The sequence below is a fragment of the Glycine max genome, chromosome 6 (genome assembly GCF_000004515.6).
Source record: "Glycine max cultivar Williams 82 chromosome 6, Glycine_max_v4.0, whole genome shotgun sequence".
Taxonomy (NCBI): domain Eukaryota; kingdom Viridiplantae; phylum Streptophyta; class Magnoliopsida; order Fabales; family Fabaceae; genus Glycine; species Glycine max.
The window spans coordinates 47,409,388-47,479,771 of record NC_038242.2 but is presented as its reverse complement, the minus strand read 5'-3'; the positions used below and the strand labels follow the sequence as shown (position 1 = coordinate 47,479,771).

The window sequence follows — 70,384 nt, the reverse complement described above, 5'->3', positions numbered from 1 at the left end:
ATGAGCATTCAATTTCATTTATATTTTTTTTTATACCCAACAACAATTAATAAAACGTTCCTACTTTTATCTCAATTTTATAATTTAACTAAAAACACTAAGGGTGTTTATGGGTATGGGTCACTTGTGAACATAAATTGACCCAAATCGATTCAAATAATTTAAGTTAAATTATTTATATATTTAGGTTAAAATTAGACCGAATCGATTAAATCATTCATGTGCGGGTTAGGTTGCGAGTTTGAATTTATAAATTCAATCAAAATCGAATCATATTATTAATAAAATACCTCTTATTACTTCAACAAATATAATGTTATCCCAAGCTTATGCTATTTTTATAGGTTTTTTCCTTCTTTTCTATTCCTCCTCTTTTTTTAACATTTTTTGCCCTTTTCCTCCTTGTAATTAGAAATTTCAAATTCTTCTTTTTTTCGCATCCAAATTTTGAATATAATTTTTTTTTATTAATTTGAAACTATCAAAAGAAAAGAATATAATTTTTTTTTTATTAATTTGAAACTATCAAAAGAAAAGAATAAAAGTTTTTCAATTTTATCCAAAAAAAAAGTTATTTGGCTTGACTTTAAATACTGAAACTCGTTAAGATAAGTTATTATTTATTTTATCTTCTTGTATTTATTTATTTTATCATTTTATCATGTTTATAATATTACAAAAATTTAATTTGTAAAAAATAATTGTAAATCAACTATGATAGATCTTGTTAAAGAATATTTTATTTTAATTTGTATTAATTTAATATTAAATTAATCAATTTAACTATTTTAAAACATTAATATTGTATTAATTAGATTAAATACTTAAATTGATCATGGTATAAAATAATAGTTATAAAGAAAAAAAATCAAATTTAAATGTATCCGAATCGCGATCCAAACCGATCAAGGAACAATTGTAAAAAAAAACACCCACAAACACTCTTAAAAAACACTACGGTAGACTCCAAGTTTGACGTTTTGGATTTTACATATGAAAAAAACAAAACTGATATATCTACAAGACTACAATACTGTATTTTTTTGTCTTTCACAATCTCATTCAAAGTATAAGAGTAATAATTATCATATTACAAGGCAAAAAAAAGAAAACATATGCTAAAACAACGACGCAGAAAAGTCAATAGCAGAAATTATTGTAATAAAAGAAGATTAATTGATATTAGCCAGAATTACATCAGATATTCAGATGTTACATGAAAAATTATATCAGATCTAGACAATTTCAGATCATGTCCTCTGATAATACTATCAAGGACCTAAAAAACAAAAAAGAAGAGAAAATCAACCTATTTACATCAAAGGATGTACTAATTAACTTCTTAATGGAAGATTAATCTTCCAAAAAAAAAAAGAGAGAAAAAAAATCTCCTTAGTCCTTTCTTTCTGCTATCTTTTTTTATGAAAAAATAAAGAGATAAAAAAAAGGGTTAATATTCATTAGGCGGAGCCAAGTTAAGATCGAGATTGAGCTCTCTTTTGGGCTGACAATCGACGACGACGGAGGAGGAGTCGGAGTCGCTCTGGACCGGACCGGGTTCGAACCGGAGCGGGAAAGACTGGGTCATGAAGTGGGCCCGGTCGAGAAAGAAAACCGGGCGCATGGGTGCTGCGACGGGGTGGGTCATGAGGATTTGCTGCTGGATGGGTAGGAACGGGAAACGGTCGATTGCGGCGGAGGTGGAGCGGCGCGTGGCTTCACGCTCCGGGGTGGCGGACTCCACGGTGCTGCTCTGGCTGGGACTGTGAGATTTAACGTTAACACTCTTGTTTTTGTTCACGTTAACGTTGTTGTTGTTGTTGTCGTCGGGGGGCACGGGGAAGTTGGTTTTGGCTTTGGGGCCGCGGAAGTTGCGGGCGGCGGCGTCATAGGCGCGGGCGGCGTCCTCGGCGGTGTCGAAGGTGCCGAGCCAGACGCGGGTCTTCTTGCCGGGGTCACGGATCTCGGCGGCGTAGCGGCCCCATGGTCGCTTCCGGACGCCGCGGAAGTGAAGCTCGTCGGCATTGTTGTTTGGCTTCTTGTTCTTGACCACCACGTTCTTCTTCTCCTTGACCATGGTGATGGTGGAATGAAGAAATGAATAGAAAGAAATGAGATAGTGCACGCAGTTACGTGGTGTGAGGGAGGTGGGGTGTATATATATTAATAAACATGCGGTGCCAGGGGGTTGGGTTGTTTTTATTTTTTAATTAATTAAAAAAATATGAAGTTTCAGATTTTAATTTTATATATAAAATTTACAATTAGAAAAAGAATCATTAAAAATGATGATGAATAAAAATTTTGATTGAAATTAATTATTGATAAAATTAATGAATATAAAAGAAAATAGAAATGAAGGGAATTGTATATGCAAGAGAGAATAAGGAAGGTGCCGTCAAAGAAAAGGGTGTGTGTGAGGTGTGAGTGAGAGACGCCGCCCAAAGGAAAGAGAGAGGATAATGTGTTATGTTTTGGAGGTTACGTGGCACGCGGGAATTTCGAGACAAGCGGCGAAGGTGGTGGGGTTTCATGCGTGCCGGCTTTTTAACCTAATGGGCCGTTTTTCAGCCTCATTTTCTTCTTCATTCACTCTCCACCTTCCTCTATTCCCCACACGCGCTTTACTTTCATCATTTTTTTTATTTCAAAGAAATTTTTTCAACTGGAAGGTGTTAGAAAATAAAATAAAAAATGAGAAATAAATAAGAAGTAAAATGCAAACCATCTAATTAAATAACAAAATAATAGTAATAAAATAAATTTAATTGACAACACATGAATAATGCATTATAACATACATAATAAGCAGAAGGAAAAAATAAATCAGGGAAAGAACTATTTAGCTTGGGTTGAAGCGTGCAAATGCTATCCTTACAGAAAAGGCCCCACTGTATGGGTAAGAAGTTCTGATTGCGCTCCTCTATCGAGATACGACAACCCGTTGATTCCGATTGGAATGAGACTGTAGCCTGTGTGTCTTTAGAAAAGAAGACACAGAGAGATATATATAGGCATTTATGCAACAACAAAATATGACTGTTGAAAAATTTTGGGAGAAAGGGATGAGACTGTAAATCTGTGTGTCTCTAGAAAAGATGACAGAGATATATATAGGCATTTATGCAACAATAAAATATGATCGTTGAAAACCAACCTACAATATTAAAAACAAACGTAACAAACTAGATGACTCATTAAAACAAAAATCTTAAGAAAATCTAAAATAAATATTTTATTTTATAAAATAGAATTAATATAAGTAATATATATTTATAAATTTTAAATTATAGCACAAATATTTACCAACATTCCCCCACATAATTTAAAATTTTAAAATATATTTTCTAAAAGATAATTTGTATAAAAAAACATAAGAGAAAGAGCATGTGGTATTGTATTTCGGTACAAGGAATCTTCCGGGTTTGAGCCTTATACCCAATATTTATGAACTTCCACCCGAAAAAAATGTAGTGACTTAATTGGTCTTGAACTACATATTCTTTAACCGGACTTTAGTAAACAACCCCTACAATATTGACGTTCAATTAGGTTCTAATCAGTGGTAGCGCGTTACACAGTCTTGCGCTTGTATCTTGTTTCGTGAGTGTCACTTAGAGATTAGCCTATGTCTCACAGTAGCGGCCTCACCACCACATTCACTAGGTGAATCCTGAAAGAGTGGGTTGTGACCCCTACCCCTACAACAATTGTCATCGGATTCATTAAGAGGTATTTTTTTTATACCAAAAATACACATATATAAATACCTCAACCTTAATATTGCCACAATTTATAATACACATCGTCATAGGAATGAGAAACGGAATAGCTCCGCCAAATTTCATTTTGGTGTACTTTAGTCAACAAACAATTTCGTTGTTACCCGTTGAACTTCATTCATGGGATCACCATTGTTGTAACTAAATAATGGGCTTTAGTCTCCTTCCCCTTGACGACTCAAGTAGTTGTTGACACGTCAACCCTTTTGTAAGTGGATCCGCAATATTATTTTCTAACCTGACAAAGTCAAGAGAAAGGACACCATGAGAAATCAAATTTCTAATAGACTTATGTCTTACTCTTAAGTGTCTTCTTTTTTCATTAAATTTTTTGCTAGTAACTTTAGATATAGCAATTTGACTATCACAATGCATTGGAGTTAGAGGTATAGGCTTATTCAACAATGGCAAATCACATAACAAAGTTTTAAGAAACTCAGCCTCACTAGTAGCAGTATCTAAAATAATAATTTTTGCTTCCATAGTAGAACGTGAAATAATAGTTTGTTTAACAGATTTCCATGATACTGTACCACCAGCTAAAGTAAAAACATAACCACTTGTTGATTTTGTTTCATCAGAATCAGAAATCCAATTTGCATCACTAAACCCCTCAATTACGACTGGAAAACATGTATAATGAATGTCATAATTGATGGTTCCTCTTAAGTATCTAAAACTCTTTCTAATGCAATCATCAGGATTATTAGTATATCTTCCTAATCTACCAACTGCATATGCAATGTCAGGTCTAGAGAAGTTTGTCAAATGCAACAAAGAATCGATAATTTGAGAATATTTATGTGCAGAAATTCCTTTACTCAAATTTTTCTTTAGCTTAGATGGATGAGTCATAAGGAGTAGAAACAGGTTTACATCAAAATAATTAAACTTCTTCAATAACTTTTCAACATAGTGTGATTGGGTTAAAATCATGCCATTATTTTTTCTTTATAAGCTTAATACCCAAAATCACATCTACAAGACCAACGTCTTTCATATAAAAAATTCTAGTTGACTCATTAAAACAAAAATTTTAAAAAAATCTAAAATAAATATTTTGTTTTATAAAATAAAATTAATATAAGTAATATATATTTATAAATTTTAAATTATAGCACAAATATTTAACAACAATTTTTTAAACTGGAAGGGTGATTAAAAAAGTATAATATTAAATTCATTAGGTTTGTTTTGACAATTAAATCAAATACTTTCAATCAATCTCACAACTTAAAGAGAAAATTTGCATTTTTTTTCCACTCCCATAATGCTACTGATTAAATGAACGAATTCGGTTGGCATCCTTATCCCAATAATTCCCAATAATAGCACGCTTGCATTTTTAACCTATCTTTTTGAGAAATCTTTCATATCCTTTAAATGTGCTAATATATATTCTCATTTTAATGAATAAGCAACTTTCTAATGTACTGTAATAAAGAAAGATAAAAATAAAGTGTTGGCACGCGCTTTTGCACAAGTGGTGAAAGTGAAAGGCAAAATAGGAAATATTAGTATTGGTAGTTATATTTTGGATTTTTGGATAGCAATGACCAAGTCTAAACTCCTTAACAAGTATCAGTGTTGAAAGTTGATGAGTACATACATCATACATGGCCGTTTCACTCTCTCTTATAATATCACTTTTTCATTTTTTTTTTTGAATGGTTTTTTCATTCTTTGAGACAGTTTGGTGAATGGGGAGTGAACCTGACTTTAGAAGTGGGAACGTGTGTGTGTGTATGTATTGTACACGCGTCACTGTCTTCCTCTTGACGCGTCCTTTGAAAAACTTGTAACGCTGTCCCTCTCATCACCTTTGGTTTCGGTGCTTCCCATTCGCATCCAAAATCGCGTCCTGTCCCTCTCCGTCTCGTTAAATAACCAAACCAAACACGCCGCGAGGCACTTCACCTTTCCCTTTCCCACGCGCCACGTGTCGCGTGCTGCTACCTGATGTTTCATCTCGCGTTTATGACCGCACGATTTGGGACGGGGAACGGAACGACGCGCACAGCGCGTGAAGTAGGTCGTGTGTTACAGACTCGAAATCTTGCTAGATTTATGCGCAAAAGCCTTTAGCAAAGAAAAAAAAGTAGAAAACCAAAATTAAATTGTGATTTTTTGTTAACGCTCGTAAAGGTAACATGGATTACGGGAGAGGTTTTTGGTTTTGGTTTTGATATGGTACATGTATTACGGGAATGGTATAACTTAACTGTATTAGAAAGAAACTTCTTTCCTTTGTTTTTCTAGGTTTCCACCATTTTTACCGTTACTGTGTAGTTGAAATTGGGCATATTTACAGGGCAGCTAACGTAATCAAGCAGCCGACACATGGTTATTTGTGGGATAAAGGCATTTAAATGTGGAAAAACAATAATATTATTTTTAAAATCTTCGAGTGTGTGTGGAAAAACGTTTATAAGTTAGCTACAAGTTTATAAGAAAGAGAGTAGTATGTTTATGCCTATTATAAATCTTCTATTTATGCCTATCTCGAGCGCATGGTTAATTTTTAACACATGTATTTTTTCTTATGCTTATATATTTTTTTAGAGTTTAATAGTCATGCATTGACATTATTAAATAATTTTATATTATTATTTAATTATAAATTACTATTAATGTAATTTTTAAAATATTTATTATAAAAGTGAACAAACTTATTATACATCATGAATTATGATGAGATGACTTCAATGCAAATTCTTTTTTTTTTTTCTCTTTTTTAATCCTAGTTGTTTCGAGAAAATAATATAATATGAGACTTCAATGAAACTAATTAAATAAATGTTGGTTGGTTGAAATCAGTTACAGACTTAAACATCTCTTGCACACTTTATTTTTTGTACCTTGCAAATTTCACAATATTTTGCTATCAAAACACAAATCATTACAAACCAATAAAATAAAGGGAGGAGAAATACAAGCCAAATGTAAGCATTCAGAGCAATAAAGAGTGGATTAGCAGGGCATTACATCCTCCAAAGAGCTGGACAAATTAACTACTTCAAGAATATTTTTATCTTAACATTCTAAGTTATTAGCATTAGATTCCTAGACATGATAGTCCGAGTCAACATGCCTATCAGTGAACAATATGAGATCATGCCCATTTATAAACGCATTAGTCAATAATGAGTCTTTTTAATTCATAGTTTCATTCCTTGTTTCCGAATTTTTCTCCCCCGTGCTTACTAGCCCTACGTGAATTTTGTCGCATTGTTTATCATGCTAGAAACATAACTGACTTTTCCATTATAGTTACAACCCTCTCTGTCTGTTAGTATTAACTATGTTAAAAAAGAGTCAAACGATTGACATGTGTTTTCTTTTTTTAAAAAAATTAACCCAAAATTGTCTCTTTTTTCTACACATTTCTAAAATTTTTAAGCTTTAACATATCTCCATTGCCTAAACACGAACAAAGTTGTTGGAGGTCAAGGTTGAAGGATTATACAAGATTATTTTACTTCATTATTTTGTAATATCAAAACATGTAATTATTATAATCAATAGCATAATGCATACTTAACATTCATGTTGGGCATCTTGATTTTTTTTTAAATCCTGCCCAACCTAACTCTTCAAATTTGATTGCATTGTTGGATCATGGGTTTGGTCAAACTCAACCCAACCTAGTTTGTGAACAACACTAACCATGTGTAATTCTTTTATAGTGTTTGGATGAAGCAATTCAACAGGGAAATTCATTTTTTCAAGGAATTTAAAAGGATTCATGATAAAATAGCTTGTTTGGAGAGAATATTTGAAAGAAGATTTAATTTTTGGTATTTTTATGAATCATTTTGATTAACTAAAATAATACGATTTCAAATTCTCTCAAAAACTATAGAATTTAAAATTCTTTTTTTGGAGATGCTCACTCTAACTCACGTTCTTGCTCGCGACTCTTTCTCGCTCAACACTCGCAACTACGGGTGACCAAAGTTTTTACAGCAGACATCGACATAAGTTATTTTTCACTAACGTTGACCGAGGTGTTTTCGGTCAGAATTTTTTTGTATGATGTCAACCAAAGCTATTTTTTGCTGATATCGACTAAGATTTTTTTTAGATGATGTTGGTTAGAGTTATTTTCTCACTGACATCAGTCATGAGAATTTTTTGCTAACGTCGGCCAATGATTTTTTTGGTCGTTGTCATCCAGATTTTTTCAGTTGATGTTGACCAATGATTTTTTTTGCTGACGTTGGCTAGATTTTTTCTACTCACATCTGTCATGTCTAACTTTTGAGCAGACACCTAGGGTTTTTCAGCTGACATCAGTTAGGTTTTTCCAGTCAACATCAGCCAAAGCTATTTTTTAGCCAATATTGACTAGGGTTATTTTTCAGCCAATGTTAGCTAGGGTATTTTGGCGGATGTCAACTAGATTTTCTTAATCGACGCCGATTAGGATTTTTTTGCTGACATTGACTAGGGTTTTCTAACTGACATCAGCCAGAGCTATTTCTTAACCACATTAGTTAGGTTTTTTGGTTGATGTTGGCTAAGGTTTTTTCTGCTAACACCAGCTAGGTATTTTTGACCGACATCGGACATGAATATTTTTAGTCGACATCGACTAGGTTCTTAAAGTAGACACAAACTAAAGTTTTTTCGATCGACATCGGTCAAAGCTATTTTTTAGCCAACATTAGCCAAGGCTATTTTTTAGTCGATGTTGGGTAGGGTTTTTTGTCTGACATTGCTCACGACTATTTTTTAGCCAACTTCGACTATGGATTTTTTGGCCAATGCTGACCAATGATTGTTTTCGGCCGAGATCGGGTAGGTTCTATTGGTTGGTATCGACCAAACTATTTTTTAGCCGATATTGGATAGATTTTTTTGTCAATGTCTGCTAGGATTTTTTAGGCTGACGTTGGCTAAAAGTAACCTTGGTCATTGTCGTTCGAAAAGACTTTAGCCGGTGTCGATCAAACAAACCCTATCCGATGTTGGTAAAAAAACCTAGCCAACATCGACTGAAAAACAGGCTCAACCAACGTTAGCCAAAAAATAGCTCCGACTGAAATCAGCTGACAAATATTCCCAGCATACTTTGACAAAAAATCCTATTTGATGTCGACTGAAAAATAATCTTGATTGACGTCGGTTTAAAAATATCACCGGTTGTGGTCAAGATAAACAATCCTAGTTAAAATTATCAATATTTTTTATTTTTAAATTATTAAAAATCAAAAATATTTTTAAATTAATATTTCAAAATTAGATTGTGTTTGTTTTTTATAAAGTTTAATATTAAAATTTCATCTATTTAAAATATAAAATTGAAATTTTGCATATGGAGGAAATTGAATTGTCTTATCCAAACAAAAAATTTAAAATTATAGAAATTTGAATTGATTTATCCAAACAAAGCATTTTAAAAATGAAGAAAATTAAAATCAAATCAAATCAAATTTTAGGCATCTCAAATTCCCTGAAATTTTGAAATTTCTGATCCAAACACAAGGTTAGAGTTACTCTTCATCTGAATCATTCATTTTCTTTAGATCTAATGTTATAATAAATAATTAGTCTTAATCATTAGATTTCAAAAAAATGAGTGATGAAGATGAAAAGTTACGGTAAAAGAAGTATTCTTAGAATGTGTTTGGATTAGACAATTTAAAATTCTAAAAAATTTTAAATTTTAAGAATTTCAAATGCTTCAATTTAAATTCTTTAATTTTTAAAATTTTGTGTTTGGATAAAAAATTAAATTTCTTTATTTTCAAATTTTTGTGTTTGGATAAAAAAAATTAAATTTCTTCATTTTCAAAATTTTTTATTTTGATAAAATAATCCAATGCATTATTTTTTAAAATTGTATATTTGAATAAAATATTTTTTTCATTAATAAATTCTATGTACTATTTGTTGAGTATGGTATTCCAATAAATATGTACTATTTTAATCTATTTCAATTAAAAATATATTAATTTGGCTATTTAAATTATTATTCCATTTATGGCCCATACAAAACTCTATAAGCTTATAAGGTATAACTATTTAGTAGATAAAATGATATATTAAATGTGATCTTAGAACCACCACAACATAAAAAATATACAAATCAAAATTTACATGGCTTTTTTTACAATAAGATCTGAGGTATGAATGTACCATTTCAACTTGGAATGTTATTTAAAAGCCTACAAATAAAAATTATTTTTTTAGAAGTCATTGGTTAGTAATGCAATTACACACAAAAAAAAAAACTTGGACTAAAGCAAAATCTAGTCACAAAATAACTTCCAAAATAATTCCAAATTTTCTAATTGCCTTTGCTTTAGCACAAGATTTCCTTCCCATCTTTTCTGCAAAAGAAAACATAATGTTAAGTGCTACCGAAGAAATCATATTTGTTAAAACATAATTTGTTATATAAAATGAGAGATATAAATGTAAAACATAATTATGCTATAAAAATGGTCAGTTATGATATTCACAAAATGTTTTGTGAATTATGCTTAGACTGTTGTGCAAATGCAAAAGAGTAATGGATGTAGAAAGCATGTTATGTGAGATGCAGGAGACAAGATTTAAGCTTGATCTTCAAATTTGCAATTCTATACTTACATTATATTTAGCTGTTGAAGATTTTAAAAACATGGATTTCATAATCAATCATGAATCCTTTCTCCCATAACAAATAAGCAAAAAATCAGTGCTTCTTACCTACAGAAGCCATCTAAGCATTGTAGGGGGTTAATACACAAAGAAGAGAAGAACAATGTAGATTTGATAGTTTCAGAAGTTGACCATGGAAAAGAAAATAGAGGAGAAACAAAGAAATAACATAAAATCATCCTCAAGGAAGATGGGGACACACAAATTCTACTATTTCATATTTTTCCAGATAATAAGGAATTCTAATTATTTTGTAGGCTTCTAAAAGAAATTCCCGAGTCACTAGTTTCAGAAGTTGACCAATGTAGAGGACAAACAAAGATAGGAGTTTGCTCTTTCATTTTTTTAAGACATAGACAACATCCATGTTTGATTTAGGAATAGTTAATATTATTCTGAAAATTGTTATTCTAATAGTTCAGAATTTTCTTCAAAATTATAATAGGAAGGAGAAATGTTGATCTCGATTTTTAATAATTATGAGGATGCAATTATTTTGTTTATCCCGGACAAAAAAAATCTAAGGACCAACCCTTGATCCCTTCTAGCACGAAAATCAAATGGAGCATTGGTGGGGGCTTATGTTGCAGGACATTCTCCTCCTCCTACGGAACATAAAACAATGATCCAACGACAATGCTCCCATGACAATTATGTTTAACACTCTTCCCTATCTGATTGCAAATGTTGGATGAAGATGAATCCAATTGCAACATGCTGACCATAAAACATGCACAACAACACAAATATCTTGAGGTTGGCTATACCTGAAGTGTTCAAGCATCTGTGGATATTGACCCTGTGAGCAAGCTATGAATATGATGCCCAAAGGGCAAAGGTACCAAACTACCAATTACTAGTATAAAGGTTTATGTACTACATAAAATTTGCACTGAACAAAATGAAAATAGAAACTCTGCATTAACACATGAAAGTAAAGAAAATACAACATCACATCTTCATAATACCATGAAAGTGGCAAAAAGAAATTTTTTTAAGGAAATGTTCAATGTTGGATGCATAATTATTCAGCTAATTAAAAACTCAAATTTAGTTATAAGAAAAAGAACACAATTAATTAACACAAGTTAGCATAGTTGAAAAAGAGAACTGTGGGATCCAAAACAAAACACAAACAAAACTGCCAAAATAAACTATTATTTCTTTAAAACTCTCTCAAGAAACTACCAAATTTGGGGGAAATAATCAGTTATTTCTTTAAAATAAGTTGAACCAAACACACACCAAATTCTCATGTTAGAAGACAATATCTTATTCTCATTGATTTTCTTGAAAAGAGAATTTACAGACAACATCAACAACATGCTGGAATATGCTAATCGAGGTAAATAAGGAAATGAAGGGCAAAATAATTTAGACAAAAGCAACATTAGAATAACATGGGATCAAGTCGGCCTAGATAGGGACAACAATGGGGAGTAGAAGTTTTGTACATTAGAAGGCATCAAATGCTATGCTGAAGAATTTTGTTTGGGAGAGGCAAAATGTAAACGATACATATAATGTAACTCATTCTCAACTAGCAGTGTATAGTCATGCGCCAATGGCAATGGTCAAAGAACAATCGCCATTTTCCCGTACAAATGATTTCATACCAAATAACATTTCTATTCTAGTAATTCCACTTTTTTTGTCTGGTTTCTTGTTATACTTCAATACGGTTACTATATTGTTACTACACATGCTACTCATGAAATCCCACCCGTTAAACACAAGTTGCGATTCCACAAAAATCCTTTAGAATCATGCAACAATGCAACAATAATCACATCTAACCACCAAATCTCACAAACAATTGACATGCTAATCACAAAATCAAAGCATAGAAACATCAATTACTACTTAAAATTCCAGTAGAAAAAGGTTTTTCAATCAATTAAACAAACTGACCGAAGAAGAATAAATAGAAGGTATCGCGCGAGCATTAAAGTAGAGCACATTCATTTTGAAGGCCAAGCTGTGAGAGCTAGGGATTAGGTTTGCGACAATGAGTATTGAGGAAAATATATGAACCCTAGATTGAAATTCAATTGAGTATTGAAGAAAACAAAACAATAATCACAGAAGAACAACATCAAAACCATGAAAGCTCAAGAGAGAAGTAAGACGAACAAGAGAGAGAAGTTCAAGAGTGAGGCTCTGCTAAGAGAGCAAGTGAGCGAGGCTCCACGTCGAGCTTAGAGGTGCACGCTTCTGTCCAGATTGAGAATTTCCAAATTCACTCTTTTGAGATATAATTTGAAATTCTATTTGTTCGACTTACTAAAATCCCTTCTTAAATTCTAAAATTTCAATTTTTTTTAGTAAAATATCCAAACAGTTTAATAGAAAAGAATTTAATTTCTTATAAAAAAATACATTATCTAATTAAATTATCCTATCCAAACAAACTCTTAGAGTAAGTTGATATATATATACACAATGCGTGCGACTACTTTCTTTTTAATAAAATTAATCTATTTAACTTTTTCATAGTTTTAATGTGTTTGGATTTTCATATTTTCTTAAGTAAAACAACTTAAAAAAATTTGGCCAAATATAAATTGTGAATTTATTTTCGTTGGCTTCATTTACGTCTATAACTTTTTTTTTGTCCAGATTTCAATATTATTTCCGTTGTTTTCAAAATAATTTTTATTTAATATTCATGGCAAGGGATTTTATCACAATACTTGATCTTTTTTGGTACTTTAATAATAATAATAATAATAATAATAATAATAATAATAATAATAATAATAATAATAATAATAATAATAATATTTTCGTCACTCTCGTCCTCATATAATAAGGCCTGCTAGCAACTGGAATTATTTTTTTCTTTATTTTTTTTATTATTATTATGTGTCAGACATAGTTAAATTTTAGGTAGGAAAAAGTTTATGTGAAAGTCAAGAAAATGAAATCAATATATAATCATCCTATTGTCTTAAGTTTTATTTTAGATTTTTAGTAACCTTTTCAATGAACACTTATCATAAAGTAAGAAGTGAAAATAAACTAAGCTTTTCCCATAAATTAAAATATTTTATGTATAAACTAATTTTAATTTATACATAATTAATTCATTTTTTTCTTATTTTTTTTCCTTCTATCAATGTTTATTGAGAAATTTAATCAAAACATGTACCTTAAATCGTCATATTTGAATTCCTCCCTCTCTTTTTTGGACTTTCAAGTTCCAATCATATTCTGAAACAATCCATCCAACAGTATGTTTCTTTTCTCCTTTAAAACATAAGCTGAAACAGTTTTTAAGGCCCATTAAAATTGGGTCAGTGGAAGAGCTTTGGGCCTTGCATACCCTATTTTGCATTTTTGTTTTAAGGGCCATATGAACAGTGAAATGAGCAGATTCTTGTTTTGTATTTACATGGAAATTGAACTTTGGACTTTGGAGGAATTCTAAATCTCAATTCATTGTTGACTGTAACATGCGCAGATTAGTTTCTCACAAACATAGGGAGGGCATCACACACTATTTTATTATTTCATTTTCACTCCATTTTGTTTCAATCTTTTTCTATGTCACATCAATTACTTATCATTTCAATCACTTTTATCTTATTTATTTATTTATTTTTATTTCTCTATTCCTCTACTTACCTACACAAAAAAATGGTACTCCCTTAGGTTCCTTTATAATTGTTAGATTTTTTGAAAAAAAAATCTTATTTGTTTGTGATTTATAAAGTTGAATATCACATTAATTATTCTTTTATTATTTATATTTTTACTTATTTTTTATCTTTAATTAGTTTACACATGTATTTATTATATAGTGGAAAAAATGATGAAATAGAAAACATAATAACTATTTTATTAGATTTTTTTTATTATATTTCTTAGTTTATACAAAATAACCTTAAAAGACGGACAAAAAGAAATAAAAGTAGTAGTATATATGTTTATAACTGTTCATCTTATTCATAAATAAATTTCAGTTGGAGAATCTAAAAGGATATCGATTAACATTTATTCTAAAATAAGGTGGATTAAAATTGACAATGGGTAGAGATAATAATAAAGGAGAAAAAATAAATTCAAAGGATTAATGTAGTGCAAGATCTTATTAACATGTGTAAGAAGAATAGGATAAATTGTGCTGGATTTTTATTGTGTGTAAAGTTTCTTTAAATTAACAACAATTAGATTTCATAAGCAAAATCTTTAATACAGTAAGTTGAGAAATATATGTGATGTTTTACTTATGACAGAAAAAGGAAAAAATAATAAATACTTGTAATAAATATAATAATTAATAAGTGTTACAATGAAAAAAAAAGAAGAAGAAAGAAAAAGTAATAAATACAGTGACGAACTCTAATAAATACAGTACATAAATGTTTACTCTATAGTATAGTTCTTGAACCTCAATCAATGTTTTTGCAACGAAAGTTGCAAAGAACAAGCTTAAAGTCATCATGCATTGAACTTTGTAGCTGCAAGAAACAATGAATTTGCTAACATGTAGAAGTACATTTTGCTCCATTAATTTTTTCAAGTTATCTTGAAAATAATAAAAGACACTCACTCTCAAGAGGATTTCCCTTTATAAGTTGATGACGTCACAGTCCACTAAGTGGCGAGTTCCAACGTAACCATGACACTAACGTTTTTAACTTTTTTCCGACATTAGCCGTTGAAGCTGACGGTCCCACCTCACTACCACCGCACCGCTACATTTGAAAAAAAAAAAGTTATAACACTAAACGGCGTCGTTTTCCTCCAACGGCTCCTAACACAACCTTACATTTACTCCTTCATTCAATAAACTCAAATCTCAGATCACTCACTCACTCTTAAATTCACATTCACATTCGAATTCGAATTCAAATTCAAATTCACATTCAGATTCATGGATTGCTTTTCTTCCCCTTATCACCACTACCGCCACCACCACCGCTCTCGAACAAAGTCGTCGTCGCGTTTGGCTCGAAAGAGCGAAAACGGAACGGTGGAGCCAATTCAAATTTCCCTCGACACGGTTACGTCGCCGCCGCCGGCGACCGCGAAGCCTTCGGCGGCGTCTCCGACGAGCTCTCTTCCGATCAAGGAGCTTCTGCTTCTGTCGCCTTCCTCGGCGCGGAGGTCGAAGGCGCGGTTCGACGAGGAGGTGCCGGAGGCCGCCGGAGTGCGGCGGCGGTGCAAGAGCCGGGCGGCGGCGGCGGCGCAGGCAGCGTCGCCGAGGAGCTTGCGGAGGTGGAGAAGGGAGGAGAAGGAGGGAGTGGCGGTGGAGGAGGTTGTGAAACAGAGGAAGAGGAGGCACAGTGGGAGACATAGGAAGGAGAGACTCAGCTTGGTGCCTTTTCAACCACCTTCTACTTCTTCTCCAACAACAAGTATGCATAAATTCCAAAATGCAATATTCTTAATTTATGACTTTTTTTTAAGAGTTTAATCTGTGAATTTAATTAGAATGAACTCCCAATCTAAAGATTGTTTATACAATTGTGTCCAATTAGTTGATTCTTTATTAATTGATTGAGAAAAAAGACTTGTATGGACAACACATATATGGTAAAATAGTCGCACTAATAAATTACTCAATATTTCCATATTCTTATTTATAAGATTCAGTTTAATTTTTATTACAAGATTTAATATATTGTTTATTGTATTAATTATTTTTAAACTAAAAATAATCCGAACTAAAAAAGAGAAGGTATGAATAAACAATAGAAGAGAGAGGAGGAGTATTAATGATAAATATAATTTTGAAAAAAGTTATAAATTTAAGAAAATTTATTAGTATTAATTAAATTAATCACTTTTTTTCTTTCTTAATCTTAATCTTAAAAGAATGGATCTTATAATACAGGTAAAAGGGAGTAAAGTGTTTTAAACATACTTTATATATAAATTAAAGTCTAATTTAATAAGATTTTGTAAATCTTATTAGAATTTGTATTTTCTAAAATTCATTTTAGTGAATTTCGAAGCTAAATTTATGATACATTCCTATAAGTTCTTAAACGGTTGCACATTAAGTATTGGTCGTCCTTAGTGATTGTGATGATTAATTAATTTAACCGAATTTTATGATTCTCTGAGTCAGAAGCGAGATTTTTGCCTTCAAAAAAAAACAAAATGAGATTTTTGCGTTTTGAAGATAAGGATATATCCGCAGCTAAATTTTGTGTAAATATATTCGGATTTTGGAGGTTTATTACTCTTATTTGTTGCTCTGTTTGTTTGATTTCATTTAATGTTATTTTGAAGCGTAGTATATATAGATTGATGCGTTTACTTTGGTTTGATGTTTAGAAGCTGATGAAGAGAATAGGGGTGATCTGGATCGTGTTGGTGCGTTGATCAGTGATTTAATAATGTGGAAAGATGTTTCAAAATCGACCCTTTGGTTTGGTTTGGGGTGTCTTTGTTTCTTGTCTTCTTGCTTCACTAAAGGGGTCAACTTTAGGTCTGCAACTTCTCTCTTTGTGCTTCTTCTCTTTTTGTGGGTCTCTCTCTAGTCTCTAGTAGAAGAGTCTGAGACATTCCCGTGCTTGACATTTCAGCATTTTCTCGGCCATATCGCGATTGGCAATTCTCTTGTTGGGTGTTTCATTCTTCTCAAACTCAGTTTGTCAAAGGTAATACGTGTTTAGTTTGTCATGATGTTGTTTCTCTTCTAAGCTATCCAAGTTTCGGATTTGGATGTACTCAACGGATTTGTGTTTGACTATTTGTTAATGTGTTCAGAAACCAGGTTGAGAAAAGGAGTTTTGCCAAGCTGAAAGAAGATGACATTTTACATCTAGCAAAATTGATTCTTCCTGCACTAAATTTTGCAATTTCAAAGACTAGAGAACTGTTTTCAGGAGAACCGTGCATGACCCTGAAAGTAATTCCTTAAACCAAAATCTTTGTTTCTTGATTGTGCGCAAAATTTCCTTTTCAGTGTTAGTTTATACCATTAGATTGTATTTTAACTTTTTCGATCATCAAATATTAGTTTGTTAGTTTTGTTATAAATGTTATTTGGGGATTCGAAACCACTACCTCTCCTCCCTCCCTACTCCCTTCACTCTTACCCAACCATTGAGCCAATTTTATATCTCCTTATACCATTAGATTGTATTTATAACTTTTTTGTTGCAGGTGGCTCCTTTCCTTCTACTAGGAGCGGAGTATGGTCATCTTATTACAATTTGGAGGCTTTGTGCCATTGGTGAGGACATCATGAACTCTTCTATGTTCAGCATTATCATGTTTTTTGTCATTATATTTTAGTTCTGATAATGCATATCTCACTAAATTGCTAATACATAATATGAGCAGGATTTTTTGTCAGCTTCAGTGTACCAAGGCTTTATTCTTGTTACTCTGCTCAGATAAACCTGCGAGGTATAATTCCACCCTGTTGTTAACAGTAGTAGGTCGATCCACATTTTTTTATACTAATTAAGACAAGTTTTTGTCATGCAGTCGAGTGCTTGAAATTGCGATTGTTGGACACATGGAGTGCTTGCACTCACAAGAAGATAGTGATTGCATCAGTGCTTATTGCATTCTGGAATCTATCTACCATAAAGACTCGAATCTTCACAGGTAAATCTCCAGTAAACCTGCCACTTTTTAAAGTAATTTTCTAATTTTAACCTAGTTCTGACCACAATATACTTGTTCACTGCCTTTTGCAAAAGGATGCATGACTCTTTATTTAGGCATCAAGTCTTTCCAAAATTGGAATAGAGTACTCTCATCTAACCTGTAATATAAAAACAATATTTAGCTGAAGACAGATTTTTACTCCTCTTACATATTATTTCCTTGGTGGAAAATGATCATTAAAAGATTCATTGTGTCTTGAGGTCTGGACAGCTTAATTAACTTATGGTGGCATGTGTATTTGACAACTTTTTGTGACTGAGATGATTCTTATGATGTAATTTTCTTTGCAGCATTTATATTGCTTGTAATACTCCGATATTTCCGGGAAACTATAATGCAACCTGTAGAAGATGGTGAAGCTCAAGTGGCAGAGAAGGAACAGAAGCAGGCATTGGTGGTGGTGGCAGAACCTGAGGAAGAGGAACCGCAGAAGGCACTAGTGGTTGCTGAAAAACAGCGCCAATGCTAGAAACTTTGTTCATCCGGCCATTTCTTTACACAGAGCACGAATAAGTGTATCTTGCGCCCTCAGATTGGGTCATTTCTTTGCAGTTAGATTAACAATAAAAATGTGCTTGAAGTCAGCCAATGTTCAATATTTGCAATCAAAAGGCTTTTTATAGTCATAATAGCCAGCCAGTTGTCTAAATATCTTGCACCTATAGTCTATAGATGGGGCATTCCTTTGTAGCTAGGTGAAAAAAATAATAAACGTGCTTTCATTGCAGAAATTGATTCAAGTTAGTGCACAAATGTATTAAATATTAATTCATATACAAGGAAATCCAGCTAAGTCTGAGATATTCAGTAGTGAGAAGCTTCATATTTGCTGCATTGCCACTCCATTTCTGATCAGTGAGAGTCGTCCTATCACTAACAATTTGTATCAACAACAATATGGCACTTGGCTCGATATTTGCATGGAGGCCATAAGGATACGTGTTTCTATTTTTTCTTTGTTTTCGGTGACTTTTTTTTTTACTTTTTTTACTACCATCGATTAGTGTCCTACAGTCTGAGATCTTTGCAACCAATATTCAGAGAATATGTTCCATGTTGGTTAAGAATAGAAATATATGTCAAATCAGACCATTAGGGCTGGTCTAGTGATGGGGCTCAGGGTTTGGAAAATATGTACAAGATCTTAAGTTTTAATCTTGTAGCCACCATTAAAAATAGAAGAAATTTAAGTCAAACTGGACAATAATCATATCACTAAATGCTGAAAATCAACAATTCAATTTTTTTTCCTATTAACTCTAAATGGATATTAAATGTAAATGAGATAAGGGAAAAAATACCACCAAAATGTCAAATGAAAAATTGTCTCCATGTGAGCCAAAAAAAATAAAAAATTGAGACCTAATCCAGTAGAATCTCCATTAATTAACGAAAGTAGGACTATAAAGCCTCTGGTAATATGAAAGGATCCATGAATCGTCTAATCAATTATCTAATGGTGAAGATAGAACTCTTCCTTGTGGATTACTACAATTACTTTCAGTGTTCACTCTGGTGTCTTAGGTGGAATGAATTTTTCTATTCCTTAATGGATGACAATAAAGATAAACTCGTAACTCCTCATGTCCTTCAGTACTTGTAACTCCTATCTTGAATGTGATGACTAATTTCTCACCGTCTATCTTAAATACAATGGAGCTCATTGTTGGAGGTAGGTTAGCCCACGTGTCAAGCCCACAACTACCCTGAAAAAACCCCCCAATTTGATAAACATACCACTTTTAGCTTTCCCTACACACATAAAAGCACGGAAATCAGAGAGAAATTTCAAAACTTGAAATTCAAAATCCTTTCTCTCTTCTCCTTCCTCACAGTCCTTTCGCTTGGGATGTGTATGTGTTCTTTTTGTAGATGTTGCAAAGTAACAAAGATCTTCATAGTTGATCGGAACCTCTAGCAGAGTTCGTCGTCCGAATTTCCTCTACCAAGCAACGTTGGTCAATCTTCAACATGGTTCTCTCCAAGAAAATGTTCGATTTTCGTAATTATTTCCTTTCTTTGATTGCATCTTTTTTCACCGTTTCTCCCCTCTCCTTGATGCATGCATTTTCATTTAATGAATTGAAATTTATGTGTGTTTTTATTTTACAAGATGTTGGAAATCAAGAGATTTGGTGAAAGACTACAGCAGAACCTGTTTCTTTGTTTATAGCAACATCACAACCGTGCCGGAACTGGCACTACCAACCACCATCGGTCGAAAGTTCAACATCTTTCTCACGAGGTAAATGGCCTTCTTTCCTGTGATTTTTTTTTCTTTTAATGTTTTATGCGAATGATTCTTTCACCTTCTTTATACATTTTATGTGAATGATATTGTGTTTTTTTTTTGGGATTGTTAACTTCTTCGCAAGTGTACTTAGTATTTTAAAACAGAAATTCAAGTATCGAGTGTACAATAACTTTGATTGTTATGTATATGCAATTGAAGCAATTAATGAATTGATTAAAATATTTGTAATATGTGACATTAAAAGTAAATTTGGCATAAAATTAAACTAATAAGCTAGCATGTGCAAGGTCGAGAAAAACAAACATTGAGAGCAGTGACGGTTGATGCAGAATTCCATACATGTTCCGGGTTTAGCCTACCAAAACTACTCTTGATGCAACGTTAATAATTTTTCTCTATTCGATATTATTTCAATTATCACCTGCATCTACTCGTATACTCTAGCCATGATTCCTTACACGAAAGAGCCTACTCTACCTAATTTTCTCCCTAATCCCTTAAGAAACAAACCAGATATATTGCATTATAAACATAGATGCATAAGATAGGCTAAATAACAACATTCTATCCCTAGAGATGAATTATTTTTTAGATGTTCTTTTTCCATTCTTAAGAGATAAATTTTTTCCAATGCCTAAACCCTATAACATCACACATGAGCACAGATGATCAAACCACAAATATGATAATAAGTGCAGAAAAGAGACAATAACACTGAAATAACATTAGATAGAGAGTAAGAATGAGTGTTTGGTTGCTAGCTCCCAACAATGGGTGGTTTAGTCTTTCATTGTCATGAGAGACTTACAAATACCAAAAGGGATGAAGGTGGTGGAAGAGAATGGAGGAAAATGGAGAGAAAATAAAAGGAAAACTCCCAATGTCAAAAAGGGATGAATGGATGTGCCCTAGCTTCTTGTTCTGTGGGAAATGTTGAATGCTCTCATTCCCTCTCTTTTTGTCTTCTTAAAATGCAACACAATCATGTTTTTTTTTTTTTGACATTATGCAAGAAGTAAGTGGTCAGACGCTAAGCACGCCTGCATGTGACATCTGGCTTCCCATGTGGCTTCTTCGCGCTAAGTGAGGTTGGCGTGCTGAGCGAGATTCTCCAGATCTTCAACTTTCTTCCATGCTTCTGCTGTGTTTTTACAAAAAATTATACCACAAAAACACTATAAATTTACCCGTTTGAGCACTTATTGGATAAAAACTCCAAAGATGCCAAAATTCTAATGTTTAACACAAAAAGAAGCAATAAAAGAGGGAAAGTCAAATAATTTCTGCGTGACTTAATTACAAAATTTACTTATGCATAACAATCATCAGGTTGATCTCATTTGTGGTTTGCAAGTTATGTGTTTGATCAAATGCTTGAATGAACTTTGTAATTATGTATGACAAGCTTCATTTTTTCTATTCTGTGGTTTGGTATTTGACAAACACAGATAGCCCTTGCTCATAATAAGCATTTAGGTTTTTCTTTTGTTTTGTTGATGTGGTTTATTATGTGTTGATTTTTCATTTAGATTGTTATATTTTCGTGCATTATGTATTCATTCATTTAACTAAAGCTTAATGGTTTTCTTTGTGTTCATTTCCAATTTTAAAGCATTGTATCTGAACCATGAACAATCCTTGCTCGTAAGAAGCATTCAATCACACCTATAGTATGCGAGAAAGTCACTGCTCATAAGAAGTTTTAGTTTTTTTTTTTGTTGTGGTTTGTTATTTGATCAATCTGAACCATAACAAAACATAGTCAAAGACTTGCATTGATTTCATCCAGTTGGTTACATTTTTTATGTGGTTTGGTAGTTGATTGTGTTTTTATTACTCATTTAGGTTGTATGACACCACAGTACCTATAATAATCTTTTTTGGTTCTCTTCCTCTCCCTGTAATCCTGCCTAGGTTAGCTTTGCTATTCTTAGCCGGTCCCAAGCCCGGATAAAAGGAGAGGGTTGTGTTAGGCTTTCGACAGCCAACGTAAAACTTTGTCGAATCTCTATGAACATGGATCAATTACGTAATAATGTGAATGCTAGGTCGTTGCCCGGAAGCAACGCGCTGTATGACTCGAGTATAGTGTCAAAAGAGCAAGGGCCGCTGCATCGCCGCCCGGATGTAGTGAAAAGTAAGCAAGGGTTCCCACATTTTCGTGAATGGGTGTGGGTAAAGAAGCTAGTTCATGACAGGAGGATTCGCTTTGGTACATGGAATATAGGCACACTTACTGGAAAATCTATGAAAATAGTGGATGTTATGGTGAGGAGGAAGATCAATTTTATGTGCCTACAAGAAACTAAGTGGACAGGTGAAAAAGCGAAAGAATTAGACAACTCGGGATTTAAGCTGTGGTATACGGGAAAAATCAGATCAAGAAATGGGGTAGGGATTATTGTGGACAAGGAGTGGAAGAAGGATGTCGTAGATGTAAGAAGAGTAGGAGATCGTATCATAGCCTTAAAATTGGTGGTGGGACAGGACACCTTTAATGTTATTAGTGGGTACGCACCTCAGGTTGGGTTAGCAGAACACTTTAAGGTAAAATTTTGGGAGGATCTAGAAGGGGTACTTCAGGATATACCCCAAGGAGAGAAAGTTTTCCTAGGAGGGGATCTCAATGGACATGTAGGTAGCGTGGATAGAGGTTTTGAGGGGGTGCATGGGGGTTTTGGCCTAGGGGAGATGAATGGGGAGGGTAAATCCATCTTGGAGTTTTCGGAGGCTTTGGATCTTTCTATAGCCAATACATGGTTTAAGAAAAGAGAGGAACATCTTATCACTTACAAAAGTGGAGGGACATGTTCTCAGATAGATTTTTTCCTTATCAGGAAGTCTGATAGGAAGTATTGCTTGAACTGTAAAGTTATCCCGGGAGAGAGCTTGACTACCCAACATAGAGTTTTGGTTATGGATGTAAGAATTAGAGATAGGGCAAAGAGAAGAAGTCCTATGGTAGCACCAAGGATCAAATGGTGGCACTTGAAGGGTGAGAAACAAGGAATCTTCCAACAAAAGATATGGGAGGGATGGTGTGGACAATCACAAGGAAGTGCAAATGATATGTGGAATAAGACGTCCCAAGAGATTATTAAAGTGGCTAAAGAGACGTTGGGTGAATCTAGAAGTTTTGGACCTAGGGGTAAAGAATCGTGGTGGTGGAATGAAAGTGTTCAGAGCAAAGTTAGCGTAAAAAAGGAGTGTTTCAAGGAGTGGTCTAGGTGTAGAAATTCTGAAACTTGGGATAAGTATAAGATAGCTAGAAATGAAACCAAAAAGGCGGTGAGTGAGGCAAGAGCCCAAGCTTTTGACGGACTATACCAAGCTCTAGGAACCAGGGACAGAGAAAGATCTATATATAGGCTTGCTAAGGGTAGAGAGAGGAAGACTAGAGATTTGGATCACGTAAAGTGTGTTAAGGATGAAGAAGGCAAAGTCTTAGTGCATGAAAAAGATATCAAGGAAAGGTGGAAGGTGTATTTCCACAACTTATTTAATGATGGATATGGATATGACTCTAGCAGTCTAGACACAAGAGAAGAGGACCGAAACTATAAGTATTATCGTCGGATTCAGAAACAGGAAGTAAAGGAAGCGTTGAAAAGAATGAGTAACGGTAAGGCGGTGGGACCAGACAACATACCTATTGAAGTGTGGAAAACTCTTGGAGATAGAGGTCTTGAGTGGCTCACCAAACTCTTTAATGAAATTATGAGGTCAAAACGCATGCCGGAGGAATGGAGGAGAAGCACGTTAGTGCCAATCTATAAGAACAAGGGGGATATACAAAATTGTGCAAATTATAGGGGAATCAAGCTCATGAGTCATACCATGAAATTATGGGAAAGAGTGATCGAACGGAGATTAAGAAAGGAGACTCAAGTTACTGAGAATCAATTTGGTTTCATGCCGGGAAGGTCGACCATGGAAGCGATTTATTTATTACGGCGGGTGATGAAGTAATATCGCATGGACCAACAAGACTTGCACTTGATTTTTATTGACTTGGAGAAAGTGTATGATAGAGTGCCTAGAGAGATTTTGTGGAAAGCTCTTGAGAAGAAAGGGGTTAGGGTTGCATATATTCGAGCTATCCAAGATATGTATGATAGGGTATCGACTAGTGTTAGGACACAGGGTGGAGAGTCAGACGATTTTCCCATCACAATTGGTTTGCATCAAGGGTCAACCCTTAGCCCCTACCTTTTTACCTTAATTCTGGATGTCCTCACGGAACAAATCCAAGAGATAGCGCCGAGATGCATGCTTTTTGCAGATGACATAGTCCTCCTTGGAGAGTCGAGGGAGGAGTTGAATGAGAGGTTGGAAACTTGGAGACGAGCTCTAGAAACACATGGCTTTCGCCTAAGCAGAAGCAAATCGGAGTATATGGAATGTAAGTTCAACAAAAGTAGGAGGGTATCTAACTCAGAGGTGAAAATAGGAGACCATATTATCCCTCAAGTCACACGGTTTAAATATCTTGGGTCTGTAATACAGGATGATGGAGAAATTGAAGGGGATGTGAATCATCGCATTCAAGCAGGATGGATGAAATGGAGAAAAGCATCGGGGGTGTTATGTGATGCAAAGGTACCGATCAAGCTAAAGGGAAAGTTTTATCGGATTGCGGTAAGACCGGCGATTTTGTACGGAACAGAATGTTGGGCGGTCAAGAGCCAACATGAGACTAAAGTAGGTGTAGCGGAGATGAGGATGTTGCGGTGAATGTGTGGTAAGACTCGACAGGATAAAATTAGAAACAGAGCTATTAGAGAGAGGGTTGGAGTAGCGCCTATTGTAGAAAAGATGGTGGAAAATAGACTTAGGTGGTTTGGGCATGTAGAGAGAAGACCGGTAGACTCTGTAGTGAGGAGAGTAGACCAGATGGAGAGAAGGCAAACAATTCGAGGCAGAGGAAGACCCAAAAAGACTATAAGAGAGGTTATCAAGAAGGCTTTCGAACTTAATGATTTGGATAGAAGTATAGTACTTGATAGAACATTATGGCGGAAGTTGATCCATGTAGCCGACCCCACCTAATGGGATAAGGCGTTGTTGTTGTTGTTGTTGTTTCCTCTCCCTGTCCTTGATGCATGATTTTTCTGACAATGAAATGAAATTTATGTGTGTTTTAGGATATAGTGAGTGATATAGTGTAATTGAGTTTAAAGAACCCCATTACAAAAGATTTTAAATTTGCTCAAAAAAAGGTTTTAGGATATTTTTTTTTTTGGTTTTGTTGTTGTGGTTTGGAATTTGACTGTGTTTTATCATGTATTTATTTCTCATTTAGGTTGTTATATTTTTGTGCAAAATGTATTCATTAATTTAACTAAAGCTTAACGGTTTTATGTGTGTTCATTTCCAGTTTTAAAGCATTCAATCTGAACCATAATAAAACACAATCAGATACTTGAATTGATTTCGTCCATTTAGTTGCATTGTTGATGTGGTTTGGTATTTGACTATTTTTTTAATTTCTTATTTAGTTTGTATGACACCATGGTACCTATTTTAAGTTTTTTTAGTTCTCTTTTTCTCCCATTTCCTTGATGCATGGTTATTTTGCCAATGAAATGAAATTTTATACTGTTTCACCTTATTTTAAAGTTACTCAAATAACTAGTTTCACCTTATTTTTTTATTTTATACTGTTTTCTAAACGATAAGGATCTGCTTAAGGTTATTTGTGCACGATTTTACATTAAATGTAGTTCAAAACCCAAAAGATGTATATATGTTTATTGAAACCTTAAAAGCCTTTTTACTGTTTATCAAGTTAGATCTCCAACTCCCAAAGTAGAAGAAAAAGAAGATATATGGGTTAAAAACATGTTCCATTTTGAAATTTCAGTTTTAAATTAGAATCAGAATACTAATTTTAATTTGGTTTTATAGGATGTGATGTGAAGTGAATATTTGTTTATTTTGTGATCTTTAGTTTTTAATTAGAATATTTCTTATGGCTTTTCAAAGACAGGGAGCTTCTAAGTTAGGAGACTAAAGTGCTAAACTACTGATCCAACTTCTCCAAGGATAATGGAGTTCTGATCCCCTTATAAGGTAATTAGATAGGTTAGTGTAGTTGTTGTATTACGTTATTCATTTTTCAGTTATAATTTGTTATCCATTGAGTGTAGTTTCTTTAGCTTTATTCTCAGAGATTTTTGTTGGTGGAGTTGTGGTTTTGTTTTGATCTTTGGTGTTGGAGACAAATGTGGCTGGTGCAACTGTACTTGTTGTTACTATGCAATTGATGAGACCCAATAAACTTGATTTTGCGACCGTATTGTGGACCAATATTTGAAATCTTGAGTGTTTTTAATCATGACATTTCAAGAGTAAATTAAGTGACATATTTTATTTTTGATTTTTTTGGTCTTTCTTTATAGTTTGAGATCTCTCATATTTTGTATTTTGCATAACTGATTACATAGAGTGATTTGTATCTCCTAATGGACTTGATGTTCTTGAAACAGTTTGATAGGGAAAAGCGTGAAAACTTGGTGGCAATGTGACTTTCGATTATATGAAGCATATGGTTGGTATCAAACTCTCAGGTTTTGATAGCAATTCAGCTGGATGAAGAATATATTTTGGAAGATTGTTATGAAAGGGGAGCAGAACATGGAACACTATGCAGCACCAGAACAATATACAAAATCGAAAGATGAAGAGGCAGCAAAAACAGAGCATGCAGTGGAACCAAACAAGGAAGAACGTAGAAGGTCAAAAAGGAAAATGAACAAGCCTCAGTACCTGAAGGACTATGCAATGAAGTATGGATGCGCTGGCAGTAGTCTTCTAGAAACAGAATCCCAAATCTTTGTGTCGTTAGATGTTGTCTCCTGGTAGCAGTCTTCTAGAAACAGAATCCCAAATCTTTGTGTCGTTAGATGTTGTCTCCTGGTAGCGTTTTGATTTTCCTCCAAGGCATGCTGCCAAAATCTGTTAAAGAATTTTCATCCAGAATTGTTTAAGAACATCTATAAATATGAGAGGGGATGCAATTCAATTATCAGACAATAATACAATTTTCCTTTCCTTCCTTTATTCTGCTCTGGAGGTTCTAGGCCTCGAATCCTAGACTGGCCTGTTACTGTGACCCACAACAAAGATATTCAAGTGTTTTATTGGCAATGGAATCCCAGAGTTTGTATACAAACATTTTGTGGGCATTGAGAAAATGGTTTAATTTGATAAAAAAATAATAACGTTTTAAGAATATATTGTCACAAAATTAAGTATATTAGACCAAAAAAATAAGTTATCAACGTAGAAGTAACATTCTTGGCCCAAAGCCAACACATCTTTAACAAATCCCCCCAAGAATAGACTTTTGGTAGAAAAAATGAAACATTGTGTTACACCAATAAACTGAAAGGGAGGTTATTTTAATTTTCCACAAGTCATTTTAAAATCTTGCAAATTTTCAGAAGCAAGAAAGAAAGTAAAGCATTTAGGTGAGTGTTTGATCAAATACCTGAATGAACTTTGTAATTTTCTATGATAAACTTTTTAATATATCCCCTTTGTTCATGTATGATGCATTGTTGCATATGAGGGGGTTTCATGGATAAGCAAAGTTAAGTTAGCCTTCCTCAAAAACTACAAATGTAATCTTCTTGTTGTAATACATCTTTTGCCATTGTAAGAATTTGTGAGAGGATTTGGTTTGGTTACTGTCAGTATGGCTCAGAATGTGGAAAAAAACTATCTAAATGATAAATGTTGCTTTAAAGATGCATATGGACATCTTTTGTGATGTGTTTTTTTTTTTTTGGGAAAGCTTTTCTGCTCTATTTTTGTACTTTTACCTGAGTTAAAGCCTATTATTTGAGGTATGGTTTTTTTTTTAAAAAAAACTAAGTTATTGTAATGAACTCAATCTGTTCTTGAGAAGCTTAATTTTTTTAAGGAAATGCTTCAAATATCCTATTATGGTTTAAATTTTTATATCATGAACAATAAGTAACTACTGAATTTGAGAAATTTTAAATAGTTGACTTTGGAAAAGAAAACAATGTGGCAAAGAGAAATACCGATGACTGATTATTATAAAATTGTTCTGTATTTCAAAAGGAGCTACAACAAGGTTCTGTATTTCAAAGTTGTTCTTATTGAAAAATGTAGTTTTTTTATAAAATTGTGGAATATTGAAGCTTGAAGTATTGAAGCTTTAAAATTGTGGATTTTTTTTTTGTTTTTGTCAAAAACTCAAATTTTTTTTATATTGTCATTTTTTGTTTCCCTTCTTTTCTTCATTTTCATGGTCTCATAACAAAAAATGCATGTTGATTTTCTTTGCTACAGAGCTGACAACCAATTGTTGTAGGTAAGTATTTTCCTTTCAAGCCCCAAACTACTGATTACTGATTATTATGTTGGGTAAAGATTTCAAAAGGATCTACAATAAGGTTCTGCATTTCAAAGTTTTTCTTTATAAAAATGTAGCTTCTATAAAATTGTGGGATATTGAAGTTTGAAGTATGAAAGCTTTTAAATTTAGGAGGTTGGGTTTCCTTCCCTCTTTGTTGTACTATTAGTATTATGCATTGATGCTCTAACTTTTCTTACTCATTTTTTCTTTTGATGTTTTATTTGAATGGTGCGCTACAAGTCTTTATACATTTTGTTTGAATGATATTGTGCTTCTTTTATTTGTTTTGGATTAATTTGTGGGTTGTAAGTTATGTGTTTGGTCAAACGAATTTTGAAATTTTGTATGACAAAATTTATTGGTTAATTTTTTTAATATTAGTTTATTTGATGTGGTTTGGAGAAAATATCACTTTTTGTGTTTCTAATTGATCAAAATATGAATTTAATATATAATCAATTTATTGCTATTATAGGATCTACCAAGATTTTGTTGACTTTGTCATCAAACTGAGTAGAAAGACAATAACACTTTGTGGCCAACATCATGGGAGACAACATGTAAATTCATATTCAGAAATGAATACAAGAAAAACACCAAAATTGGTAAAGGCTGGAAAGAATTTTGCAAATCCAATGGTTCTGAGGAGGCTGATGAAGTGGTGCTTGAATTTGCAGATCCAGGTAAATGCTTTTGTGAAATTTACAATGGTTAGGCAACCACATGGGGTATTCAAAATAGATGAAACAAAATTATACTTTTGGAATAGCATGACAAAATGTGTTGGATAGGACTTACAGTCAGAAGTATTAGAGTAACAATTATGTATTAAGAAATTGTTTTCTTGGATGATAACCTAGGCATATGTAGTGAAATGTTACTTTGGTTACTCTCGCTAAAGGAAACAAAATTAAGATTGGGTGGTTTGTTGCAAATATTTGAAGATTATTGCAATTCTATTTATTCATAAAAAATTAGTAAGATTTTTGCAAATTATTGTAGTTCTATTGCAGTTCTATATATTGAGAACATTAATGAAAATAAGGAGTTACAATACTATAGATAAATTATGCTGAAAGAGCAACAGAGAAAATGATTTCACTATTCTTTGGCTTGCTGGTTTTCTAATCCGATGACTTGTCTTGATGCCACTAGATAGTGAGGAGTACATAGGAGGGTGGATTGAAAGAGTAACAATATATCATATAATTTGAATTCTTGCTATTGTAGACTGAGTAGTGAAATGTTTTCGTAAGTAAACTAGCTGTTATAGAGCAAATATGTCTTCTGCTATCATATGGTTTTGGTATGTGATATCTCTCATTTGACTCTTATGTAAGTAGTTGTTATAACAAGCATGTTGATGTATGTTATAATTCATTGAAAGTTTGATTTAATTAGATTGAGGAGTAGATGATACATCAAATGGTTGTATGAAACCCAATTATGTTGAACTCTCTGCTATGTTTGACCAAAGTCAGAGGATAGTATCAACCTATCTTGACCAAAGCCATGAAAAAGTATCAACCTATCTGGTATCATTTACATATTTGTGGTTTCTATACACTTGCCACTCCTGTTAAATCATTTGATGCATTTTAAACATAGTTTGAACTAAGAAATTGTAGCAAGACAACCCCAATTATGTAGCAAAATTTTCACATGGCTTTGGTCAAGCATAGTTTTCATACACAATTTGATCACTATTAACCTTTGCTAAATAAACCACAACAATGCGTTTTTTTATTGATCATAAAAGTTTTAGGTTGCATGCTACATATAATATTTGTTAGTTTTTTATAGTATAACAATGACAAAGTGATGAGTTTTTGGCTTTGATGGGTGCTGGGTTACTATAATAATCAGTCAGAATGTTAATGTGAGGGTAATTTAGATTTGGACACGATAGTACAGGGTGTGGGGCCACCAAATGCATCCAGAGTTACGGACATGACATGATTTATATATTTCAATATTATTTGGGCTGTTGCAAATATTTTTCTAGCAAACTAAATAGCTAATTTATTAAAAAGAAAAAGATAATCAAGCAACTACACAATTAATGTAATTTTTTTATTAGTTTTATTCACACAAGTGGTATACACGTTTTCTAATTTTCTTCGAATCTGAAATGCTATATATCTTTTGACTTATATTATATTAATAATGAATTCTTATAAAACGTTTTATGATTTATTTTCTCTTCATTTTTTTCTTTGGCGATACTCATTTTAAATCATTCTTTTTTATCTAGAAAAAAATTGGTTTCCTTTTTCAAATTAATTTGTATATATAAATTTATGAAAATAAAAATTATATTTAAAATATATAGAAATAATTATTATATTCTCTATACAAAACTAATGTACGTGATCAATTTTTAGAGAAATCATTATTCATTTTCTATTTATAATTTTCTCACTAAAATAATTTTGTTTTATGTATATATTGATATATAGATATCAAAGTAATTTTATTAGAATAGAAACTATATATAAAATATAACATGTGAGATAAACATTTTTTATGAAATAAAGTTGGAAATTTTATCCTTAATTCATAAGAATGAATAAATTATCTAAAATTATTTTAACATCAAATTATTAAGGTAAAATCACAATTTTTTATCCATTGTTATAATAATTTTAATGAAATGTTTTTTATTTTATTCTTATACTTAAACAATTTATTGAATGTTTTATTACATGTTAGGTTGAACAATTTAACACACAAGGCTGAACAATGGACATAACTCACGAGAATGAACAATTTACCTAAGCCATTATCAACATCTAAATTCTTTAAGTGAAATTATAGTTTTTAAATTTATTGTTATAATAATGTAATATAATTTTTTTTTTCTTCCTCAAACAAAAATATTTTTTAAAACACATCAAATTATATGCTTAACACAATGCATTTAATAATACGCTTTATTATAGCTTTAGTATAATTTTAGCACTTCGAAATTTATAGTTGTAATAATTTTAATGATTTTTTTCTCTTGCTTACTATTTTTTAACTAAACTAATTAATGTATTGACACAACTAAGTCATATGATGATTTATTTTTGTAGCACATGAAGTATAAAAACAATAACACACGGGATGAACATTTTTCATGAAATAACGATAAGAAGCGTTTATGTCATAAGATGAACAACTTACTTTAAATTGTTAACATTTAAATAACCTAAGAAAATTATGTTTTATCATAGTTTTAGAACTTTTAAATTTATTGGTTTAATAATTTTAATATGAATTTACTTTATCTTGCTTATTATCTCTTAACAAAACTAATTAATATATTTACACAACTAATTTATGAATGTTTTATTTTTGTAACCTGTGAAATATTAAAAACAAAATAACACGGGGATTATCATTTTTTCATGTAGAACAAAAAGAAATACCTAAATCATAGGATAAATAGTTTATCTTAAATTGTGTTAAAATTTGAATAACTGAGGAAAAATTAAGCTTTATTATATTCTCATTACCTATAAGTTTAGTGTTGTAATAAAAAAACTTCGTACCCCATTGCTCAGATGCTCTTCACTATGCAAAGATATGGAGGAATGGAGGAGGGATGTTGTACGCAGCCTTACCCTTCGCTATAAGTTTAGTGTTGTAATAATTTAATATAATTTATTTTATCTTGCTTATTATTTCTTAACTAAACTAATTAATGCATCGACTCAACTAATTTATGAATATTTTATTTTTGTAATATGTGAAGTATAAATAAAACATAACAAATGGGGATGAACATTTTTGACGACTAATCTATGATATCCATATTATAAATAATTCTTAAATAATATTTTTTTAAAAAAATCCGTGTATTGCACGGGTACAAAAATTAGTATATTACACTTTTAATCATATGAAATGCCGCATCACATTGGCAATGGAGCCTCAACGGAACAGCATTGGAGCCGCTACAGAACACAACACAGTTTCTTCCAACTTTTTTGTTTGTCACAAAACAGTAAAATTTAGATTTTAATACTTATTTTGAACTTTCAAGTGTCAATGGTCGAATGAGTAATAACTATATGGGGATGTTGGAGGATACCAAACCTTAAAATGAATGAAAAGTTATTCTATCTTATAAATAAAAGATATACCAATAATTAAAATAATTGTAAAAATTCTTTTTTATTATTAATGAAAACTATTGATAGTTGGTAGGATTTTGTAATGGTAGGTAGGTAATATAACTACACCCAATGTATGACCGAACGTAGCTCTGATACCACTGTTAGTAATTGATTAGGTGATAGTTGATAGTTTTAGAGAATTGTTTTAGAAAGAAGGCTATCTCATTGATTTCTTGGATTATCAATTACAACATACCAAGGTTCAAGTCACCAACCTCGCAATGGTAATGAATGCTTCTACATTACTTTAGGTTTTTCTGGAGTTTTCATGATAGATTAGTATCATGATAGTTGTTGATTCTTCTATCTTATACATACACTTATAATTCTAGATTGTTCTACTATATTCATACACATCATAGTTCTAAATTGTTCTCCCATATTCATACACTATAGTTCTAGGATATTCTATCATTTTCGTACATATTATATTTAAGAATATCCTAAAAATTTGTAACAATTTCAATAAAAACATATAATAATTTTTCAGACCAAAATAAAAATAGTTATGTCAAGTGAAGCATACTGTATGCTGGAATTTTCTGAATTCCAGCCTCCATTATTTCTCTCCTCAGATTAGCAGCACGATCCCATCTTTCCTTCTCCGCATTCATGCTTGACAATAACACATATTGGCCAGAGTGTTGTGTCTGCAATCTAAGCATATTTTTTCCTATTTCTTCTCCTAGTTCAATAGCTCCATGAATCCTACATGCTCCCAAAAATGCTCCCAAAACAGATGCATCAGGCTGAAAAGGCATATTTCTTATGATTTCAGCTGCTTCTTCAATATGCCCTGCTCTACCCAAAAGATCAATCACGCATCCATAGTGCTTCAAATTTGGCTCTATTCCAAAGTCATACCACATTGATCGAAACAAATCCAATCCTTCCCTAACCAAATTTCCTCGAGCACACGCTGTAAGAACTGCAGCAAAGGTAATGCTATTTGGTTTCAACCCATGAAGCTTCATCCTATCAAACATGTCCAGAGCATTCTTCTCTCTACCATGGGAAGCCAATGAAGAAATCATTGCATTCCAAGTGCATACCTCTCTGACAACCATTACTCTGAAAACATTCTCAGCATTACTCAAGCACCCCATTTTCCCATAAAGATGTATCAACGAAGTTCCCACAAAAACTCCCAACTTGACCTCATTCATCACTACATAACCATGAACCTGTTTTCCCCAATCAAGAGCTGCTTTACCATCTAAATTGGCACAAGAAGAGAGCACACTAGAACAAGTAGCCTCATTAGGCTTCACCAAACCGGCCACCACATCCTTATGATTCATCATGTTCCTGAAAAACCGAATCGAGGCACCGAAATTCCCCTTCAAAGCAAAACCATCCACAACAGTCGTCCACGAGAAGACATCCCTTCGGGGCATGCGTTCAAAGAGAGCCACAGCAGCCTCCATGTCCCCATTCATGGAGAAAGCATTGATCATTGCGTTGCACGCAACAATGCAAAACATGGGAAATTCCTCAAACACCATGCGTGCATGAGGAAGGAGGTGGTTTCTTGCATAGAGAGCAAGGAGGGTAGTGAGAATGAAGCCGTCAGATAAAAGGCCACGCTTGAGGGTCTGTGAGTGAAGGGTAGCACCCAAAGGAAGAGGGGAAATTTTGAGAAGAGGAGGGAAAGTGTGACTATTGGGCGGGGCTTGGTTTGCAAGCATGTGAGTGAAAATGGAAAGAGCCTTGTTGTGGTTGTGAATGTGATAGGCACTGATGAGGGCATTGTAGAGAAGAGTAGGCATCCATGGAAGGGATAATGATGATGATGGAACATTTTGGTGTTGATGGAGGTGGCCATTGGTGATTATGAGGGAATGGATTTGCTTCATTTGTTTTTGAAGCTTTTTGCACTTTTGTGTAAGATGCAATAAAAACTCACCTGAGTAACTCATAATAACAATAACAAGGAACAACAACAGAAAGTTGGAGACCCAATTGGGATAATTGGAGAAAGATTGTTGCTTTTGGAGAACAAAAGAAGTGCCACTCATGCTCAAGACCCAACTGAGCAATTGGAGAAAAGCTTGTTGCTTTTCGCCTTGAATTGCATTTTGAAACCAGAAAAATTTGAGAACCACTACTTTAATGTAATTTAGATACGGCAAAATTGAACAAGAAACGGTGCGTTTTAGTGTTTCTTTGGTTCCATGTTGGTGTTTTGCTATAAAAGCTAAAAAGTCACGTGCTTTGAGGGTAGTATTTGGGGAATGGACGCTATTGGGAGTGGTTGTTGGGGGCTGTGGAAATGGAATCCGTTACCGCAGTCTCGACGGCGTCGTATTCGCTCCAATTCGGGTTCGGCGGATGCGGCCGGCGGAGGCGGTTACCGGTTTCCGGTGAAGCAGGCGGTGACCGCCGCCTCCCTCGCCCTCACCGGCGACACAATCGCTCAGCTCAGCCACCGTTGGAGGAAAGCAAAGGAGGGCGGTGGCAGTGTTTCTCAGGTGAGTACAAAGATTGTAACTTTGTTATTGTTAATTCATTCAAGAGAGTGAGAAAACCTACCACTTATCCCTTCCTTCTCGGTTCACCACCTAACCAACCTTATATTTCCTTAGAGCTGAAAAATTATGATACACTACTTTCTTGAAAAGGGTGGTTAATTGCTTAATTTTACATGAAACTAGTATTGTCTGTTAGTACTCTCTTTGAATTTGAGAAGAAATCTTACATCTTCACAGCTTTTTCTGAAGGAAAATTAGTACTTAAATGCATGAAGGGTGGTTAATTGCTTAATTTTACATGAAACTAGTATTGTCTGTTAGTACTCTCTTTGAATTTGAGAAGAAATCTTACATCTTCACAGCTTTTTCTGAAGGAAAATTAGTACTTAAATGCATGAAGGTTCCCGACTGAAATTTGTTCTATTTTTGCTGTTTCAATGATCTACTTTCATTCTTTGTAGTGTTACTGTTTATATATTTGTCTTTTCACCTATACAAACGTAAGAAAGATGAATTTATTAATAAGTTGAGAACTGCATGTATGTTTTTTCTGGTCGCAATTTGATACTTTTTATCTGGTCAGAAACTAAGATCCACATATACGATAAGTGATCCAAATACGATACATATCCAATATGTGTAATACACATATCTAGATATGCATAAAAAATTATAAACATAATAAATCAATATATAATTACAATTATGCAAATCCAAATTAAGAACATGTTTCTTGAACATTACTATTAACAAGATCAAATTTATAAACCACTGCCATTGTAAATCCTTCATATTATTGCGTACAAATAGGAATAGTAGCAATTTCATTCCTCTCTTCAGATCATCCATAAAGAGGAGAATTTCCATTTTTTGATTCATTAAGGGACAATGCCTTTATGTTTTATGTTATACATTATACATGCTTTTGCGTCTCATATATAGCTATATTAGATTTTCATAACTTTCATCAAAAAAAGATTTTCATAACTTTTTTTAAAGGCTTGGATAATTTATAGATACATACTGATGAAGTATCCAAGAGTATCCGTATCAAATAAGTTTTAGATATGGATACATGAAGTAAATAGAAGTACCAGAGTTTCATAGGTCAGAAACCTAGTGCAATGTGTTTTTATAACATTAAGATGGTGAATGAGAGCTGCTATGTTTTTTCTATGCAATAATGCATATTAAAGATACTTTGGGGGGTTTGTTAGTAACCAAAAAGGGTTGTTATAGGATGAATTGTGGAGATACCTTTCAGACCATGATTGGCTGCGTGCTCTGCGAATGACTTCATATGGATTCCTTTTATATGGTCCTGGTTCTTATGCCTGGTACCAGTGCCTTGACCACTGTCTCCCCAAACCAACAGTCCAGAACCTAGTGTTAAAGGTAATATGCTTTATAATTGTATTTAATTTAATTTATAGGAGCAAGCAGGAGGCAAGGATAGTGGTGATACCTTCTATGTTATCTTTGTTTCTTCCCTTCTGGCAGGTTGTACTAAACCAGATTGTGTTAGGTCCATGTGTCATTGCTGTTGTTTTTGCATGGAATAATTTATGGCTACAGAAGCTCTCTGAGCTTCCAGAAAAATACAGAAGAGATGCTCTTCCAACGCTACTTTATGGTACAAACCTTGTTGCCTAATTGATATTTATCATAATATGTTGATGCATATTTCATATTTCATATGGTTGATAGACTTTCTGTCTAATTTGTTTGTGCAGGATTTAGATTCTGGATCCCTGTCAGTGTATTAAATTTCTGGTGTGCATCTTCATATCCTTCAATTAATCTTCTACTTATGTTTACCATTTTCCTTTTTCTATTAAGTGTGCTTTTGGAAATTCCAATAACAATACAAAAACAAAATAAATTCCCTTGCCAAGTTGCCATAAAAAAATGCTCTTTTACAAATGAGAGGCATTTTCATCCTGTAAGTTCTAACAATTAAATTAATTCACGAAAAATTTATGTAGCATGATGAATAGTGGTGTCAAATAGAAACTGTTATTAAGTGAACTTGCAAGTTCTAACAATTAAATTAATTCATGACAAATTTATGTAGCATGATGAATAGTGGTGTCAAATAGGTAGTACCATATTCAGATTTGCAAAATGCTTTTATATCATGTATATGAAGTCCTTCTGCTTTAGTCAATACCAAATTACCAATGTTATAAAAAAACCAGACCAGACAGCCAGTTGGAATAGTAAACCAGTGAATCATGTGCCAAGTCATTCCACCATAAAAAATTGGATGGTCACAGAATCGGTGAAAACCAGTGGTGAACTAGTTTGAATTTTGAACCAATTGTTTTTCATTTTCTCAAGGTTAAATTAGTTTTTTGGTCCCCTAATTTATTTTGGGTTCAATTTGGTTCTCTAATTTTTTTTGGATTCAATTTGGTCCTTATTTTTAAAACCGATTCAATTTGGCCCCCTAATTTTTTTTTGTTTAATTTGATCCTCTAATTTTTAAAACCAATTCATTTTTTTTTTGGGAAATATGTATTTTGTAGCTGTTTAAAACCACTTTAGTGGCGGTTTTGAACCGCCACAAAGTGTATTTTTTATAATTTAGATTGAAGGATCAAATTGAATCGATTTAAAAAATTAGAGGACTAAATTGAACCCAAAAAAAAACTAGAGGACCAAATTAAATCTAAAAAATAAATTAGAGGACTAAAAAACTAATTTAACCTTTTCTTAATTGAATCCAAAACATTTTTCCTTACAAAAATAAAAACTCAATGCCAAGTTACATTTTTTCTAACAGAAATTGACTTATTTTTAAGAAATATATATGTAACTATTTATCACTAGTACAACCATGGTTCAACCATAGTCAGATTATGAAACATGAACTAGTACCTTCACCAGCTCATTGACTGCTTAGATTTTTAAAACCTTGTTGAACACTGATAATCTACCCTCCATCTGCAACTGTTTCCTTTTTCTTTTTCAACTGAATTGAAGATCAATGACATCATAGTTCTTTTCTCATGCTTTAATATATATGTGTGTGTGAATCATGAATACTATGAATCATGAACACTCTTCTTGTTTGAAGTGTCGGAGTATCGAATGCATCTTTGACACTGATACTTCCCCAACATCCGTATGACACGTGTTTGGATATTCCTCACTTGATGTTTAGTTAAAAAACTATATTTTGTCATCTTTGACACTTCCTTACAGCTCATACACTTGAGCCCACATCCATTTGGATGGAAACTTCAAGGACATTGATGTTATTAAAAAAAATTCTTATTTAAAATTAAAATAAAGTCAGATTAAAATGTAAGATAAAAATATTAAAAAATAATGTCTTAGTATTGTCTTTTGTGAGGTTCATTATCATAGAAAAGAAAAGAAAACTTAGCAAGTTATTTCAAAAAGATGAATATATCTTTCAAGAAAGATATATTCATCTTATTTTTGGATTTTTTTTTTTATGAAGAGATAAAGTCATTATATTGTAAAATAATGACTCTTTATAAAAAAAAAAAAATTCCAACCAAGGCTTATTTTATATATATTTGATGTCTTGGTGACCTCTATTTTGGACAATAGTCATGTGAGAGTGTCCATGTTGTGTTTTGTGTCCCGGTTAGAATCTGTGCTTCACAGGTTGCGTATGCTATTTTGTCCCTTGGTTAAAGTGGTAGGAAATTGTTAAAGTGCTTCACAGTTGCAGTTCATACATAGACCCTGATTCGTTCAGTTTTTAATTAACAGCTAACAGAAAATCTCTATAAGTATATTTGTTGTCTTGGTTTCTTAATGTTCGTGTTGAAATGCTCCAATCCATTGTGCAAAATTCTTTTTTTCTTTTTCTTCTTCTTGATTTATAGAAATATAAGTAATAGATTATACTCAACTTTTTAAATCCCTAGATTGGGATGTTAATTTTCAGGGACACCTCATGATGTAGGTATAACTGTGATGAACTTTACTAACTTCAATCATACTTGCTCTAGCTTTCAAATATCTTTATAGTAATCTAGTTATATCATATATGGTTTGAATTGTTTAGATTGCAAGTCTTACATTCCTTGGCTATTTTTATGGTGTATGTATAGGGTGGTGCCTCTTCAAGCCCGAGTGGCTTTCATGTCAATGGGCTCAGTATTTTGGAACTTCTACTTGTCATCAACAATGACCAAATAAAATGCATTGTTTACCAGCATTTCACATTGTTTACAATTTTTACATTGAGGTATGTTATGAATACATGATTATTTTTCACCTTTTGTAATTTGGATGGTTACAACAACTATTATTACATCAAGCCTTTGTCTTTGTAGATTAATCAAAAGTCTAATAGCTTTTTGGTGAGGAAAGTTGTGGAGGATGAGTTATGATTTGGATGTTACCATTCGTGTGCCGTGCAATAGGCTTTGCCTGCTGAATAGCTTATGATATGAAAGAACAATGGCATTTTTCCTTCAATGCTGACAATTGTAATATTTATCTTTCATATGAAAAGTTATAATGTAGATGTTAGCTTTCAAGAATGACTATTTTTTTTATGGATAATTGTTGAATGCATGAATCTGAATATCAGAAGACCAAAATAATGTGCACTTTGGCATTTTTTTTAGTGCCACCTTGGAGTGGCATTACAATGCTTGTATGTTGCCAAAATAATATATTTTTCTTTTTTTTTACTCTTTATTTAACTTTTGCACAAACGAAATAGAAGACAATGTGTAAATTAGATTGGCATTGTAAAAATCATATACGTTGGGTAAGTAAAAAAGAAAATCGGATTGAAAAGAAAAAAAGGTGAAAATCGGAGAGAATGCTTTGACTTAAAAGAGTATCAACACTACAAAGCCTCTCAACCAACCAGATTTCAAAATAATGGTCTCAGAAAAATAAATTATTTGTCATCCAAAAGAAGAAAAGTTGTGAACAGGAGGATAGTAGAAAATAATTGTTGCTACTTTTACTTCGTAGAAAAAAATGTAAATAGAAAATATTTGTTATTTTTTTACTTTGTAGAAAAAAAAATATAGGGCATGTTGGGCCAATTGGCTCAGATTTTTTTTTCTTACTTCTGTTCCTCAGGTTTTGCTATATTCAGTCCCCTTTTTAATTTGTTTTCAAAAAATACACTCCCTCCTCCCCCTGTTGATAGTTATTGAAAAATCACCCACTTCCAATTAGGTAGTTATTGAAAAATCACCCACTTCCAATTAGGACACAGCATCTTTCCTCCCTCAGTCACACATTCATGTCACACATTCTTTGTGATGCATCTAATGTGCCCCTTAGGTTAGAGATGGTGAGGGAGGGGATGATGTGGTGTCCTAGTTGTGGTGGATGAGTGACTTTTTCAGAACTATCAACAGGGGAAGGGGGTGTTATTTTTTGAAAGATGACATTTTTGAAAAATAAATTAAATAAAGGAGTGGATAATCAAAGAAGGGAAGTGAATATAGCAACTATGTTTTTCTCTTTAATAGGAGAAGTTGGACCAAACAAATTTTAAAATAAATTATTATACTTTTCATATGGATTATAAGAAGAAAAAAATATGTTTTACATTTTTTATGTATGATATCAAGTTTTAATTATTTTTTCTGTATATTATCTTTTATTGAAAATTGATATTATGCCTAAAAAATTTGATTTTATTAAATGAAGAGTATTTTTAAAATAGTTTTATTAAATAAATTTTTATTAATTGAAATTTATTTATATTTAAGATAAAAAAATAAGATAATTTTATTATTTCTATTCTAGATCGAAGAGAGTAAGTAACTTATTTAATAAGAACAAAATTAAAAGAAATTGAGCTTTTGAAAAAGGTATCAGGATGAACTTATTTTTGACTTAGGCGGAGCTTATTTTACAAAATCGACAGTTCGATCCATCGAATGACATTTCATCTTTCTATTCTTTTTCTCTTTTATTGAAATGTATAGCCACTTTCCGCCTTGTATGTCGTGTGATGAAAACAGAGCTAGGTGCTAAGCCTTTTGCATATATATATATATATATATATATATATATATATATATATATATATATATATATATATATATATATAGTCCACAGGTTGACCTTTTCTTTTTACAAAATAGGAATATTTTTTCAATTTAAACTAGACTAATCAAATTATTTGTTGAATGACAGTGTTACATCAATAGATTTATATATCCACCGATGAATTGGTTATAAAATAAGTTATTATCTTATCATAGTCGGTAGAGTTTATGATAATTTTAATTTTTATATTTTATTTTTATTATTAATTTTATAGTTTTTTATTGTTGCAAATATACTTTTCTATTAAACAAGATGAGTAGTTTTAAATAAAATTAAATATACCAAACAACTTTTAACTTAAAAGCAACTTTTAAACTAAAAAAATGAAATCACCAAAGAACTTCTACTTTTATTTTAAAGTAGCTTTTAATCCAACAAAAAGGTGGATCAAACATACCCATACCCATAGTATCATGCATTTTAGAAAACATCTAAAAAGGAAGATGCATGGGTGAAGGCAAATAGAGTGGCACCTCCTTTACAAAAGAAAAAAAAAAGCAAGTATGAAGATAGACAAAGTGGTGCCTCCTTTGCAAATGAAAAAGGAAGGGTAGAGACAGTCAAGGTGGTGTTTCCTTTGCAAACAAGAAAGTAAATCTCTACCTGACGGTTCTTTTATTGACAAAACACCTGAACTCGTATCAAATGTTAGCCTGACGCCTCCTACAAAAACATGAAGCTTGAACACAAGAAGCGCCTTCTACATCTTACATGACAAAAATCACCCCTAACAGATAAATAATTTTAAAAAACATCCAATTTGGTAAATTGTTTTACAAAAAAACCCATTTTGGTAAAAAAAAAAAATCCTAATACTTGGTAGTGCCATTTGATAATCTATTGGAGGATGAGGGAAAATAATGTAAAAGGCATAAAAGTGTGAGATGAGTGTTTGGGTGGAAGAACCGACTAGGGTAAAAGAGTAGTAAAGAGATTGATTTGTGAAAGATTCAAGAAAAGGAACTATAAGTAATTGAGCTATAATGAGCAAGTTTCATGACTATCAATGAGGAAGATAACCATATGTTGACAACTATGTTCACTGAAGAAGAGATAAAAAAAGGCCGCGTGGGAATGTGAAGGGGACAAAAATTCGAGGCAAGATGGGTTTAACTTCAAGTTTTTAAAAAGCTTCAAGAATGTGGTAAAGGATGATATCATTAGGGCAGTACAAGAATTCAACACAAATGGATCCTACCTAAAGGTTCAAATTTTCTTTTCATCGCTCTTGTGCCACAAAAGGAAAATACTTAATGTTTGGGGTGATTATAGACCTATCTCTCTAATAGGTTGTTTGTATAAGATTATGGTGAAATTGATGTCTAAGCGCTTGAGGTTGGTTTTGGGAAAAGTGATTGATGAGAGCCAATCTGCCTTTCTAGGAGTTAGGAATATGCTTGATGGAGATCTAGTGGCAAATGAGATAGTTGATGAAGCCAAATTGAAAAAAATTCATGCTTTGTGTTTAAGGTGAAATTTGAAAAAGCATAATTCAGTGAAGTGCGATTTCCTAATTTACATGATGATAAGGATGAAATTTTGCAATAAATGGATTAAATGAGTAAATGTGTGTTTGGAATCAAACTATGGTATCAATACTTGTAAATGAGAGTCCAATGTTGAAATTTAGCATGGAGAGGGGGTAAGACAGTGAGACCCTCTAACATCTTTTCTATTCCTGGTAGTGGCAGAAGGGTTAACAGATCTTATGAAAGAGACAATTAGAAAAGGAATGTTCAAAGGAAAAAGTGGGGGTTGCGAAAATGGAAGTGTGAATTCTACAACATGCAGATGATGCATTATTTTTTTGTGAACATTCAATGCAAAGTACAACAACTTTGAAGTGTATTTTGAAAGGATTTGAGTTAGCAGTGGGTCTAAAAGTGAACTTTTGCAAAAGTAACTTGTTTGGGATTGGAGTGGAAGAAAGATATATAATTCAATATGCGTCTTTGTAGAACTATTCTATCAATACTATATTGTTTGTGTATTCGAGGATCCCAATGGGAGCCAATCCAAGAAATAAGGACACGTGGAAAACAATTTATGAAAAAATGAAAAGGAAACTGTCTACGTAGAGGCGAAGACATTTATCCTTTGGAGGTAGGATATGCTTAATCAAGAGTAACTTTAAAAGAGAAATATCAAGTTACTTTAAGAGTAACTTATTAAAGTTACTCCTCAACTCCACCTTTCATTTGATTTTAACATTACAATTTATACTTATTTTAAAACATTGGTCACGTTTTACATTTCTCATTATGTTTTCCTTTTTGAAACAATTTCAATGTCATTCTTTGGTTCTCATATCTTCTAAAACATGTTTGTGCGTTTATCTTTTCCACTTCCCATTGACTCTTAGTTGTCCATTTCTTCCTCTTGCGTTATTGTGTTAATTGTAATTGTTGTGTTGGACTATTATTAGAGATATTAGAATTATCCTTTAGGATTATAGAGTCGTTTCCCTTCATTGTGTTTACAGGGGAATGTTTATTTCTCCAGTAGCCTCAACCATAGTGTTAACTCTTTATTGAATCACCATTTTCTAAATTATTTTGAAATAGCAGAGATCATGTTTTTCAAAAAAATATATTGTTAAATTAATTATCCAATTGCTAGTATGGATCATTTAGGAATCTTTCTTTGATCAATCATGACATCTAATGTAGATGACTTTCTTAAATGGGTTGTTGACATTAAAGTGACATGTTGCTTGAGATGGAACTCCATCCTTGCAATTATGCCCCACCCATGGTGTCATCTTATATGTCTGAATGCTTTCTCTATTGGATATTCTTTAAGAACTAAGTCCCACATCGAATAAAATAAAAGAAACTGAAGCATATATAAGTTTGAAATGCTTGAGACCAATCAGTCTAGACTTTTAGATGATATGGTACTTTCCAAACTTAAAAATGTTAAACGCCTGTATTAATCCAACAAAAAATGGGCCTTTGAAACTAAAGAAAAACAAACTAAGATTGGCCCAAACTGAAGAAATACAAAAAAATGGCTTGAGATCAAGCCTAACCACGAAAAAAGAAAAAAGAAAAAATGACCAGGGGCTTGGGAATGCTTGAGTCTAATAAGTCTAGACTTTTTAGATTATGTTAAAAATTGTATCGTTGATATTTTTCATTTAACATATATGTTTTCATGAAGCCGAAATTGAGTTATTACTAGTGCAAGACACGTGTTCACTATACATTGGTTGTGAAATATTATGGACAAGGAATCCTTGCAGATAGAGGTGTGCATGTAAACCGATTTGCATTGAACCGTATCAAACCGAACAGATTTTTGAAAATCGAACCAATTTACTTAAATAAAACTAAATTGTTCTTCCAAATAAGTTCAGTTTGAATTAAACTAGTTTTAAAAATGGTTTGGTTCACTCAATAACCAATTAAAATCGGTATTTTAAAAAAAAAAAAATAATTTGAAAAGTTGTTTGAAACCGATTTGATTCTTAAAATTAGTTTAAAACTGGTTAGAAACAAGTTAAGTCTTGAACCAATTTCTTAAAACGGTTCTGAAGTGGTTTTTAAAACAGGTTCTGAAATTTGGTTTAAAACCTGAACCGTTTCGGAACCGGTTCTATTTGGTTTTTCCCCGAATCCGTTTTTGAATAGCTCTAGTTGCGGTTGCGGATGCTTTGAGGAAGGCAATAATCATCATAGCATAAAACTTTGATGGAAGGCAATAAAATCCAATGTTTCTTCAATAATCGCATTCAACACCGTACTACTCCTTCCATTCTTTTCTTTTCTTCATTCCATAGTATATTCAATCGTGTTTTAGCGTCGTAGACTGTCATCTTCAAAAGCTTTCACCAATGTAATGTTTTCTTCATTAACCTCATGTTCGGTGTTTATATTATATTAGGTCAAATAAAAAATTTAGTTTCTTTACAAGATGAAATTACTTCTCGCTTTCTTATTGAAAGAAAACATTGAGAGATTAGTTTCTACCATTTGTTTTAGTTATAAAATACCGTCATTGTCCTGGTTTTTATTGGCGGTTACGGTCTTGCCGCAATTCTTGATAATTGCCAGAAATTGTGGGAAAATGCAGCTGATGCGACTACAATTGCAGTCGGGGTGAGTGTAAAAAAAAACCTTAAGGTTGGGGGCTGCGGCTGCAATTGCGGTTGTGGACGGCAATTTAAAACCATGAATATTTTTAGAAGATTGCTAATTTGTCTAATGTTGTGTGATAGCTCAAATCTTGTGTACGACAAGAGGCAAAAGAGTAGTCTTCTAACCGTGTTATGACTTATTATATAGTGTAAAGGCTGATTTCTTAGACTCTTTTTTTCACCAAAATTGTATAACCGATTTTAATTTTAGGGGAAGGGTGCATGTTTTGAATTTTATTTTTAACCAAATTGGAGTAAGTCGTGATTCCAAGGAGTGTGTTGCCATGGTGCTCTTCATATGTAGTGTGCAATAGCTAATGTGGTTTTGCGTAGTTTTGAAACAACTAAACACGACCTGTCACATGTGTTTCTGTGTTCTCTCTACCTAGATTCTTCAATTTCTTAACAGTGCCATGTTTGTAAACCTTCCATGTTTTTCCACTCTTATTCAGCTAGATTGAGACTTTGATTCAGTAAAGACCCTGAATTTTGAATTTCTCTAAAACTTCAAATCCCCCTCCCCCTTTTTTTCGTGGTTTGGATTTGGTGTTTTCTAGATCATGGGATGGTACAGAAGGGGAAAGCTTGCTCTTGATCGTTTTCACAGCTTGGCTTCAAGGGTCGTGCCTCAAAATCCCATTTTTCAGCATAGTTCAAGGATTTGGCAATCTGGCTATTTGGATTCAGGTTCAAAAGGAGCTAGATTTAGTGGGTTGTCTTTGTGTTGTTCAATTTCTCAGAGACTAGGAGCACAAGGTGTTGTTGGAGTTAACGGGAACTTTCACAATCCGTTTCTTTTGGGGGCTAATAGATTTTACTATGTTGATCCTTGCAATGTGCGCCATTTCAAGCCAAGGGGGCCAAGGCATTGGTTTCAGAATTCTAGACATATTTTTGTTGCTGTGATGGTTGGTTGGGTTTTAATCACTGTGTTTTTTGGGAACTTGGAAACAGTTCCTTACACCAAGCGAACCCATTTGATTCTGTTGTCAAAAGCCATGGAGAGGAGGCTTGGGGAGAGCCAGTTTGAACAAATCAAGGCTGATTTTGAGGGGAAAATATTGCCTCCTATACATCCCGAAAGTGTGAGGGTGACAATGATAGCTAATGAAATAATTGATGCATTGCTGAGAAGGTTGATGAAGGAGCAGGGGTGGAATGATTTTGGGTATGCATCAGAGCATGCTATGCCGGTTGAAGGAGATGGAAGGGAGACATTGAGTGCATTGGTTGGTAGTGAAGAGAAGGTTGAAGGGAGTTGCCACAAGGAGAATAAGATTCTTGATGGAAAATGGGTTCGACTAAGCCGGAAAAATGGTCAGGAAAGAGGGTCACTGATTGCTACATCACATTTGGTTGGATTGGATTGGGAAATTTTGGTGGTAAATAAGCCGGATCTTAATGCCTTCTGCTTACCTGGTGGGAAGATAGTTGTGTTCACTGGCTTGTTTGATCATTTTAAAAGTGATGCAGAGATAGCAACTATTATTGGACATGAGGTATTATACTTGTGCTTGGTTTAACTCCTTGCTTTTGTAGTTCAATATTCCTAGCATCAAAGACCTACAGCTTACACTTTGCTAATTTGTTATATGCACGAATGATATGCAGACATGTCAGTTTATACAGATTTTCTTGTTAATTAGGTTGGACATGTTGTGGCTAGACACAATGCAGAGGGGATTACAAAGAACCTGTGGTTTGCTATTCTACAATTGATACTTTATCTACTTTTCATACCTGATATTGTCAACATAATCTCATCCCTTTTCTTGCACCTACCTTTCTCCAGGCGGTATGCTTTGTTTACTGTCTCTTTCTAACCAATTGATTTTCTGTATGGTCTTCAATTGTAGTATATTCATTTCATAGAAAAATGATATTTGTCACGACATGTTGAAATATGTTGAGTTGTGGAGCAATGTTGCTGCATTGTAGGCCATCCAAATAAATTGCTTTGCTAGTCTAAACAGAACTAATAGCTTATCACAATTTTCCTTCAATATGACTGTTGAACCTTATGCTTACACTTTTGTTACATGTGAAAGATAATTTGAGCTTATGCTATCAATTAGTTGAATAAGATTATGTTGCATTACAGGAGAAGAGGGTAAAGAAAAACAGAAACCAATTCAAGCTTAATTACTAAATGGCATGCTTACTAAATAGTCTTGTACCCCGATGCCTAACAATTAAACATCTACATGAGTTAATACGTGAACGAATTTAGCAAATGAGCGAGTGATAAATAGATGGTGAGTGTTCAAGATAGGTGTGACATAACTTGGTACATGATTCTTCAATGCATGAATTTCATGTTTATAGGATTCCCATCATGGTAAAACCTTTAAGATTATTGAAATGGAATTGTAATTATAAAGACCTTTTTGTGGTGCAATGCTGATTATGGAGGGGTCACAGCCTATGTTCACAATTTTTAGGATGGAAGTAGAAGCTGATTACATCGGGTTGCTGTTAATTGCATCAGCTGGTTATGATCCCCGGGTGGCACCTAAAGTGTATGAGAAGTTGGGAAAATTTGCTGGTGATTCTACCTTTGGGGATTATTTCTCTACTCATCCTTCTGGAACACAGAGAGCAAAATTGCTGGCCCAAGCTAAGATAATGGAAGAAGCATTCTCTATATATAGAGATGTAAGAGCTGGACGTGGGGTTGAAGCTTTTCTTTAGGACTGCACAACCATCACCACCTGTACCTTTATCTGTTTGTGTTAGAATACCCTCTTGCCACTTTTTCCAATCCAAAAATACATTGTGTACATGAAGTATATATTAAAAAAAAATCGATATTGCTGTTATAGATGATGCTTTTATGCCTTTATATTCTCACATCCTTATATTGTTGATACAGGGTTCATTAATTCAACAAACAAAATAGAAAAGAAAAAGTAACTGGTAGCATTAGCACAACCGGGTTGGTGCAAGGTTTTAGGTAATCTTCTAAGTTCATCCAATCATGCATTTCTGCGATTATTTCTTTTTTCTTAAATTCAACAATTGACTTAAAAAAAACACTGCAGATGCTGGTACATGGAGTACAAGAGTAAGTATAGGCAATCTACCAGTATCAATTAAATATGGGAATTATCTACTAAACACATACTGCTGCCTTTTTCTTGTGTCACTGTTGAAGAAATTTTTTGTTTATATTTATTGTCATTTTAAATTTTAAGATAATATTAATTATTATATCTTTATTAAAAGAAGAGAGATAAATAATAGTATATGAAATGTCGAAGTGATAAACTAGAGATAATAATATATTATATTATAAATATAATGAAAATGAAAAGATTAATTACATTTCTTAATTTGTATGTTATGAATTTAAATGATGGATAAAAAAACAGGAGTAAAAATTTGCCTTGCCTTAATGAAAAGCATAGGAGGCAGTATCATTAAACACATGCAACTTTGGAAGGAACAATTAACAATACCATTATATGTTCCATTTCTTTTGTCATAGTAGCCTGTGGCATAAATGTTGTGAACACCATATTTGACAGTGTTTATCCGGTTGATTTGAATCTTTGATCGAGCATAAGTAGTCTGATGAATTGTCTAACCCAAGATTTTCCTCCTTGTTGTGCCATGGATAAATAATTTTTGTTGTTTTGGTTTATCCATTGAAATTTGAAACCTGCACAAAGTTGTTGAAATTTGGGTGTGTTTTCAGGTGTTTCTTTTTATTTGGTCAATTGCTAACGAACCATATGTATAGAATCTTACTATTTAAAGTTTGAATAGACTAGAGAGATGCAACACCATCAAGATTCATATTTACTGGCCTACAATCATAATTCAAATCCAAATGTTTCTTAAGCATTTATGTCTCTTGAAATCATTCTTTAATTGATTTCCTCAAGTTACTTTCGTTGTTAGATCACAGCCTCCCTCCCTAACAAACATGTAATGTTTCATTTGCCATACAACACCATTTTTCCGAAGTACCTGAAGTAATTGAACAATATAAAAATAGCAAGATTAAATTGGGTCTTGTTGAGAAAGAGTTTCCTCACAGATTAGAAAAAGTAAGTTACAAAGGCAAAGGAGTTTTAAGAATTCAAATAAAGATTAGAAATATCAGTAACCAAATCTTTCTTGTTTAACTTCTGTGGCAAGTTGGACAGTTTTGTTAATAAATATTTGTTTTATAATTAAAAATTTATAAAAATATATTATTTATATTAATTCTATTTTATAAAATAAACTATTTGTTTTAGAATCTGTTAAATAAAATTAGATTTTCTATATTTTTTTAAGATTTTGCTTTAATGAGTCAATGTAATTTGTTACGTTTGTTATGATGTCGGTAAGTTGTAAGTTGGTTTCCAACGGTGATATTCTTGTTGTTACATAAGGGGATCTATGTCTATATATATCTTTTTCCTCCTCTCTAGAAAACACACACAAGCAGGACAAGAGCGTTGTTGATTTCTTACTCCCTAAAATTTTCTCTTCCTTTTCTTATAAAAACATATTTTTGAGAGCAAGAGCATTGATGTTCAGAAGGTTCGGGGATCCTTTCGCTGCATACGATCGGAACCAACGGGTTGTCGTATCTTGGGAGAGGAGCGCAATTAGATTTTTCTACTAGTGCAGTGAGGGTGTTTTCTCTCTAAGGATAGCGTTTGTGCGCTTCAGCCCAGACTAACAAAATTTCTCCCTTGAATTATTTCCTTTATGCTTATTGTATAATATAGTGCTTTGTTGATTCATGTTCTGAAGTTTTGTTGCTACGGTTGTTTAGTTTAAGATTTTGTATTTTCTTCTCATTTTTTTTATTTTATTTTAATTTTTTTAACAGTCTTAGAGAGAAAAACTATTTTTTTTCTTGCATAGTCTTTTCTACAGTAGCATTCTGTTTTACCAAAATATCTGTCATGGATATGATTGAGTCCCTTTTTTAGTAAGTCTGAAAAATTAATGGATGAAGATGCAATGTATTATGCTTCATTAAAAAATATTTTTATTATATGATTTCATTTCTTTAAATTTTAAATTAGTGGGAGATTGTTGAAAAATATTTTCTTATAATTTGAAATTTAAAATTAAAATATATTTTCTTTATCAATTATGTTTTTTAAAGAAAGAATATTCCTATGTTAGGAAACTATCTTTTACTTGATCAAATTCATTTGTGAACATTACAAGTCTTTAAAATTAAGAAGTTTGTTGTTTGATTTTTAATTTCTATTGTCTATAGTTATTGTTATTGCTGCAAGTATTTTGTTACTACACGTTGGTGACTGGTTGCCTCTCTATATATAGCTCATTGCTAAAAAAAATAAACATGTGAAAAATACACACAAAACAATAAAATGAATACTTGGGTAAAGCTTTATATTTTGCATGTCATATTCTTAATAAAGTGTCTCAATTTTTTTTATTTAAAAAAAACCCTTATGAGCCATGGAGAAAAAAAGAACCAAATCTGAAATATCTTAAAATGTGAGAATGTCTAGTAAAGGTTAAGATTCCTATTAATAACAAAAGGAAAATTGGACAAAAAACTGTTGATTATGTTTTTGTTGGATATTCTTTACATAGTACTACTTATAGATTCTTGGTTGTTAAATCTTTATATGGTTTGAAACAAGCTCCAAATCAATGGCACGAAAAGTTTGATCAAGTTGTTCTTTCATATGATTTTCAAATTAATAATAGTAATAAATGTGTGTATTATGTTTGTATGTGAATAACATATTGATATTTGGTAGTAATATGCATTTCATAAATGATGTGAAGTCTTTCTTGTCTAATAATTTTGATATGAAAGACCTTGGTCATGTAGATGTGATTTTGGGTATTAAGCTTATAAAGAAAAATGATGACATACATTATACATGTATTCCTACATTAATTGAGGGGTTTTGTGATGCAAATTGGATTTCTGATTCTGATGAAACAAAATTGACAAGTGGTTATATCTTTACTTTAGTTGGTGGTGCAGTATCATGAAAATCTGTTAAACAAACTATTATTTCACGTTCTACCATGGAAGTAGAAATTATTGCTTTAGATCCTGCTACTAGTGAGGTTAAGTTTCTTAAAAATTTGTTATGTGATTTGTCATTATTGAATAAGCCTATACCTCCTATTTCAGTGCATTGTGATAGTCAAGTTGCTATATCTAAAGTTACTAGCAAAAAATTTAATGAAAAAAAAGATACTTAAGAGTGAGAAATAAGTCTATCAGAAATTTGATTTCTCATGGTGTTATTTCTCTTGACTTTGTCATGTTAGAAAATAATATTATGGATTTGCTTACAAAAGGGTTGACACGTCAACTAGTACTTGAGTCGTCGAGGGGAATGACACTAGAGCCAATTATTTAGTTACAACAATAAACACCCGTCTTCGTGTGATTGGTGATCCCATGAATGGAGTTTAACTGGTAACAACAAAATTACTTGTTGACTAAAGTACACCAAAATAAAATTTGGCAGAGTTGTTCCGTTTCTCATTCCTATGACGATGTGTATTATAAATTGCGGCAATATTAAGGTTGAGGTATTTATATGTGTATTTTTGGTAAAAAAAATATATATCTCTTAATGAATCCGATGACAATTATTGTAGGGGTGGGGGTCACAAACCACTCTTTGAGGATTCACCTAGTGGTGGGGCTGCCACTGTGAGATATGGGCTAATCTCTAAGTGACACTCACGAAACAAGATACATGCACAAGACCGTGTAACACATTACCACTGATTAAAACCTAAATGAACGGTAATATTGTAGGGGTTGTGTACTAAAGTCCGATTAAAGAAGGTGTAGTTCAAGACAATTAAGTCACTACATTTTTCTTGGGTGGAAGTTCATAAACACTAGGTATAAGGCTCAAACCCGAAAGGTTCCTTATACCGAAATACAATATCACATGTTCTTTCTCTTACGTTTCTATACAAATTATTTTTTAATAAAATATTTTAAAATTTTAAATTATGTGAGAGAATGTTAATAAATATTTGTTTTATAATTTAAAATTTATAAAAATATATTACTTATATTAATTCTATTTTTATAAAATAAACTATTTGTTTTAGAATTTGTTACGTAAAATTAGATTTTTTGTATTTTCTAAGATTTTGCTTTAATGAGTTAATGTAATTCGTTAGGTTTGTTTTGATATCTGCAAGTTGGTTTCCAACAGTCAGATTTTTGTTGTTACATAAGGGGTCTATGCCTATATATATATCTTTCCTCCTCCCTAGAAAATACACAACAAGAGCATTGTTGATTTCTTACTCCCTAAAATTTTCTCCTCTTATAAAAACTTATTTTTAAGAAAGCATTGGTGTTCAAAAGATTCGAGGATCCTTTCGATCGGAACCAATGGGTTGTTGTATCTTTGGAGAGGAGCGCAATCAGATTTTCCACTAATGCAGTGGGGGTGTTTTCTTTCTAAAGATAACATTTGCGCGCTTCAACCCAGCTTAACAAAATTTCTCTCTTGAATTATTTCCTTTATGCTTATTGTATAATATAGTGTTTTGTTGATTCATGTTCTGAAATTTTTTTACTACTGTTGTTTAGTTTAAGACTTTGTATTTTATTTTCATTTATTTTTTTTATTTTATTTTAATTTTTCTAACAAGTTTCACAGTGTGTTTGTATACCTCCTAGAATCAATTTTGACTCCCAAAATCATGATGAAAAATTGAAGCAACTATTTGTTGTTTTGGCCTTTAACTTGATTTTGGAATTGATTCTAGTAGAATTGAAAGTTAACCCAAACACACACTCTAGGTGTTGATCTCCCAAACGAAGGTTTTTCACTTTCATTTATTAACGATTTTATATAATTTTTCTCACACAAGTTGGACAGTTTCAAGGTGTTGATCTCCCAAACAAAGCTTTTTTCACTTTGATTTATCGATGATTATATATCATTTCTTCTTCTTTGCATCCACATGGATGTCGCCTTTTTTGCACGTCCAAGCATCTCCACAGTTAGTGGTCCAACCAAACATTTAAGAGCCTTCAAACACTCTTTAAGTAGAGTAGTGTATGCACAGCATGCACTTCGAGATCCATTAAAAATCAAGTCATCAAACTCCAGTTTATGCACGACCATTCACTTGAGATCCCTCTGATATCTATTGGATATACAGAGTGAAACTCTAATTCTTTCCACAAAATCAAGCCTTATGTTTCCATGACCATACAAATAGGCAGTGCTTATCACATGCAATATACTTTGCAATCCCACATTCCACTACTTTTAGCTGAAGTGTGTAAACTGTGTAAATTTATTTAATATTTTATTCACCCCGCCCCCCCCCCTCCCCCACATACACAAGCTCTTGAAATTGTCAATATTCATATAATAAGCCAAACATAAGGTTTATGGCTTCCATTTTTTTTTTCAGTCAATATCTGAGTGTATGTTGAGAGACTCGTCCTGTGCGCACATTTCAGTCATTACAAACATAAGGTTGTTTTTAAAATTCAGCATCTCCCTATATGAAAAACTCAACGTCCCTATAATTTTTAAAAACTCTATGTTAGTGCATACAACATGCATGATTGAAAATACCCCCCCCCCCCCAATCAGGGGATTATAGATTAAAAAGATTCGACTCCGTTTTGTCCCATAAAATTAACAGAAGTACACTATTTGCATGTAGTGTTTTCAAGAGTCATCAATTGTACTAATCAATCATAATTTTGGAAACAGTTAATTTAAATGTGTTCATAAATCTTAACCTGAGATGTTTTGGCCAATATTTTTTTCTTGGAAAGTGCATGGTTAAGTTCAAAAACTACTAAATAGCATACGCATCAGGTTGAAAAAGATAATGGGTAGAACCAAGGCCTGATGATGTGATAATTTGTTGTAAATGATACCTACAAAATTAAATTTCTATGCAACCACACAAAAAAGTGAAAGACTATCCATAGTACATGCACCAATCAACTTCGATGTAAAAATGTAATAATCGGGTAACTATAGAATTCAGAGTTCAGACTTCCGTACGAAACATAATCTCGTGCATGATCTGCTAAAATCTTTATGAAACACTTCTGAGGATAACTGGTGGCAAAGTCCTTCTAATATGATAGAAGGAAAACACTTTCTGGAAATTAAAGTGACAAGCATGATTCTGCAAGCCAGGGTTGCTTTTAGGAGAGCTCACAGACCTATACAAGCAAAACACTGATTGAATCAGAACTTGAAAGAGCCGGAGGGGATGGGGGATTTGGCAGAGATCTACAATTAAAGAATTTGAGTATTCAAACTAAAATTACAATAAACTTGAAGTAGCAAAAAAAAGTCCAACTTTGACGTTTTGAGCTTAATCTTTATTGCATTCCTTAGTTATCACTTATCACACATCATAACCCCTTATATACAGAAAGATAACAGTGCAGAAATAAGAGTCTTCCATTCAATAAAACTTTTCATGAAAACATGCCAGTAGCTGAATCTAGTCAGCCATAAGCACAAAGCCAACTCATTAGATCCAAGTCATTGACAAGGAGAAAGTATATATTGAAACAAGAAAAGGAATATGCATTTAACTTAGTTTGAGATTCAAACTTAAGAGGCATCGTTGTATTGGAATTACAGAAATTTCATTACATACTCAAATTCTAACATCCATTAAGCATCCCTAGAATATTCAATATGAAAATTCTAATAAACATGGAAAAACAAAATGAAACTTTATTGGTACTTTGAACTACATTTCCAACTTAATTGCCTTTAGGCACTAAAGTTCATGTGGATAAAATTGTAAGCCTCTAATGCATCTGAAATAGAAAGAAAATGAAGTACAGGTGGTCTAGGTTTTAAATCTCCATTTTGGAAATCAACTTGCCCCTACAATGACGAAGTCAACTCTCCTAATTTTTTCAGCAGACACTTTCATACATTGCAGATTTTATGTAAAAGTTTGCTTCAATCTTCTTAACCCTTATCAAACATCATCATTGCAATCTGATTAAACAGGAAAGACCAGTATATTATAAACCTTATTTAGTGATTGACCCTATAATGCTTGACGCAACACACAAGCAAATCAGAATTTTTTTTGTTTGAAATATGGTTATTAATATTATAACATATTTAGCAGCACAATCACATAATACAGATATATACAATACTTAAAGTCTGCAATTAAGTCCCTTGCAAGAGTATGGAGGAATATTTTATCTCCATCTTCTCATCAATAATTTCTCATACATTGTGATGTCTTTATGTAAAATAAGGAGACACAAGAAAACAAAGTCATTGTTTCATTTTAAATTCCTTAATAAGTGATAAATGTTTCCAAGATTCTTAAATTGGACAATATGGTTCATAAAAAAGAGAACAAAAACCTGCAATGTAAACTAAAGTTCTGCGTAATGATGTGCGACAAACCCAGGAGAGCACACAAACGTGCTCTAAATAATGTTCAGTAATTAGTTATAGATGCATAGCAATTATTCCTAGCAACAACAAAATCTTGTTTCAAGATGAACATCATATCATAGAATGTCCCTGCAATCCCATCTATGCTTCCTGATCTTCAAGTAGTCTGCTTTTGGCCTACAACCAAAAGGAGTGGGTATGGCTTCACTAAGGATATGCTTGGATGAGAAGAAAGAAAATAGATAACAAAGAAAACATCCATAAACAATATTTCCTTCCACTTTCTATACAATTCAAATTTCAAACATTTTCTCTACTTCACTTTCTTTCCACCCAACCAAACAAAGCCTAAATTATTTAGTTAAATGGGCTGGGGAAAAAAGATGAAGCAGGGAATAAACTAATCCCCCAATCTTACATATAGGATTAGTAATTATAAGAAACACATGGTCAAGCATCAGACAGACAAAATGCCTTTTGTCTATGAATATGGTGAGATTACATTACACATATATCTCTTATCTTGAATGCATCCTCATCATATATTAAATCTCATAGGACTCAATAATCGAAAGAAAACATACCCGAAAATTAATTGTAGAAAGAACATCAAGGAATCCTAGAGATGCTAGCTACCTAAATTCAAAAGAAAAATCCAATTGTCAGGAAATCATAGGGAACACAAACTAGTTAACCTAAGAGGGACCGCATAACACAAATTTTTCACTAGTTCTAATTGTAATATTTTTTACGACCAAAAGAAAAAAATGTAAAATATCTTCTGAATCCCCTCTCAACAAAATATCTAATCCACACCGAATATATACCAAACAGCTTGAAAAGCAATAACATTATTTGGGATTCAGTTCTTCTAAAGTAGGAAAGGGTTGATAAAAAAAAACCCAACGGTTTGATATTTTAGCACATTTATGATTTGTCATGCATTTACATGTAATATTTCAACACGTAATTTAATCATTGATTACCTAAGATTTGGATCATCTGTTAAGTGCATTTTAGACGAAAAGTTGTGGTTATTATAAAATACACACATGTAAAACAAAATACGAAATTCCTGAAATCCATCGCCTAATATTTCAATTTCTTCTAAAGTGCACCTCTCACTGTAAAAATGACTCAAATCCAAAAGAATAATCCGTCGCAAGTCAATTTTAATTTATACAGAGTCAACAATTCCACTAACTAAAGCAAAGCCATTCAAAATTTCACGCAAACGCATTGAATTTCCAAAAGTATTAGCACAATTGACGATACCTTCGGGAATCCAAGCGCTCGTGCGGCTTGAAATTGAAAGCATGGAATTCATGAGCGCAGAAGCAGTGGCCGTGTGGTACGGCATCATCGATTCAACACACGAACTCAATTCCACGGGGAACCTTATCACACAAACGCAATTAGTTACAAACAGAAGAACACGAAAAAGAAGCTCCATGTAATGCATGAATGCGTGGGTTGCTTATTACCTGAGAGTGGATTGGGACTGCGAGAGAGGCTTATTGGACGCGATACGGAACGGAGAACGAACCGGTTTGGATTCCGATGCGACGCGAAACGCTGACCGGCTGGCGGAGCATGATCGGAATATCGATCTGGCGGCGGCGGATGCCATTTTCGCGATCGGAATCGTTTGGGATCGGCGTAGGGTTTTGCGAAGTCTAAAACCCTGACTCTTGTGTGGTTGAGAGTTGAAACCGTGGCTGTTACACCGTCGTTGGGCTTTGTCACGGCCCAATTTGTGCGTGGCCCAAAATTCAACAAATGGAAGGCTATTGTTTGCTGCACTTGGTTTTTTCCTTTTTTGGAATAACCAATCCAGAATGTAATTTTACGTTCTGAATTGCACTGTCTTTTAGTTTCCGAAATGATCAATCCAAAAATATTTCAAAAAGAGTGCACAACTTGGTAAGTGCTGGAAGCAACAACCGAAAATGAATTTATTATTTATAAACTATAAAAATTCATCGAAAAAAATATTTCTTAACCTTAAACCTTGTACTATTAATTATTGAATCACCGAGTATGTGAATAAATTGACATGGATTTTATTGATTGCATCCAATGGAGCATGTGTTCTAGACAAAAAAAATGATGTGAGCTCTGAAGTGAGTAACATTTCATTGTCATTCAAGGTTTAGTCAAGTGATAACTCGATTCGTCCTGACCGATAAAACCGGACCGGTTTTATTATTGGATTAGTCACGTAATCGACTCGGGATGATCTAGTCAAACCTAACTGGTTAGGTCACCGGATCTCGATTGAACCGGTCCGACCTGATCAGTTTTACAAAAAAAACAAAAATAAATCACCTTTATGATATCATTTTGATGTCTAATTGTTATCAATTGTTATTTTGAATTTTTGAGTATGAATGATTTTTTTGTAATCATGTTAGTTATATCCTTATAACTAATTAATACAAATATAATTTTAAATTTTTAATATATATTGGATCAAATCGAACCCACCAGTTAAACTACTGACTTATTGACCCACTACCTTCACGGAATCAATGACCAAATCATATTTCATAACACGGGTTTAGTCAAATAAGTGTGAAACTATTTCAATTGCATTTTTTCTCCTTGATTTGCTATTTTGCTGCTAGTTTCTTTGTGACATTCTATGAAAACTTGAAATTTTGAGTGGATCCACGAACGAAAATATGGGAGATTAATTACGTGTTAGGATGAGCTTAGGAAGGTCATATCATTTGTGTTCTTTAGTTTTATTTTAATTTCCAAAGCCAGATAATGACGCTTTTGGGGTCATTATTCAGTTGCTGGCATCTTTTGGGCTATACATGTGTATTTTTCTTAATAGTATTTTACAGTATATAACTTTTAACTCTCGTTACTATTCTGTCAAAAAAAAAAAAAAACTACATCGTTACTACAGCACCTAATGTTGGCAACTGATCTGGGAGTAATACCTAGAGTTTAAACTCTCTCCAAAGTCAAAATTTCTACTCTCCCCACCGCTAAAATTTCCTCCTTCCCACTCCTTAAAAATAAGCAAAGCATAAGTGTCAATAGCATTACCATTGGATTACCTGCCAAATAATTAGTACAAGACGTTCACTTCTAAAACTTTGTTAACTGGCACGTACTTCATGAATTTTAGTTAAATGTAATTTACACAAGGGTAATTAATAATATTAAGATTAAAAAATAAAAACATTTCAACACCGTAAAGACTTTTATCTTTCGAATCAATCGGTATATCATGGTTATACATGACCAGAGTTCTCGTGCAAGAATATGCTCACAATCAATAGAAATTAAAAACTGTCGAGCTAAAGGATTCTCTGATCATCTTTCTATCCAAACGAAGAAATGATTTTAAAAATAATTTCTTCTACATTTTGACACAATTTCAAATACATTTTAACTAACTACTGTTCAGACACTTGGAACAAAAGAAAAAAGCATCACTACCGTGGTTCTCACTCTTCCCTGTAATCTGGATTCTCCTTCAAAATTACGAAACCTTCAAGAATTGGTGATAGGGGAATGTATCTGAAGAAAAAATCATTGTTAGTATTAGAATTACTATATAAGCCAGTTTCAAAATTTTAAGGCATAGGTGAATTACTTTTCCGTTGCCAGCTCAGCCCTGTCCCCAGCAGCCAGGAGAACAGGGGTGGAGTGGGTCTGAAAGCCAGTGATTGTTTTCGGACGACCTGCTTGTCCAACAACATCTACGGCTTGTCCAACACGAACAGGCACTGACAGAGGCTTCAAGTTCTCATCCACAGTCAACAACATCCTTGGCTGATGCAACAAATTACAAAATATAACTGAGAATGGTTTAAAATGGGGGAAGGGGAAGAGTCTATGACTGGAAAGAGGAAATGAAACTCCAATCAAACCTGCATTGCCAAAACGAGGAAGTAGAGAACATAGTGATATTTTCCCAGCACAATAGCTTTCATGTCTAGGCAAGCATGCAACATGGTAATTAATCCAGCAAGTGCTGTCCTGTAAAAATGATACAGAATGTGGATTAGAAAATAATATTACAGTAAAGATGTAAACATCATTTTAAGTCACCACCAGCTCAGTCAGAAAGGCTGATAAAGGTTTGCTTACGGTGATAGTAGGAAGCGATCGGAATGATATGGATTAAGGGTTAATAAGCCCTTTCCCAAATGTACAAGACCTTGGGCAATCCGCACCTATAGATAAGGTAAAAGAAAATTGGTGACCATAAAAACAGTGGAAATTAGAAAATAAGGAGGAAAGCTTAGAGAAAGCTTACGCAGAATAGAAGGCTGGTATCCTTGTAGTAATAACTTGAAAGATTGCGAAGCATGCCAGCAATTCGAGCATTGTTCGTTCCAGCACCTATTAGACCCAAGGATATAACTGCCGCCTGAAGCATATTAATTGTTTTAGCTACAAATAAGATATAGACCCAAATGTTCAAAGAAAAGAGACTAACATCTTACCATAGCTACTTCCGAATCAGTATCATGGCTAAGTCTGCTTAACGTATCCATAACATTGACCTGTAATTATTCAGAGAAAAGTTAGCAAAAGTTAGTGGCATCTTGCAGCCCTACAACTATGTCATCTTTTAAGAGCAAGGTAATGTGTTTCACACTGTTCAATGATAGCACTGCCAAAGTGATAAAAATGCAGGGAAGCAAGTCCATTTTACCTTTGGATTTGATATACAGAGTAGACCAAGGGCCAAAGGAACTGCTCGGCGAATATTCTGCTCTCCATATTGTAGAAGATGTTCTAATGATCGAATTGCCATCTCAAGTCCCAATTCTTCAGCCATAGCTACCATAGCAATTCCAAGCACAGCAGGACCTTGGTGAGTTTCACCTTTATCAAGATGTTGTGAACAATGACCCAACAGATTTTGAACCTGCAAGAAAGAAGCACCAGCAAAATATTAAAATAAAAAGATGCATCCGCAATCAGCAATTATAAACATAGAAAGGTGCAGCAGAAGTTTCATTTTTTAAAAAAAATTCATAACCAGTTTATCACAAGATTGTACCTTGAGAACATTTCCAGTTCCAGCATAGGCACATGATAAGAGTGTCATGTCACAGTACTTTCTAATTTTTTCATTGAAAGTCTTTGAAACTTCGGCAGTTGCCTCAACACTGTCCTGCAGTAACAAAGCACAATGTAAAGAGTGAATATTACACCTTAACAATAGCAGAACCCTACTCACTATCAATTGTTATTCAGAAATTAAAGAAGATTAATGAATTGAAAAGAAAATAATCTATGATTCAAAAAGCAGAGACAATAGATTGCCAGACATCTGTTTACCTGCTTTCCAAGATATAGAAGACCCAGACCGAGAGGTAAAAGTCGTGTAAGGGGCTCTCCCAACTCTGACTCGCTCCGGTCCATTAGTGTATATATAATTGCTTGAGCAATTTCTTCATTGCAAGAACCCACATAGATCAAGCCCAAAGAAATAGCAGCAAATGCAAGCACCTCAAGTGAAGCTTTAGAATCGTTCAGTACACCTGTCAATTTCTCCCGTAACTGAAAGAAGCAAGAATATATTTTAAAAAATGCATTTGCAAATAGTAAGTAATATGTATCTCAACAAATAATATTACTAACAAGATTTCAAAAAATTTAGAGAAAAACAGAACACCTGCTCATTCTGGGAACCAGCATATGCAATTCCCAAACCCATAATTGCACCAATCCTGATTGAAGTGTCTTCTTTATCTATATAGTCACCTAGAAGTGCCATTGCCTGAAAAGGAGTAAAATGATATCTACTTTAGAAACTAAGAAGATATGTGTCATACTCTCGTATCTAGCAAAGGTAAGAATAAAAAAACTCACAGGATCACAGTCATTCTTGATACTACAATTCACAATTCCAACTCCCAGTAATGCACCAGCAATGACATGATTATCATTACTATGGAAGTACTTGTCAATTTGAGCAAGTCCCGAGTCAACATCCCAGAGTAAAATCATACCCTGTCATGATACACTAGTCTTAAAAATGAAATTTATATGGTCCAACCACGGATAAGAAAAATTGTTTTGGTAAGAAAATTCATACCAGACTAGCTGCAGCACTAGTCTTCCCATGTTCCTTATTTTTGAAAAGCCAATTTCCAGAAGAAGCACTGCTTGAAGAATCTGATGGAACAGTCATTAATTTATCCTGCGCAATGATAATGGGAAGTGAGAAGTAGAAGATTGAGGAATAGAAGAGATCATTAACCCAAAATCACAACAAATACAACATATAGAATCTTTAAATAACATTGTACCTGACCAAAGCCAGCATTTACAAATGCATTAACAAAAGTTGCAGCAAGGTTCTGTCTAGCTGAATCAACACTTGCACCAGCACTAGCCCGGCCATCAAGCAAATGTGCCTAGGAGAAACAACCAGAGTGAAACATAAGGTTCACAGCTGATCAACAAAGTGGCACACTTGAGACAAAAAGTAGCACATCTATAAACTTTTTTTTCTGATACATGGAATACAAGCACAATCTCAAGTTGTTTAATTGCTAATGTCAACATAAAGCAATTCAGTACCAGAAGCATCTACCAGAACATGCGGCTGCTGCTTTAGCATGAAATGCACCTCAAACAAATAATTCAAATATTTAATGTCTCACCATTGATGACGAAAATATAAATTATTTCAGTTACTAACCTAGGCTCTTTTTTATAGTGAGGCTCCAAATTTGACAGAAACCAGCACATCAAAACTCAATTGTTACATTTATAAATTAGCAACAAAATCTCATGTGAAATATTATTAGAAAATGATTAAGTAACCTATGTACCAAAACACTAAAAATAAATGTGATACGGCAATTCTGTAGCAAGGCATTATTTCAAAATCCACAAAAGTATATAGCAAATCAGAACCAACTGGTACACAATACACATATAATATCAACAAAAATTCTTAGAAAGCAACCACAGTACAAGCTGAAAAAACTAATGTATACAAAAAAAAATAAAATCATGATTCACTTGTACATTATTTTATCAATTTGAACCATAATTTAGTTAAGTAAAAATTAAATTTCAGGGCATTAGATTTAAATACTGTGCATGAACAGGAAGTTATATCTGGTACAGAGTTCATATTATAGCAAAAGTAAAATTATAATCAAAATCACACCTTGTATATATCCTCAGGGGACTTGGGCTCCATGACTTCAATATCACGAGCAAGGGTGAGATATCCTTCACTTAACTTAGAATTGTTTATGATTTCCTGCAACAATTCTCTGTCTTCATCATCTGGAACCATCTCCTCATCAAGCTCAAAAGTAATTCCCTGCATGTAAACAATCAACACAATAAATATCTGTCAAAAGAGAGTCTAAAAGTAAATCTGGTAGTAGAATCTTCACAGTATCTATCCCTCTAGCTTTGCCATTTGTCAACATCAACAACTAAAAAGAGTTAGGTGCATAACTTCACAGTTAAAAAACTGATGTGTCACAGCTACCTCACATACAAAGAAACCTGAGCCAAGATAACTTCACAAAGTACTAACACAGAATCCAGGACTTACATGACGTGCAAGCATGTAACAGAATTGCTTCTTTCGCAGCACATCATTACAAGAGGTGAACACCTCCCTCACATGCTGTCAATAGCACCATAACAAGTTAGTTTCAAGCCACAAGAATTTAAGATACAAAAGATAGAAATCATTTCACAAATAATATTGATAGATAGATAGATACACACACTCCTTAAAGGAGAATTGAACAGAAACTACAGTGTTAAAAGAGACACTGCAAAGAATTCCAGTGTCATACCTGCGAATTATCCATGAACAATGCAATTTGGAGTGCATTTGGATATTCTTCAAATTGTTTGTAAATTGAATATGCAATGTCCAAAACTAGCATATCATCTGGTCCTGGGAGGTATCTACAAAATTACATAAAAAAATATATAAATATAAAATATGACATGTTTGTCAGAGTAAGTGAGTCAATTTACCCCAAACAACATATAGAAGAAAAAACCAAGACAGTGACATCTGATTTATCATGCAAAATGCTTACAAGTCAAAATAGCTTCCTCCTAAAGATATCTTTAGAATATTCACTCCAATTGCAACTCAAACTACATCTGTAAACCTTTATAAAATATCACTCTCAAATAAGTTTTCAAAACCAAACTTAGAAGCTTCAGAGCCAGATCCATGACTACACAAAATTATTTTGTCACTGAAATAAAGAACTACCAATCTTCAGTACCCTCAACCACAACTGTAGTAAGAGATCCAACTACAATTTAAGCTAACAGTAGTTTTCATTCCTAAAGCATTGGAACACTTTTTCACTTAAAAGAGATCCAACCTGAGACGACTTATTAAAAAATTAAAGAATAGGAATTTAGAAATATATATATGTATATATATATATATATATATATAGAGAGAGAGAGAGAGACAGACAGACAGAGAGATAAAATAGAAAATCAAATAAAAGAGTACGAGATTGCAAAGCAAACAAAATATCATTCGTTAAACCACAAAAGATACACAAGTTCATATATAATGATAAATTATTACTTTTCTTTCTTTGAAACTTATGAATTCAATTCAATTCTCTCTACATAAACCAAACCCAGATTGCACTTACCTTGCAGAACTGGTGAGATATAGGCAAGTCCTTTTAAAATTTGTTTTGTCAACATGTCCACTCAACATATCCAGATCTTCAACCTAACAAAAATGTATTACAAAGAGTTTAGTTCATCAACTGAAGTAGCACAGGTAAGCACCAACCTAAAAGATCAGGCATATTACCTCCATCAAAAGATCAACAGCTTCAGGTTCTGCATTATGCTGCAGCACAATTGAAATTAATTAAAATAAACAATAGTCTTCCTCTAACAAATCTTGTTCCATCTCTATTCCATAGAGTGTACAATTTTTTTGAGTAAAATGAATATTGTACCTTCATGTGAAAAGCAACAATTTGTTGCACAAGTTCCATGAGATCATCTATGGGGGCCTCTTCACTCTGTAAAAGTACCAAAAAAAGAAGCAATTTTCAAATTTAACAGAAACTGGAAACAATCAGATAAATATGAAAAGTTAAAAGTTAACACCACTCTACACAAATCCATATCACAAAGGTTATTCGATATCAGAGCATCAATATTATACTAAACAGAACACACTAATCTTATTTTACAATTTACACATTATTTTTAATTCTTAATTTATAACAATGGGGAGCCAATGGAAGCTAAACTTTGCAAATAGAGTTAATATTTCAGTTATACTTAGACCCTACTTCTCCAATTACAAAAATAGACAATTGGTTGAAGACATACATAGTAAATTATTATATGAAATAGAGAAGGCGATTCATGCTTATTCATTGGGCAAATAGGACACAAAATTAAGCACTTTGAAGTGGTCAATATTAACATTTAAATTAGCCAATGACCAACCTGTCGTTTTGTGTATTCCTGAGCAATTTCTCCAGCTAGATTCCTGACAAAAAAATGAAAACATAACTAATAAGATTAAGATTGATGAATAACTCCTCAATCAGACTTCACCAAAATTCTAATTTTCCTAGTAATTACCTTCTATAACAATTAAAAAACAACAAAAGGTGCCCCAAAAACAGATTATTCTCACCTAACATACTCGTGGCCCCAGGAACCAATGTCACCCTCGGAACCCAATAATCTGTACTTGAGGCTTTCCTGCCAGAGTCATAGGAAGTAGTCAATTTGTAAAGGTCTTCAAATCCGTCTAATGAAGGAGTCCCACTAAGCCAGAACACAACCATACCAAAACAATCACCAAAATGATTTTAAATTTTTAACACATTAAACTTACTCGTTCTCCTTCAGCAGACATTGTGAGTGCCAAAACCGACAATATATCCGCCAGGTACTTCTGCATTGAGGAAAGACAAACAAGTTAGCCAACACAACACTATACTACTAATTTGAACAAAGGAAGCACCATATCCACACAACACACGAATAACTATACCTTCAAATCAGACTCCACCATAGTTTCATAATAGGTCTTAAGAGTGCCATAATGCGGACGAAGGAACTTCAATGGCTTAGGAACCGAAGTCATAGAGCTCGTGGAAGTTCGAATTTCTTGCCTGCAACACACAACCACAAATTCCAATTTCAAACATGCATTCAAAACTAGAATAAATAGCCAAAAATTCCCATTCAAATCAAAATGTGTTCAGTTCGAGCATAAAACTAGGTTTACCTCATGCTCTCGAGTGCAACCTTCTGCAATCCCTGGTCAGGATCCTGAACCCTCTCCACGTACAACTCCAGCTGTTGCTTCAAAGCCAAATCCTCATCGGACTGCACAAATTTCCACAGACAATCATTTTTCGAGTCTCAGAAAGCTTACTAGAAATTTGAGTTCTGGAACGAGTGAAAATTTGAAGCAAGGGTTTTGGACTCACCAGATCTTCGTTTTCGACCTTCTTCTTGGTAACGGCGTCGTCTTTGGCGGCGTTGGCGCTGGCGCTGGTGCCGGCGCGATTAGGATCGGGCGCCATCGGAGAAATTGGAAACCCTAAAAGTGAGGAACGAAAGGAGATTGAACTATACGACGGAAGTGAAGAAAATCTCGCGAGTAGAAGAAAGTGTTGCTGGTGTCAGAAATACGACGGAAGGTAAGAAGAATACACTTTGGGCAGAAAGGTTTCTTGTTGCCGAGGATTTTCTCACTTTAATGGGCCTTCACCAATTTCTGTACGGGCCTATTAGTAAACTCTTTTGGGCTCCTCTCTAAACACTGGACCCAAATTTAAAAACAATTCGAGTCGTTATGCTTCTTTTTTTAAGTTACTTTATTTATTGGAACTCGAGTTAAGTAAAATCATTAATTAAGTTAAAGACCATAAAATATTTTTTTCTTACTAAAATTTAACTAGCTATACTCTTAGAACTCAATTTAAGATTATTGATTAAATTAAAATAGTTTCTATCGGTTGATGTATGTTTTTAGACTTCCAGGATAAAAGAAAGATAATTATTTTGTTTTATTGTAATTAATTATTTGGTGTATTAATTAGGATATGGGTTTCTTATTTGATGTCTAGCCCATGTTGTTGATATAGTATATTTCTTATTCTTAAAAGAGAATTGGATTAATAAATAATAATAATAATAATAGTGGTCTTTTTTTTTTCTCTTATCACTTCTAATGTTATTGTTATTATTATCATCTTCTTCTCACGTCTAAATTTATATTTATATTTATTTATATTTATATTTATATTTATAGTTAGTTTTTTTGGTTTAATTTAATTTAATATATATATAAAACAATTTCTAAACTTATACTACACTAATTCATTGTTTAGTTTAAGAAATAAGATAGTGGAAAGAAAGTAAGAAGAGAAAATGAGATAATTATTTGGCATGAGAGAAAAGAGAAGGAAAGAGTGAGAGAAAAGAAAATTTGCATGCTATTACTATTTACTTACGAGGAAACCTTGACTGAAACAATATACATTCTCTTTTTTAATTGAAATTGAATTATTTTGATATAAGTTATAATTTATAAAAATAATCAAACAATAATTCCACAAAATACCTTCATTAACAGTAATTGAATTAATTATTAAACTAATTATTATCATAATTAATTTAATTACAATTAAAAATGGTAACTTTATTTTGTCATTAATTCATTTTTTAATTAAAAAGATAATTTATATTACTATTAAAAATGTAACATGTGTCATCATTGAGATAATTTGTATCATAATTAATTCAATTATTACTAAAAGATAACTTATATCATAATTAAATAATTAAAACTAAAATTATATATATATATATATATATATATATTATTTACATATTTTTCATAAAAAATAATAAAATAGAAACATATTTTTATTGTATTGTATAAGACAATAAGAAAACTAGAAGAGGGTGCAAAAAAATGCACAATAAAAATACTTTTTCATTGTATATATATAGATATACATTAGAAATATATTTAGCTTGTGTATCTTTTGTGCACCTTCTCTTACACAGCAAAAATAAGATTTGTTGTATAAATAAATAAATATATAATAAAAACGTATTTTCGTTAAAAAGATATTTGAGGATGAAATCGTTTTAAAGCACATTGGTGGGAAAAGAAAAATAGAGGTGACAATGGTAATTCCATTGAATTTAGAGCCCACGCTATTACTACATTCTTTATCCATAGTTGTGCGCTTGTGATTAGGTTGTTCAGATTCAACATACGCCCATGAAAATGAACAAATAAAGAGTTATGCTGACTGGCGGGTGAGATATGGTGCCACTCATGAACAAAGCCTTTTTATATACAGAACCAAAATTAAAATCCTAATCAACATATTTTAAAAATCTAATTATTTACCAATTATGTTAAGTGATACAATTTATTTGTTATGTATTAGTGGTGTAAATTATTTTATAACAACAATCAATAAAAAATTATTATTGTTATGACTTTTAAAGTAGTTAGGTTATGTTTGATACAATTGATTGAAAATATATATGAAAAACTAACTAGTAGTTGAAAGTTATTAAACTAACTTATTAAATCATAAATTTATGGTAAAAATTAGTTATTGAAATAGCTGGAAAATGTAAAATGAAAAAATAGACATATTTATATTATACTTTTAGAAAAAACTTTAACTTTATTTTATGGATAAAAATATAGTTTGTGGTGTTATAATTTTATTTCTTTAATTAATTTTAAACTCTTCTAACATTTATGTATAGATAAATTTTTTTCATATTGAGTATTTTGTAATTAATTTTATACTATTTCTTAAAATACTTGTAATCAAGTTTAAAATAAAATAAAAAATCACTTAAGTAGGCAGTATATTTTTATTATGTTAATTAACATAATACTTAAAATAAATAGTCTAATATAAAATTATTCAAAAATTCTTTTTTATTTAAAAATGATAATAAAAAATTTAATAAATATTTTAAGAATAAAAAATATAAAATTTAAACGTTAAAAATAACATTTTAAAAATATTACTTCAAACCGCGTTTCGAAAAACATTAGAAGTTATTAAAAAAATCGTTTATCAAAATTATCAAAAAAAAACTACGCAGTAGTATAAGTTAATTGAAATGACTCGTAAAACATATATTACCTTAATGTAAAAGTTCACAATTTATAATAAGTTTAGAGTCTAAAAATATTTACACTATTAATGCATAAATTACATATGTACTATTCACTCCATGTTTTATTTAGATTAAAATATTTTTGCTTTGAATATATAGATGGGGCCAAAGCCCCAGTAGAGGGAAATTATTAATCAGCATCAAGGAAAATACAACCATTAGCATCAGCTGAGAATAAAGAATCAATAAAAGATTAACATATTTAAATAAATAGAAATAGTATAAATTAATATTATCAATTGTCAAACTTTTGTCTTAAAAAAAAGGCTTAAGTAGTTAGAAATTATATAATTATAAACTACTTATAACTCGGATTAGTTTGTCCAACCTATTAATAGGTCAATCCTGGCCTGTTATAGTATTGAAGGCATTTTTCTTAAAATGAAATCAACTTTTTAAACTTATGTATAAGTTGTTGTAGAAGTTTTTTATATAACTTATTTAAAATATTTTAAAAAAAACTTCTCTAAAAATGAAAAAAATTATATAAATTAATTAATATGAGTTTAGGAAGAAATTCATTTTATTTTATTTTTCTCCTATAAGTGTTTGTAGATAAATTTACCCAAGATAAGCCTCCCAAACATGCAACCCTTCGGCCAATTAACATGGCATCTTGAATTTCTTCTTTATCTTTCAACTGAAATGAGGAAAAAGCAGAAAGCCAAGGTTATCATATCCATCTTGCTTGTTGAATTCGTACTTATGGATTTTGAATATCTCAATTAATTAATTGGCTTGTTCTGACTTCTGAAAGACTGAAACCACAGGCCGGTATTGGTTTGGAATTGTTCGTGATAGCTAGCCCTAGCAGTCCTGCGCTTCGTATGATATATTTAGGCAAAATTTATTTTTCAAAGAGAAAAATTCATGAGGCGTGGTCCCTTCTTTTACTATTTTGAATTTAATCATTAACTACTTTAGGAAACAAAGCATCTTTGATTGATTTCAAGAAAATCGTTTATGAGCAAAATTTTGAGAAAATGACTAAAACGTGATAAGATCCATGGCATCATTTGCAACATTTCACAACTTATTACTGTATATTATATATACAAGGTCTAGAGTGAAACTAGCAAGTTGTGATGATATCATTTTTAATTGTTATACACAAAAAAGGACAAATCAAACTTTGGATTTCGCATTAATTTACAATGAAAATGGAATTGATGGCCTGATTAGAAGCCTCAACTAACGTTATTGGATGAGGTGATGATTGGTGAGTGAGGAAGAAGAAAGAAAATATAGATGACTAAACC

At 32.6% G+C, this 70,384-nt stretch overlaps 7 protein-coding genes and 1 long non-coding RNA gene across 16 annotated transcripts; 4 read left to right on the top strand and 4 right to left on the bottom strand.

Annotated features, from left to right (window-relative positions):
- Nucleotides 1–1,153: 1,153 nt before the first annotated feature.
- Nucleotides 1,154–2,439, bottom strand: LOC100801924 (ethylene-responsive transcription factor 9). The gene has a single exon (XM_003527375.5). The coding sequence runs from the start codon at nt 2,075–2,077 to the stop codon at nt 1,451–1,453; it is 627 nt and encodes a 208-aa protein (XP_003527423.1). The 5' UTR covers nt 2,078–2,439; the 3' UTR covers nt 1,154–1,450.
- Nucleotides 2,440–14,696: 12,257 nt separating this feature from the next.
- On the top strand, nt 14,697–18,875 carry LOC100799069 (reticulon-like protein B17). Of its 2 annotated transcripts, none has more exons than XM_006582247.4 (8): nt 14,697–15,793; nt 16,722–16,872; nt 16,970–17,044; nt 17,154–17,295; nt 17,553–17,622; nt 17,733–17,798; nt 17,880–18,002; nt 18,356–18,875. In XM_006582247.4, the coding sequence occupies exons 1-8, from the start codon at nt 15,310–15,312 to the stop codon at nt 18,532–18,534; spliced, it is 1,290 nt and encodes a 429-aa protein (XP_006582310.1). In that variant the 5' UTR covers nt 14,697–15,309; the 3' UTR covers nt 18,535–18,875. The 2 variants fall into 2 exon arrangements, with proteins under 2 accessions (XP_006582310.1, XP_003526265.1); XM_003526217.5 differs by having other exon boundaries at nt 16,719–16,872.
- Nucleotides 18,876–19,539: 664 nt separating this feature from the next.
- LOC106798979 (uncharacterized) lies at nt 19,540–27,354 on the top strand. The gene is made up of 4 exons (XR_001388821.3): nt 19,540–20,056; nt 20,179–20,310; nt 26,305–26,391; nt 26,808–27,354. It is a non-coding gene; the product is annotated as an uncharacterized lncRNA (long non-coding RNA).
- A 6,023-nt stretch (nt 27,355–33,377) lies between these two features.
- Nucleotides 33,378–34,727, bottom strand: LOC100798543 (putative pentatricopeptide repeat-containing protein At1g10330). The gene has a single exon (XM_003526216.4). The coding sequence runs from the start codon at nt 34,725–34,727 to the stop codon at nt 33,378–33,380; it is 1,350 nt and encodes a 449-aa protein (XP_003526264.2).
- A 378-nt stretch (nt 34,728–35,105) lies between these two features.
- Nucleotides 35,106–39,865, top strand: LOC100801389 (protein Mpv17). Of its 2 annotated transcripts, XM_003527374.5 has the most exons (6): nt 35,106–35,342; nt 36,582–36,737; nt 36,843–36,975; nt 37,076–37,115; nt 39,434–39,570; nt 39,659–39,865. In XM_003527374.5, the coding sequence occupies exons 1-5, from the start codon at nt 35,106–35,108 to the stop codon at nt 39,519–39,521; spliced, it is 654 nt and encodes a 217-aa protein (XP_003527422.1). In that variant the 3' UTR covers nt 39,522–39,570; nt 39,659–39,865. The 2 variants fall into 2 exon arrangements, with proteins under 2 accessions (XP_003527422.1, XP_040872651.1); XM_041016717.1 differs by having other exon boundaries at nt 36,582–36,975.
- Nucleotides 39,866–45,002: 5,137 nt separating this feature from the next.
- On the top strand, nt 45,003–48,714 carry LOC100800848 (uncharacterized). 5 transcript variants are annotated; one of them, XM_041016716.1, is made up of 5 exons: nt 45,011–47,045; nt 47,193–47,341; nt 47,988–48,201; nt 48,419–48,499; nt 48,588–48,714. In XM_041016716.1, the coding sequence occupies exons 1-4, from the start codon at nt 46,107–46,109 to the stop codon at nt 48,443–48,445; spliced, it is 1,329 nt and encodes a 442-aa protein (XP_040872650.1). In that variant the 5' UTR covers nt 45,011–46,106; the 3' UTR covers nt 48,446–48,499; nt 48,588–48,714. The 5 variants fall into 5 exon arrangements, with proteins under 5 accessions (XP_006582308.1, XP_040872650.1, XP_040872649.1 ...); XM_041016715.1 differs by having other exon boundaries at nt 45,012–47,045; nt 47,988–48,277; XM_006582245.4 differs by lacking the exons at nt 48,419–48,499; nt 48,588–48,714 and having other exon boundaries at nt 45,003–45,149; nt 46,104–47,045; nt 47,988–48,367.
- A 5,646-nt stretch (nt 48,715–54,360) lies between these two features.
- Nucleotides 54,361–57,672, bottom strand: LOC100800313 (protein NUCLEAR FUSION DEFECTIVE 6, mitochondrial). Of its 3 annotated transcripts, XM_006582241.4 has the most exons (4): nt 57,416–57,637; nt 57,207–57,328; nt 56,516–56,567; nt 55,798–56,108 (listed from the first exon to the last, which is right to left on the bottom strand). In XM_006582241.4, the coding sequence occupies exons 1-3, from the start codon at nt 57,559–57,561 to the stop codon at nt 56,560–56,562; spliced, it is 276 nt and encodes a 91-aa protein (XP_006582304.1). In that variant the 5' UTR covers nt 57,562–57,637; the 3' UTR covers nt 55,798–56,108; nt 56,516–56,559. The 3 variants fall into 3 exon arrangements, with proteins under 3 accessions (XP_003527420.1, XP_006582304.1, XP_006582306.1); XM_003527372.5 differs by lacking the exons at nt 55,798–56,108; nt 56,516–56,567 and adding an exon at nt 54,361–54,715 and having other exon boundaries at nt 57,416–57,672; XM_006582243.4 differs by lacking the exon at nt 56,516–56,567 and having other exon boundaries at nt 57,416–57,640.
- Nucleotides 57,673–59,129: 1,457 nt separating this feature from the next.
- Nucleotides 59,130–66,632, bottom strand: LOC100799779 (26S proteasome non-ATPase regulatory subunit 2 homolog A). The gene is made up of 25 exons (XM_003527371.4): nt 66,392–66,632; nt 66,187–66,287; nt 65,950–66,070; nt 65,791–65,850; nt 65,587–65,654; nt 65,394–65,436; nt 64,892–64,957; nt 64,741–64,779; nt 64,574–64,656; nt 63,740–63,854; nt 63,490–63,564; nt 63,091–63,249; nt 62,219–62,326; nt 62,005–62,109; nt 61,779–61,919; nt 61,582–61,686; nt 61,245–61,466; nt 60,964–61,077; nt 60,613–60,828; nt 60,401–60,460; nt 60,211–60,324; nt 60,042–60,127; nt 59,822–59,930; nt 59,545–59,723; nt 59,130–59,468 (listed from the first exon to the last, which is right to left on the bottom strand). The coding sequence occupies exons 1-25, from the start codon at nt 66,485–66,487 to the stop codon at nt 59,396–59,398; spliced, it is 2,658 nt and encodes an 885-aa protein (XP_003527419.1). The 5' UTR covers nt 66,488–66,632; the 3' UTR covers nt 59,130–59,395.
- Nucleotides 66,633–70,384: the final 3,752 nt, after the last annotated feature.

Excerpts from the sequence above, each read along its gene's own strand:
- LOC100801924 (XM_003527375.5), bottom strand. The coding sequence starts at position 2,077 with ATGGTCAAGGAGAAGAAGAACGTGGTGGTCAAGAACAAGAAGCCAAAC.
- LOC100799069 (XM_003526217.5), top strand. The coding sequence starts at position 15,310 with ATGGATTGCTTTTCTTCCCCTTATCACCACTACCGCCACCACCACCGC. Across the intron at positions 16,873-16,969 it reads ACTAAAGGGGTCAACTTTAG|CATTTTCTCGGCCATATCGC; the intron begins GTCTGCAACTTC and ends TTGACATTTCAG. Across the intron at positions 17,296-17,552 it reads AACCGTGCATGACCCTGAAA|GTGGCTCCTTTCCTTCTACT; the intron begins GTAATTCCTTAA and ends TTTTTGTTGCAG.
- LOC100798543 (XM_003526216.4), bottom strand. The coding sequence starts at position 34,727 with ATGAAGCAAATCCATTCCCTCATAATCACCAATGGCCACCTCCATCAA.
- LOC100801389 (XM_041016717.1), top strand. The coding sequence starts at position 35,106 with ATGGACGCTATTGGGAGTGGTTGTTGGGGGCTGTGGAAATGGAATCCG. Across the intron at positions 35,343-36,581 it reads GCGGTGGCAGTGTTTCTCAG|GATGAATTGTGGAGATACCT; the intron begins GTGAGTACAAAG and ends GGGTTGTTATAG. Across the intron at positions 36,976-37,075 it reads TCTTCCAACGCTACTTTATG|GATTTAGATTCTGGATCCCT; the intron begins GTACAAACCTTG and ends TTGTTTGTGCAG.
- LOC100800848 (XM_041016715.1), top strand. The coding sequence starts at position 46,107 with ATGGGATGGTACAGAAGGGGAAAGCTTGCTCTTGATCGTTTTCACAGC. Across the intron at positions 47,046-47,192 it reads CAACTATTATTGGACATGAG|GTTGGACATGTTGTGGCTAG; the intron begins GTATTATACTTG and ends CTTGTTAATTAG. Across the intron at positions 47,342-47,987 it reads CACCTACCTTTCTCCAGGCG|GATGGAAGTAGAAGCTGATT; the intron begins GTATGCTTTGTT and ends CACAATTTTTAG.
- LOC100800313 (XM_006582243.4), bottom strand. The coding sequence starts at position 57,561 with ATGGCATCCGCCGCCGCCAGATCGATATTCCGATCATGCTCCGCCAGC. Across the intron at positions 57,329-57,415 it reads CAGTCCCAATCCACTCTCAG|GTTCCCCGTGGAATTGAGTT; the intron begins GTAATAAGCAAC and ends TTGTGTGATAAG. Across the intron at positions 56,109-57,206 it reads GAGCGCTTGGATTCCCGAAG|GCCAAAAGCAGACTACTTGA; the intron begins GTATCGTCAATT and ends TTTTGGTTGTAG.
- LOC100799779 (XM_003527371.4), bottom strand. The coding sequence starts at position 66,487 with ATGGCGCCCGATCCTAATCGCGCCGGCACCAGCGCCAGCGCCAACGCC. Across the intron at positions 62,110-62,218 it reads TAAATGCTGGCTTTGGTCAG|GATAAATTAATGACTGTTCC; the intron begins GTACAATGTTAT and ends ATCATTGCGCAG. Across the intron at positions 59,931-60,041 it reads GATCGCTTCCTACTATCACC|GACAGCACTTGCTGGATTAA; the intron begins GTAAGCAAACCT and ends TCATTTTTACAG.